General features: G+C 38.5%; 1 protein-coding gene and 1 pseudogene across 1 annotated transcript; one reads left to right on the top strand and one right to left on the bottom strand.

Moving 5' to 3' along the window:
• The first annotated feature begins 24895 nt into the window (after window positions 1–24895).
• LOC140525370 (macrophage-capping protein-like) lies at window positions 24896–25981 on the top strand (annotated as a pseudogene).
• A 9597-nt stretch (window positions 25982–35578) lies between these two features.
• Window positions 35579–37567, bottom strand: LOC140517809 (5-azacytidine-induced protein 2-like). Its single transcript, XM_072629385.1, has one exon. It carries the CDS (start codon window positions 37378–37380, stop codon window positions 36220–36222), a length of 1161 nt encoding a protein of 386 aa, XP_072485486.1. The 5' UTR covers window positions 37381–37567; the 3' UTR covers window positions 35579–36219.
• Window positions 37568–72089: the final 34522 nt, after the last annotated feature.

Below are 72089 nucleotides of genomic sequence, written 5' to 3'. Positions count from 1 at the left end.
GCAGTTGGAGATGAAAGACTAGAAGTCAGCAGAGAGGAGAGGGTTGGATAGATAGATCTAAGAATCATCTGCATTGAGATGATAATTGAATCCATAGGAACTGATGAGAGGGGTAGCCAGGGGGTGAAGTGGATAAAATATTGGGCCTAGAGTCAGGAAGACCTAAGTTCAAATCTAGCCTCAGACATTTACTAGCTGTGTGACCTTGGGCAAGTCAATTAATCCTGTTTGTCTTAGTTTCCTCATCTGTAAAATGAGCTGGAGAAGGAAATGGTAAACCACTCCAGTATGTTTATCAAGAAAGCCCGAAATGGGGTCATGAAGAGTCTAAAATGACTGAAAAATGATTGAACAAGAACTGATGAGATCACCAAGAAAATAGGGAGAATAGAAGAAGGTCCAGGACAGAGTCTTCAGGGCACCCGCAGTTACTGGTTGTGACCTGGATGAAGATCCAGTCAAGGAGACCTAGAAGGCTGGATAGGTAGGAGGAGAACCAGGAAAGAACTGTATTATACAAATTTAGAGAGAAGAGAGTGCTCAGCAGTGATACGCTATAGAGAGGTCAAGAAGGATGAGGATTGAGAAAAGGCCATTAGAATTGGCAATCTAGAAATCATTAGTAATTGTAGGGAGAGAAATCTCAGTTGAATGATGCAGTCAGAAGCCATACTGCAGAGAATTAAACTGAGAAAAAGGGATATGGAAGATGATAGCTAGTGGAGATGGATAGATAAAGTGAGGGTTTTTTGAGGATAGGGAAGGCATTGGTGAGTGTGTAGGCAGTGGAGAAACAGTGAACAAACTGAGAAAGATTAAAAATTAGTGAAAAAGTGGAAATGATGGAGTAGAGCAATCTGTTGGAAAAGATGGGACGGAATGAGATGGCTTGTGTATGTAAAGGGTCATGACTTCACAAGAAGAGGGTCCACCTCATTATATGAGACAAGGGTGATATCTCACCATATGTCACCAGACATAATGGAGAAAGTCTTTTGGGTGATGGGAGATGAAATAAGAGAAGAGGCAGCTCTAGGCAAAAGACCTCAATTTTTTCAATGAAACAGGAGACAAGGTTCTCAGTTGCGAGGGTGGGGGAGGAAAGCTATGGGAGATTTGAGGCAGGATGAATGAGGTGAGTGGGAGAGTGAATCAATTAGGATTGCCTTGCTGCAATGAGGGCCCAATTGAAATTGTTTAACAAATTTCTGGTAGACATTGTCAGCATGCTGTGATTTTCTCCAGTTTTGTTCAGAAGCACATGAATAGGAGGAAAGGAAACAGATGGTAGGAAGAATTCAAGGCTGGGGTTTGTATTTGTTATACAAATTTTTTATGTATACAGTAATGATGTTCAGAAAAGAGCTTTTGAGACATTTTCTTTTCAATGCACAAAAGGGAACAGAAGGAAATACAAACAAGTAGGACAGTTTTGAAAGTAACTTCTTAAATTTATTTAAACTATTTTTTTAAGCAAGTAGGGAATACAGATTGAAGCATACTATTTTTTAGTTTTCTTGAGGTTTTTTGTCTATGTTTTCTTTCACATCATGACTATTATGGATATGTTTTGCATAACCTATATCAAACTGCTTGCCTTCTCCATGGATAGGAGGAGGGAGGAAGGGAGAGAATTTGGAACTCAAAATTTTAAAAATGTATGTTAAAAATTGTTTTTCATGTAACTGGGGAATTTTTAATGAATAAATAAATGTTTAAAAAATAAAAAAACAAATGGCATGGAATAGACTTATGATTTCATATGTCATACTATTTTTACGTTGTACTGTGTACATGGAAATGCTCATTTTGGAGTGTTAGGTTCAGAATAAAATAAAAGGAGATGGAAGAACATCCCTTTTCAATGTGAGCTGAGAATTGGAAACTAAATCAAGGAGTCCATTTGGATTCCTATAAATAGGAGAGCATATAAAACTAAATCATAATTATCTCCTTGACTAAACATGGAGAAGCCTTTGAGGCAAACATATGCTTGTAAATGAGAAGCACTGTGTTGAGTGAAAGCTGTGAATTTGGGGGCATTGGAGTTACTGAGTCGGGGTGTCACTTTCAGCTTTGCCCCAGGTGTTGGGGCTTTTTGGCTGCAATTGGCTATTTCCATTCACCTATTTACAGTATTCTCAGGGCTTAAGCAGGTCTAAAGCTTAGTGTGGACGCTATTTACCCAGGCAACCTTCACACTTGAGGAGTTCGTAACCTTAGTTCCCTTTCTTCTTTTTAAAAAATTAATTATACTTTATCTTAACAGTTCATTTTAAAAAAATGTTGAGTTCCAAATTATCTCCCTTTCTCCAGTGCCCCCCATCAAGAAGGCAAACAATTTATCAATCTATACATGTGAAGTCATGGAAAAAATATTTCCATATTAGCCATGTTGCAAAAAAAATGCTAGAAAAATAAAGTATGTGAAGAAAGAATGCTTCCATCTGCAATCAGATACTTTCCCCCCCAAAATGATATACCTTAAAAAGATAGAAGACACAGTTTCCTCTTCAGCAGAAGGTGGATTGAAGGAGAGAGGTCAAATCCAGTCCACTAGTATGTATTAAGAAATTACTATGTGCTAGGGACTGGAAACCCTGAGAAAGAGAGTACATGAATCTGGGTTATCTCATAGACCTATAGATATAATTAGAGAGATCTAGGAGGAAAATGGAGGCAAGGAAAAGCTCAAGTCAGGGAGGGAATTGGTCCTGAGGCTTCTGGGGCTGGGTTCTTCTGCCAAGGGACAACTAGCTGTGGTGATGACATGCTTTTGGTAGGGAAGCAGAGGCTTCCCAGAGCAATTGAACTGCTTTCTACCATATCATGTCTTGCCTGAGTCACCAGAGCTGCTTCCAGCCCTGACAAGTATTGGGGGGATTTCTAGAACTAGCCTTTATCAATCCCCTAGAGGAATTGGAGTTCCCAATATGTGATGGGTCCCACATATGTGGCCTGTCACACACGAATACCAATCTCAGATTATTCCCAGTTCATCTTGTGTGCATCTTGTTTGAACATAATTTTTAAGTATTTTCTACTATTTTTACCTTTCTGTCCTACAATCCCTGGTACATTGTGGGTGTTTAATAATAATGATAATAGTTCACATTTATGTAGCACTTAGCATGTGCCAAACATTTCATAATTTTTTCATTTTTCATTATTTCATTTGATCCTCCCAACAGTCCTGGGAGGTAGATATTATTATTATTATCCTTTTTTTTTTTTACAGATGAGGAAACTAAGGCAAACTAAGTGATTTGCCCAGGGTCACATAGACAGTGTCTGAGGTCAGATTTGAACTCAATTTTTTCTGACGCTAGGCCTAACACTCAATCGATTTTTGCCATGTAGCTGCCCAATCAATCAATTAATTAATTAGATTGTTAACTTGCCTTGACATATGTGACCCCTTACAAGTGTTTGCATATATTACATGTAATAGCAATTTAGGGTTTAAAAAATTCACAACTCTAAAGAGAGGTAGAATAATATCGTTGTTATTTTTACAATTTCATGGATGAGGAAATTGGGTCTCAGATAAGTTAAGTGATATGTCCATATGCACACAGCGAATTTCTGAGTCTAGAGTCAAAGCCAAATCTCCTGACTCCCTATCTAGTATTCTTTCTGTTGTATCTACATGCACAAATATTAATTTCGTCTGAAGGTGGAGGATCTGGGTACTTCCCCTTACACAAGATGATTTTTCTAAAATGAAAGCTGCTTGGATTTCGAGGCATTTGGGAGTTAGCTAAGACTTTTTGGACTTTTTTTTTTTCAAAAGAAAGACTCCCAGAGAAATGACATTCCATTGTTTCAGAAACTCTGGGTATTGATTTAGAGGAACAGGTGAAATAAAGATTTTTTACATAAGCATCTAAGGACTAACACTTAAAAGAGGAGTTGACAAGGGAAAGAAAAGAGAGCTTCAGAAAAGAGGAAAGACAACAATCATGTGGTATAGGATTTTTAAAATAATAATAATATTGATTATAGCTCACATTTATATAGCACTTACAATGTACCAGGCACGGTTCTAAGCATTTTACAAGTAATATCTCATTTGATTCTCACAACAACCCTGGGAGTTAGGTGCTGCTATTTTCCCCATTTTACAGTGAGTAAACTGAGGCAAACAGAGGTTAAGTCAAGTCATTTGCTCATGGTCACACAGCTATTCAGTGTCTGAAGAAGGATTTGAACTTGTCTTCCTGCCCAAGTCCAGTACGAATTCACTACAGCACCCAACTCATAAAGCTAGGAACCTTATCAAAACGTTTTATACCACAGCATTAAGACACTTAGGCATAATAAGGGAATAAGCTTTAAATACTCCTTACTGCAGCAGATTGGAATGTGTAGATTTACTGTATTAACCGGCAGTAATCTCCCTCTTACAAGCCTGATTGCAGGGTAGCATGAGTTAGTAAATCCTTTTCTGTCAATGGCATGAAATAAGGATTAGTTTTTTCATTTATTGCTACTGAGTGGGTCATTAGGATCCTAAAGACGCTAATGAGCCTGAGCCAGCTCTCACAGATACTAGTTAGCCAAAGAGGAGAGGGTATCCATAAAACGGAGGAAATGATCACAACTTAGAAAATGAAGTTTTCCTTTTTCCTTTTTTTGAATGATTAATGAAGAAGCACTATGACTGAAGACTCTAAATGAGGCATGTTGATGCTTTCCCTTTGAATCTGACTGGCTGCCAGATGACTTGCCTCAGAGGTTGCATGGCTCATTTGGAAACATTTCTGTTGCCTCGCTTTTATGTTTAGCTCTTGATTTCTCCAGACATGACAGAAGTCACATGTGATCAAGTCTGTATTTCTGGTGGACAGGGCCTGTCTTAATATTCTCTGACTCACACCCAGGTTGTTTTCAGCTCAGTGGTTCTACTTTCAGACACATCACTTTGTGTTCAGATGTTAACATCTTGCTGAGAAATTGCCTCTTGGCTCAATGTTTCTTCTATCCTGGACCTTGCTTGATTTGATATAAGGATGATGCTCTTTTGAGCACTCCAAACAACCTTACTTTTTGGAAAGGTAATTTGTAAGAAGTTTCTGTTTATGATTTTTTGAAGGACTTTTTTGTTTATTTTTTCCCCTTCCCCAGAAAGCATTTGTGGCTCAGGTCCATAATAGTCAAATTTGATTTAAGTAAAATATGAATGTCCAATTTGCCATTTAGACTAAAAATCATTCATGATGATTGGCTTAAACTCAAATTTTTGTCAAATGAGTTAAAAAGATGTTTTTAGAAACAATATATCTATTAATGTCTAAGTACAGGGCATATTTTGGGGCAGCTGAGTGGCACAGTGCATAGAATGTTGGGCCTGAAGTCAGTAAGATTCATCTTTGAGAGTTCAAATCCATCCTAAGAGACTTATTAGCTATGCAACCTAGGATTTAACTTAACCCCATTTGCCTCAGTTTCCTCATCTATAAAATGAGTTGGAGAAGGGAATAACAAACCATTCCAGTATCTTTGCCAAGACAACACTGAATGGGATCATAAAGGTTGAACAACAGCAAAATATAGCAAATTTGAATTGAAAAAAGATGTATTTTTTCCTGTTTGGTATCCAATTTTTCTATGTAAAAATAATAAGATAGTATATTTATTCTTATGCATGATGGTTTATTACACAGATATGGAATATCCTTTAAGTCAATACCTTGGAATTACTTTAATAGACTACAAAAGAACCTTGCTATAACATGACTCAGTAGACTAAATTCTGCTATACAATGGTATTCACATGTACATGTTTCTGAAACACAAGAACTACATATTGTTAAAGTCTGATTTGGATAATTATCCAGTCAATAGATGATAGTCCTATCACCCAACAAAAACATTAAAAAAAGTTTCACTGTATTGCAATAGTTCCTTCCACTCTCATTTTGTTCTAGGTCAGGAGTGGGGAACCTGAAGCCTTGAGGCTACATGTGGCCTTCTAGGTCCTCAAGTGTGGTCCTTTGACTGAATCCAAACTTCACAGAACAAGTCCCCCACCCCTAGGTATATGAGGCTAATTCCAAAGATTAAAGAGGTGATAAAGCTTCCTTCCCCCTTCTCCAACATTTAACAGCTAATGCTATTTAAAGAAATAATTATGTGGCAAACATTGCTCAGACCACTAAAAGATGAAAGCAAAGCCCAATGCATAATTGAAAGATATGAGTTATTATAGAGATGAATTACAGCTGTCTAATATTGGATAGGTAGTGATTATTGGTACTTCCAGACAAAGGGGATGCTCCTCTAGATCTGTACTCCAAAGAGATCAAAGAAAGAGGAAAAATAGATGTGGAAAAATATTTACAAGTCTTTTGTGGTAGTAAAGAACTGGCAACCAAGGAGATGCCCATTAATCAGGGAAATTGTCAAAGAGATCATTGCAAGAGCATTGGCAGTTGCCTATTGGATATTTTAAAACTGGATACCCTGGAGACATCTTAAATCAACATGTCTAAAAGTGAGCTCATTATCTTTGCCCCTGAGTCATCTCCTCTTTCAAAGTGACCTATTACATCTGTTGAAGGTACAAGCATCCTTAGAATGTTTTAAGCTCATAAACTTGGCATTGTTTTTGATTCCTTACTCTCACTCCATACATCTAATCATTTGCCAAATTTTGCCATTTCTATGTTCACAACATCTCTTGTGTCTGAATTCTTCTCTCCTCTCACATAGCTAAAACCTTTGTTTAGGTACTTAATCACCTCTCATCTCAATTTTTGTGATAGCTTACTAAGTAGTCTTTCTACCTAAGTGTCTCATCAAGGCACTCCACACATTGCTTCCAAAGTTATCTTCTTGTAGGGCAGATCTTCCCTATTCAAGTGAGTCCAGTGGTTTACTATTATCTCTAGAAGAAAATATGAAATCCTCTAGCTTTTAAAGCCATGTATAATTTGGACCCAACTTACTTTTCCAGTCTCATTAGACATTATTCTCTCTCCTGCATTCTACAATCCAGCCAAACTACCCCCTCTCTATATTTTGCATCTTGACTCTTCACCTCCTGTCTCCATGATTTTGCATTGACTATCCCCCATGCCTGGAATGAACTCCCTCCTTACTTCCATCTCACAGAATATCTTACTTTTTTTGAGATGCAGCTCAGGTACCATACTTTGCATGAAGCTTTTCTTGAACCTCTCAATTGCTTATGCCTGCAATTTCACAAAACTTTATATTTAACTGTTTTATGTATATGAACATGTATAAAAACATATATGTATTATTAGCTTTATATTTATGATTCTAGGGCAGCCAGGTGGCATACTGGATAAAGTGGTGGTTGAGGAGTCAAAAAGACTCATTTTTCTGAGTTCAAATTTGACCTCACACACTTACTAGCTGTGTGACCCTGGGCAAGTCACTTAAGCCTGTTTGCCTTGGTTTCTTCATCTGTAAAATGATCTGGAGAAGGAAATGGAAAACCACTCCAGTATCTTTATCAAGAAAACCCCAAACTTGGTCACAAAGAGCTGGACATGACTGAAAAATGACTAAACAACAAATTTATGCTGCATATAATTTCATATATACTTCTTGTCTCTCATTAAAATATAAGCATATTGTGAATAGGGATTGTTTCATTCCTTGTATTTGTATTCCCAGTGCTTACCAAAGTGCCTAAAATACATAAGGTGTTAATAAATATTTGTTGATTGATGTGAATCTAATAGAATACTATTGTTCTGTAAGAAATTTGTGAAAGGGATGGTTTTAGAAAAATGTGGGAAAATTTGTGTAAAGTGATGCAGTCAGGTGAACAGAACCAGGAGAACAATTTATACAATAACAATATTGTAAAGACAAACAGCTTTGAAAGACTTAAGAACTCTGATCAATGCAATGACTAACTATGATTTCAAAGGACTGATTGTGAAGAATGCTACCCACCTCCTGACAGAAAGGTAATGGACTTAAGATTCAGAGGGATACATACACTTTTGGAAAAGGCTAACATGGGAATTTATTCTGCTTGATTATGTATATTCATTTAAAAAGGGAGGTGTTTTTATTTTTTTATCAGTTGAAGAGAGGAGCCATGGGAGTGAAAGGAAATACTTGTTAATTTAAAAACAATTTTAATCAAAAGAAAATAATTAACTTACAGGAGGTATATAGTCAGTGATACTGGGAGGTAATAGTTATCTCAGCTTATGTATTAATAAATATCTTGAGAATGATCTTGACAGAAACTACTACTGAATGAGGGGTGCAAAAAATTTTGCAGAAGTAAGAAAAAAAGAGAAAAATGGTTGACAAACACATTTATGGGGCTATGAGGATCTATTCTTCAAAGAAAATTAAAAACTCCTTATGCATAAGCAGGAAGCATTACAAGAATCAGTACTTAATACAAAACATTTCTTCTTAGAAGTCTATCAAAATGAGAATCATACTTGCAGCTTCAAAAATAGTAATAACAGTAATAATACCATTTTACCCATCATTTTTTGCCTCACTGTTACACGTAGAAATCCATACATAAGCAACTGCTCAAACAGTGAGGAAACTCATAGTAGTCAAAATAAGCTAATGAGAAAAGGAGCCAGCTAAGTGGTGCAGTGGTTAGAATGCAGAGCCTGGAATCATCTTCCTGAGTTCAAATCTGGCCTCAAACACTTACTAGCTGTGTGACCCTGGGAAACTCACAACCCCATTTGCCTCAGTTTCCTCGTCTGTAAAGTGAGATGAAGAAAGAAATGACAAAGTGGTCCAATTTCTTTGCCAATGGGGTCATGAAGAGGTAGACATGACTAAACAACATTCCTCCAAGAGTTTAAAATCTAATGAAAGAGACAACACATAAACAACTGTGCAAACAAAACAAATACAAGATAAATTGGAGACAATCTCAGATGGAAGAGAGGTGGAAGACACTAGTACAATTTGTATAAAAACAATATTATCCACTTATTTCCAAGCTATAATGATGTTTTTCCAACTAAACAATTTAGAACCAGGTTGTGAAGTAAACAGGCATATTTCAACAGAGTAGGTCATGTTTAATATTTAAGATTGCATGTATATCTATGTAAGAGCTGATCATGCCACTTCCTTGATATGAAATCTTTAGTAGTTCCCTATTGCTTACCAGTTGAAGTTCAAACTTTTTGGTGGCATTGAAGACTGTACCCAAAGTGGCATCCTACTGCTCTCTGCCATGTACTAGATGTTCCAAAAAAACTTGAGTAGATAATGTACCTTGAACATATCCTCTGGTTCTCACCTCTATACCTTTGCTCAAGCTGTTTCTGTGACTGAAATATGCTCTCTTTCCAGTTTTTCCTGCTAAATTAATACAGTCCTTTGAAGCTCCATTCAAATGCCACTTCGTACATTACGTCTTCCCTGATTTCCTTGGTTGGTAACAACTTTTTCCCACTTGAAGTTCACATAGAAATTTGCAATTTTTAATGTGCTTGTTATGTCTAATGGTGCCTTATTACCCTACTAGAATCTTCTCATGAAGATTATATCCCATAAGAGCAAGAATCACATTATATGCCTCTACTGGTATTTTGAGTTTTGTTTCCATAAATATAGGAATTGACCTTCTGTGTCTAAGAAGAAAGGAATTGGCACTTTCTAGTTAAGACAATTAAAATAGTAATGTGCATCCAACTTATGCAAAATAGTAAATTCCTTCTCCTTCTTTCTCATTTCTTCCCTGTGTATTCCTCTTTCCCTCCCTTTTCTTCCCAGGCTTAGAACTAATAAAACCACACCCAAGGCTTCTCATTGCATAATTAAAATAGTTATATGAAAGGTTGTGGAAAAGACCAATGCACCTTCATAAACCCCACCAAAAAGACCAATGATAAAGACAATAAGCAAGAAACATAAATAAATTCTCCAATCCAGAACTTCATTCCAAGAAAGGCAGTTGAGGCTAAATGCAGGTAAATAAAGGAATGAGAGGAAAGATGGAGAGGAACCAAGTCAAAGAAACTAGCATAAGATCCAGTAATCAGTAAGGGCTGAACAAGTTGTGGTACATGATTTTGATGGGATACTATTGTGCTATAAGAAATGATGAGTTTGATGGTCTTAGGAAAACATGGATAGACCTGCATGAAATAATGAAGAATGAATTGAGCAGCACTAAGAGAATGTCATATACAGTAATAGAAATATTGTTTTGAGAACAACTTTGAGTAAATAAGTCAACACTCAACACTCAAATTAACTACAAAGGATAGGATTTATCTGCATCCAGAGAAAGAACTGATAAATAGAAGTATGTATTGAATTATTTTACATGTATATTAGACATATATTTGTGTTTAATGGTAACCATCTCTAAGGCAGGAGGAAAGCAAGAAGAAAAAGAACTTTACATGATAACTATTATATATTTAATAGAAACAGCAAGTTGTACACAATAAATTTGCAGTTTCATGTGCAATCATCTTTTTTTATTATACTGTGTTTTGGAAATGCTTGTTTGATTTAATAAATTTTTAAAAATGATCCAGTAATCAGGGACCCAAAGCCAGATCTCAACTCTGACTTGTCTGAAAGGAGTAGAATATAAGACTGGTCTCCATGGATCATAGACTGCACTCCTTGGAGCACTGGAAAGGGCAAAAGGTGATAGGATCAGCTCAGCACCTTGACATCAATGTTGGAGGCTATTCAAGAAGCCCAAACCAAACTTACTCTACAACATCCGACTGGAATGTGTTAAAAACTTGGGACTGAGACAAATGGTAGGACCTATCCACACTATCTAGATAAACAGAAGCACTTAGATTACAGAGGCCAGGGCCAAACAAGGCCAAACAAACCCATCTAAGAGTTCCAGAGGGGACTGCCATGAACACAAAATCCTAATCTAATAGATAATGCTGAAAATATGGGTAAACAGAAGAAAATGCCAAGCCCCAAAATGCAATATTATGGGTTAAGAGATACCTAATAGGTAATCCTTGAAGAAGAGAGTAATCCCACAATACTTCTAGTAGATAGTCATAGAAAACTTTGTCTTGACCCCAGTGACTGTAAGAAAATCTGGAAGAAATGAAATAAGAGATTTTTAAAAATGTAATCAGAAATAGAATTAGATATTGATAGGAAAAATGAAATGGAGAATAAACAACAGACTAAATGATGAAAAACCTTACCAAAGCAGTAGAACAGCTGGAAAAATAGAATGAAGTCAAAAAGCCTAGTGATTCTATGAAAGAACAATTTTTTAAAAACCTAAAAACAAAGAATTTCAAAAATGTAAAATACTTATTATTTAAAACAATTGACCTGGAACACAAGTCAAGGAAAGACAATTTAGCAATCACTAGATGCTATCAAAGTCATTACCAGACAAAAAGTCTTGGGTAGCTATTTCAATAAGTCATAAAAGAAACATATCTAATTTTATTAGGACTAATGGAAAAGTGAAAATAGAAAAAATTTGATTATCTCCTAAAAGAAACCCTAAACTAAAAAAAAATCTGAAATGATATAGCCAAAGTCCATAACTTCAAAATTAAAAAAAATACAGTCAGAATAAAGAAAGAGTTCATGTATGAAGGAACCAGTCAAGATCACATAACTTAGCAGCAACAACAGTGGAAAGTGCTGGACTTTGAGTCAAGAATATCTGAGTTGAAATCTTGTCTCAAATGGTTACTAGCTGTGTAACTCTGGGCAAAACATTTAACCTTTCTCAACCTTGGTCTCCTCATCTGTAAAATGAGAATAATAAAATATCCTGTCTCATAGGGTTATTGCAGGGATCAAATGAGATAATATATAAAGTACTTTATAAACCTTAGTTTTGAAACCTTAGTTTCAACAAAGTAGCAGGTACAAAATAAATCCATATAATTCATTAACCATTTTATTTATTACCAACAAAATCCAGCAGAAAAAGAGAAAATCCATTAAGATGACTACAGAATGTATATGTGTGTATGTATGTATGTATGTATGTATGTATATATAATATACATATGTGTATATGTATGGTATTTCTGTATATGTGTGTGTCTATGAAATTAGGAGTCACCTACCACGGTGTGCAATGTAGCAACAAAACATGCTTTACAGAAAGACAGGCCTAAATAATTAAAGAGATATTATTTTCTCATGTATATACTGAGCCAATATAATTAACATGACAAAACTCCCTAAATTAATAAATTATTCAGTAATATGCTAACCAAAGTAGCAAAAGGTTATTTTTAAAGTTAAAAAAATAAAATTCATCTGGAAGAGCAAAAGGTCTAGAATCTCAAGGGAAATGCTTTTTTTAAAGTGAGAACCAAAGAAATCCGACACTACCATATCTCAAACAATTAGAACAGATTAGATGTGCAACATACAGAAACGTATAACATAATAGCATAGGGCATGATAAATCCAAAGACCCAATTGCTAAGATATGGACCCACAATTTTACAAAAACCTCTAAGAAAACTGAAAGGTAATCTGGCATAAATTAGATTTAAGCCAACATCTCATAGCATATACTAAGTATGTGTGACAAAATAGTGTTACTTATGCTGGGTGATCCTAATGGCCACAGTGAAGAAGTACATGTTAAGTTGTTGTCTATTATATTTCTATGTGACTCACCCAAGGGAGCAAGTGGTTCAGATAAACCTGATATACAAATGAGAAAACTCTGATATTGCATGGATAAAGCCCTTCACTCTTTACCCTATCAGAATCCTCCTACTCACCCCTTATGTCAAGAGTGGGACAATTTCCCTTGTCCTAAGATCTTGTCCTGTGTGCCCTCTTATTACATGACTGGTCCTTCATGACTGAAATTCTTTTTATCTTTATACCTCTCCTAACCCCATCTCACTTATGTATTTTTTTCTTATACTACACACTGTGTGGTAATAAAAGGAGTCACAGTTGAGTTCTTAGTGCACATTCTTCCTGAATCCTTGAATCCTGAATTCCTGGACTGCTTCTTAAATTTGAGACAAAATACTCTTGCCTTTACCCTGGAAGTCCCCTGACTCATTTTAATGCACTGAGACTAGCTACAAATTGGTATATGACTTAGATATAAAGGTTACATCATAGATAAACTAGAGGAGCAAGGAAGGAAATACACTTTGTAACTATGGATAAGTAAAGAATTAATGACCAAACAAGTAATAGAGATCACAGAAGATAAAATGGACAATTGTGACTACATAACAGGTTAATGGGGGGGAGGGAATCTTTGCATCAAGTTTCTCTAATAAAGTTCTGATATCCAAAATCTCAGTATAAGTAACTGTTCAAATATTTATATTTCCCAATACATTACATTTCCCAATTTAAAAAATCAAAGAATATGAACAGGCAGTCCTCAAAAGATGTAATGCAAGCTATCATTAGTATATATAAATTATCTCATTTACTAGTAATTAGAAGACTGTAAATTAAAACAACTTTGAGGTTGCATTTCACATCTATCAGATTGGCAAAAATCATCAAAAAAAGCAGAATGACAATTGTTGGAAGAGGTACTGGAAAACAAGCCTACTGGCACCCAATTAATGGATTTGTGAATTAATCCAACTATTTCATAAAACAATTTGGAACTAGGCTCATTCCCCAGAAATATCAAAGAGAGAAGAATGGAATTCATGGATATAAGAATATTGATAGCAGTTCTTTTCATTATAGTGAAGAACCAGAAATTAACAGGAGGAGGGATACCATTCAACTGGGGAATGGCTAGACAAATGAAGGTATATGAATTTAATGTAACATTATAGTGCCTTAAGAAATTACTACAGGGATGATTTCAGATAAAGTTGACAATACTTAAGAGCTAATGTATACTGAAGTGAAGAAAACAGAGGGAACACTTTTATAATCAAAACAACATTTTAAAGGGAGGAAAAAACTTTAAAAAACTACAGCATTGCCTCCAATGTAATGAGCAGCCACAATTCTAGAAGACCAATGATGAAGCATGTTCCTTACCTCCTAACAGAAGTGATGGACTCAAGGTGCAGAATGAGACATATATTTTTTTACATGAATGTGGGAACTTGTTTTCCTTGAATAATATTTATTTATATTATTTTTGTTTGTTTTAAATTTTAAATTATTTTATTTGTTTTCAGTTTTCTACAATCACTTCCATATATCTTAGATTTTTACCCGTCTCTCTGCCACCTTCTCCCTTCCCTCCTCACTCCCTCCCTGAGATGGCATGAAATCTTATATAGGTTCTACACATACATTCCTACTAAATACATTTTCACTTAGTCATGTTGTATAGAAGGAATGGGAGAAACCATAAAACAAAACAAAACAAAACATAACGCAAGAGAAAATGGTTGGCTTCATTCTGCAATCTAGTTCCATAGTTCTTTTTCTGGATGTGGAAGGTGTTTTGCCTCAAGTCCATTGGAAATTTTTTTAGGTCCTTTCATTGCTGTGAAGGACTAAGTCTGCCAAAAAATTCCCCACACACTGTGGTTGTTGCTGTGTACAAAGTTTTCTTGGTTCTACTCCTTTCACTCAGCATCAATTTATATAAGTCCTTCCAGGCCTCTCTGAAGTCTTCCTATTCATCATTTCTCATAGCAAAATTGTATTCCATACATTCATATACCACAACTTGTTCAGCCATTCTCCAATTGATGGTCATCCCCTTGATTTCTAGTTTTTGGCCACCACAAAGAGAGCTGCTATAAATATTTTTGTACATGTGGGACCTTTTCCCATTTTTATGATCTTTTGGGGATACAGTCCTAGAAGCACTATTGCTGGGTATGCACATTTTTGTAGTCCTTTGGGCTTAGTTTTGAATTGCTCTCCAGAATATTTGGATCAGCTCACAGTTCCACCAACAATGAATTAGTGTTCCAACCCTCCCACATCTTCTCCAACATTTATCATCTTCCTGTTTTGTCATGTTAGCCGATCTGATAGGTGTGATGTGGTACCCCAGAGTTGTTTTGATTTGCATCTGTCTAATCAAAAGTGATTTAGAGCATTTTTTCATGTAGCTATAGATAACTTTAATTTCTTCCTCTGAAAACTGCCTGTTCATATTCTTTGACCATTTATCAATTGGGGAATGACTTCTATTCTTATACATTTGACTAAGTTCTCTATATATTTTAGAAATGAGGACTTTATCATAGACACTAGTTGTAAAATTCTTCCCCAGGTTTCTGCTTCTCTCCTAACCTTGGTTGCATTAGATTTATTTGTGCAAAAACTTTTCAATTTAATGTAATCAAAATTATCCATTTTGCACTTCATAATGTTCTCTATCTCTTGTTTGGTCAAAAATTTCTCTATTCTCCCTAAATCTGACAAATACACTATTTCTTGCTCCCCTAATTTGTTTATAGTATCAGTGTTTATACCTAGATCATGTATCCATTTGGACTTTATTCTTGTGTACGGTGTCAGGCATTGGTCTATGCCCAGTTTCCACCACACTGCTTGTAAAGGGCGCTGACTGCCACACCATCTGGGACACCACACTGATGGACATCAGGTAAACTGAGTCCGGAGCAGGGAAGGGTGAACAAGATGGCGCTGGAAGGGACTGCCCTACCCCTGGTTTGTTTTTGTCACTATAGTTCCAGCTTGTGTTCATTTCTATAGTTTCGGGTTTGTTTATGTGTGTTACCATGGTTCACTGGGCTAGCTGGCAAAGACTATATAATCAGAGTGCTTGCTTGAATAAATCGGAGTTGTTTCACTGACCCGCTCTCCCATCTCATTCTTTTACTTGCGAGCTCCACAGGAGGACAAGCAGCCTGCTGGCCAGGCATAAGACTTGCTCCTCTCGGTAAGTTACGCCGTCACTATAGCACTGCTAACCAGTTTTCCCAGCAATTTTTGTCAAAAAGTGAGTTCTTATCTGAGAAGCTAGGGTCCTTGGGTTTATCAAACAGTAGATTGCTGTATTCATTGACTACTGTGTCTTGAGTATCTAGCCTATTCTACTGGTCTACCTCTCTATTTCTTAGCCAGTACCAAGTGGTTTTAATCGTTGCAGATTTACAATACAATTTGAGATCTGGAAGGGCTAGGCCACCTTCCCTAGCATTTCTTTTCTTTAGTTCCCTTGATATTCTGGACCTTTTGTTCTTCTGGATGAAACTTGATATTATTTTTTCTAGCTCTACAAAATAATTATCTGGTAGTTTGATTGATATGGCACTAAATAAGTAAATTAATTTAGGTAGAATTGTCATTTTTTATTATATTGTCTCGGCCTATTCATGAACAACTGATGTTTTTCCATGTATTTAGATCTGACTTTATTTGTGTGAATAGTGTTTTGTAATTGTGTTCATATAGTCCCTAGGTTTGTTTTGGCAGACAGATTCCCAGATATTTTATAGAGTCTACTGTAGCTTTAAATGAAATTTCTCTTTCTATCTCTTGCTGTTGGGTTTGGTTAGTAACATACAGAAGTGGAGATGATTTATCTGGGTTTGTTTTGTAACCTGCAACTTTGCCAAAGTTGTTTATTTCAAGTAGTTTTTTACTTGAGTCTCTGAGATTCTCTAAGAATATCATCATATCATCTGGAGAGACTGATAACTTAGTTTCTTCTCTGCCTATTCTAATTCCTTCCATTTCTTTTTCTTCTTCTACTGCTAATGCTAACATTTCTGTATCATATTGAATAAAAGTGCTTATTTCACCCCTGATCTTATTGGAAATGCATCTACCTTATCCCCATTGCATTTAATGCTTGCTCATGGTTTTAAGTAGATACTGCAACTTGATATTTGAATTGTTTCTTTCTGGTTGCCTGCAGTATTTTCTCCTTCACTTGACAGTTCTGGAATTTGGCAACAATATTCCTTGATGTTTTTAGTTTGTGATCCCTTTCAGGAGGTGAACGGTGGATTTTTTCAATGACTATTTTGCCCTCTGGATCTAGGACTTCTGAGAAGTTTTCTTTGATGCTTTCTTGGAAGATATTATCCAGACTCTTTTCTTCATCATGCCTTTCTGGAAGACCAATAATTCTTAGATTTTCTCTCCTGGATCTATTTTCCAGGTCAATTGTTTTTCCAATTAGATATTTTACATTTTCTTCTATCTTTTCATTCTTTAGATTCTGTTTGAGTGATTCTTGAGGTCTCATATAGTCAGTCATTAGCTTCTACTTGCCCAAATCTAATTTTTATCAAATTGTTTTCTTCAGTTAACTTTTGCATCTCCTTTTCCATCTGTCCAATTGTTCCTTTTATGGAGATTTTCTCCAGTTAATTTTTGTATTTCCTCTTCCATTAGTCCAATTTTCTTTTTAAATTCTTCTATGATTTCTTTTTTCCATATTTTTAAAATCATTGCCCAATTTTTCTTCTACTTCCCTAATTTGACTTTAAAAATCCTTTTTGAGCTCTTCCAAGAACACTCTTTGGGCTTGAGAGCAGTTCATATTCCCTTCTAAAGTTTCAGATGGGAATACAGTCTCAGTGCTGCCCTCTTTTCTATTCGTGTTTTGGTTCTTTTCCCCATAGAAAGATTCTATGGCCTCATCTTTTCAGGTTTGCTTCTTGCTCATGATTATCATCCTTTTCCTGGCTTTTAAAGGAGATCTCTGCATCTGGGTCACAGGGGACTCTGTTACATCGTTCTTATGTTTAGAACTTGAGGCTTTGTGTATTGTGGCCTCTGTTTCTTTCAGCTAGAGGCTAGTATGCTGTAGCTTGCCTGGTGTTGAGCTGGCTGATGTGCCAAAGTAGAGGTCAGGTGAAGTCTTTCTGAGTTTCCCCAGAGTTACCCGGGAGCTAGCTGCATTAAGTATTGGGGAGGGTTGGTCTGGCCACAGGAGGTCTATTCTCCTGAGCACAAGCAGGCTGGGGTTTGTACTAGTGTCTTCCCTATTCTCCTGGTTGTGTAGAGGCATGCCTGGGTTCCTGGTTTTGATGATTGCGGGGCTCCACTCCCCTGGGGCTTAGGATCTCCTCTTGGTTCTCTGAGGTGGAGCTGTCTGAGACAGCTCTGGTCTGCACTGGTCCCCTTCAGCACACCAAGAGGGACTCCCCTTTGCAATTTTCTTAGCCTCACAGCCTAAGAGATGTTTTACCCCTTTGGCTGAACCCACTGTTCCCAAATTTTTCCTAGGGAAATATTCTTTGGATTTTTCAAGGTCAAGGGAGGGGTAGAGCATTTACTGATCACTCTGTCATCTTGGATCCTAGAAATTCAAGTCTTGAGTAATATTTATTAGAAATATTTTCTTTCTTTTCAAAAAAATTGTTGAAGAGGAGTTGGTATGGAGAGTTATACTATTGGAGTTTTCAAAAGAAAAAAATTAAGAAAAGAAAAGATCGTTGAAACATTTTTAAATGTACTAAAGAAAATAGAAAAAAGACAAGTAGGAAATAGAAACAAACCTGACAGACTTTGAATATTACATGTTGAATTCAGAGTATACTTAGAGAGAAAAGGAAGCTATACATAATAGAGATACACAGTTTGATGTGCAATGTTCTTTTTCTGTTCTAATTAGTATGTAAAATGTTTATTTTATGGAATACTATTGTTCCATAAGAAATTATGAGCAGACAGAGTTCAGAAAAACCTGGAAAGTCTTGCATGAATTGATGCTGAGTAGAGTGAGCAGAACCTGGAGAACGTTGTATACAGTAACAGCAACATTTGTGATGATCAACTTTGATAGACTTACCTTCTCTCAGGAAACAATGATCTAAGACAATTTCTAAAGACTCATGATGAAATATGCTATCCACATCCAGAGAAAGAATTATGAAGTCTGAATGCAGATCAAAAGCTATTTTCTCTTTTTTTTCTTTCTCATGTTTTTTTCCGTTTTGTTCTGATCCTTCTTTTACACCATGACTAATGTGAAATATATTTAATAAAATTATAGGAGGGGAAAATTTAGAACTCAAAATCTTTTAAAAGTGAATGTTGAAAGCTAACAACAAATAAATAAATTTTAAATGTTTATTTAGCATTTGTTAATCTTAGAATTTTTTTTAATAGAAAGGATTAACATTTAAATGGATCTTAATTAATTCTTTAGAATTGGTTGGTCACAGAAAAAGAAGTCATAGAAGCAATAGACAATTTTACCAAAGAAAATTTCATAAATGAGATAGCATTTTAAAACTTTTTATAAAGTAGTCATAGCAGAATTTAGGGGAAATTATCATATCTATACTTCTATCAACAAAAGAAGAACATACAAATAAATTGGACATGCAACTAAAAATTAGAAAAGCAATAAACAAAAAGCAAACAAAAACTTGGTCTGAACACAAAAACATAGATTCTGAAGAAGAGAGAAACAAAAGTGAAGATATCCTTCCCCCCAATTGAATTGATAAATAAAACTAGGGTTCCATGAATAAATGGACCTTACCTTAATATAGTAAATGGTATCTATCTAAGACCATGAATATGAAATGGAGAAATCCTATTGAATTTTCCAACAAAATCAGTTGTAAAGCAAGAATCATCGACCACCATTTCTAACTACCATAAATATTAATAAGACAAAAATAGAAATTGAAGAAATAAGCATAGACAAAGAGGAACAAAATTATCACTTTTACAGATGACATGATGATTTACTTAGTCATAGAGAGTTCTAGAGGATCAACAAAAAATTAATTTCAAAAATCTTCAATAAGGTTAAAGGATATAAAACAAATGAACAAAAGTCTAAACAACACTGTACTGGAAGAAATAGAAGAAAAAATTTTAATTCAAACTATTATAGAATGTATTCAATATCTGGGGGTTCACGTAACACAGCATACACAGAGGAATTATATGAATATAACTATAAAACATATTTTTAAAGATATAAAGCCAAACTTTATAATTGGAGAGATATTAATTATTCATGGTTGGGTAATACCAAATAATACAAATGCCAATGCTACTTAAATTAATTTACAAATCCAGTTCCATACTAATCAAACTTTCAAGTGATTACTTTATAGAAGTAGAAAAAAAACAAGTCCAGGACACTTAAAATGAAATGTGTTTCCCACTCCATTCAGAGAGGTGATGGAGCAGAGTTGCAAAATGAAATGTATCTTCAAATGTGAACAATGCCATATGTACAGCACTTATTTTTCATGAACATACTTGTTTGTTATAAGGGTGGGCTTTGTTGAGGGAAGTGGAACTGGGAAGCAGTGGAGTAATTATGATAGTTATACAAAAAATGAAAGAAGGAAGCAAAGAAGGAAGCATTTATGGATTAAGAAATAAACAGAAGAGACCAGAAAAATATTCAGAAGAGGACAAAGACAGGCAGGACAGCACTGAAACTACCATGTCAAATTGAAAATGTGCAAAAATGTTTTTGAAATATTTTTCTCAGCAATGTCTTGCAAATCCATATTAATGTTATTTTAAATAATTATGTATATTTTGCTTCACATGAAATCCTCTTCCCCTCTTCTTTTAGTATGGGGAAATGTTCATGTTTCATGTTGATGTTTGTTAAGTTCATAAAAAAATAAGGAAAACTTCAAAAATTTAAATTGTAGTATTACTTTGATACTAGGGCTTGGATGTGAATTTTTATATGCTTTGGATTTTACATTTGCTTAATGATATTGGTACTTACACAGGAAATAGACTATCTCTAAAAGAGAGACAGAAATGAATACAGAATTATGAGACCAATCATGAAACTATAGAGTAACCTGAATTTGTTAATGAACATAACGTTGTGTGAGTTTTAGTTTCTAAAAGAGAGCTAATAATGAACAAAATTCAAATGCTGTCAGAGAGATGGTATGAGGCATACCAGTTATTCTTAGAAGGAAGTCACCAAGATTGAACATGTTTCATTTGCCGGAAGGAGAGGAATATCGGAACACCATTTGATACATGGGTTACTTGTATATTTTTCTTAATGCTCTCAAGCCATGTTAAAAGTGGCAGTGCCTTAACCAAAATTGTTAAAGACTAGGCATTGTGATTGGATCATTTACAAATATTGGCACAATGGAAAGAAATGATTTGTATTTCTGCTTTGTGTCTTTTGTTACTTGTATTGTCAATTATACTGATCATTTTGACAAGGCAATGCTGATGGCTTAGCAATTTTTTTTCAGGGCTTCAAATATAGTTACTTTTTTTGGCCATCAACATATGAGAAGTGACAGCTGATGATCATTGTTTTTACCACATCATTTTAAGTTAAAAAATGAAATTGGATGCTAAATATTTATTTATTTTATATAATGTACTTATTAAAATGCAATAAAATGAGAGCTAGCAATAGTGTTGCCTTCCCTCAAAAAAGAAAGACAGAAAAAAAAGGAAGGAAGGAAGAAAAGGTCTTTAAAACATTTTGAAAAATGCATAGAAGAAAACAGAAGGAATATCAGAAGGAAATATAAATAGCAAAATAGCTTTAAAACATTTTTCAACATATTACATACTTTAAAAAGCAAGCTGTACATAATAGAATCACAGTTTTATATGTAATCCTCTTTTCTGTTCTGCTTTGTAGAATCCAAAAGTTCTTTTTCCATATCTGCTGAGTTCGGAGAAGTTAATGCTAAATAAAGGGTGAATATTGACAAAAAGGAGTGAAAGTCAGATAAGGAAACCAAAAAAGACCACTCTCCTAGATTAGAGACATAGGGATAGCATCACATGAAGGTGAGGAAGTTTAACAATATCCTTCTCCAGATGTTATCCAGGGATGGGGAACCTACAGCCTCGAGGTCACATGTGGCCTCAGGTTTAACCCTTTCATTGAATTCAAATTTCACAGAATAAATTCCATTAATAAAAGGATTTGTTTTGTAAAATGTGGACTCAATCAAAACACCACACCCAACGACCTAGAAGAACACATATGGCCTCAAGGCTGCAGGTTCCCCTATAGCAAAGAAAGGCATCAAAGTAAGAGGACACCTCCTGTCTAATATTACACTGGGGTAATAGAAACTTCAGGTAAGAAATGAGTGTGTGTGTGAGTGGACACAGAGAGAGATGATGTGACAGATTTAAGTATCATTTATCTTGCTACTTTGTATAAAAGGAAAGAAAAGTTTCTGAGCACTCTACTAAGTACCCTGAAAATGCTTTACTTTTTCATGGCATCATTAGAATGTGCCAGCTTTATTCATTGCTAGTAGTCATGGACTATATGTGTACAAATATATAATTGAATATGTGTACATGATAGAATGACAAACCCTTTAAAAAACTGATGGGCCATAGATTTAGAACTAAACCTTAGAGACCAACTAGTCCAACTCAAAGAGAACTGAGGAACAAAAAGGTTAAGGGACTTACCTAAAGTTACACAGGGAGTAAGTGCTGGGGGTAGGATTTGAACCCAGATCCTCTGACTTCATGTTCATTTTTCTTTCCATGCTTACCATACTTCTCCTCAACATCTTTTATCATTAGAATTCTGTAAGAATAACTTTATTCTAAATACCTAAACTGTCCTTTTCTTCAACCTACATAATTAGACCATTGATATTTTTACAGAATTATAAGAAATATTTTTCTTACTTTACATCTCAAAAGATGTGGGGGAAATTTAGGATTGAAGATGTGAGGATTAGAAAGTATATAAAATACAGATTATCTCTATTTAAAATGGTGTCTGATGCCATGTCCCACTCAGATCTATCAGGGCTTAAAGAAAAACACAGATTCTGCACAAGTTCAATTAGAATTCCTGGAAGAGATGCATAAAGAATTTTTTTTAAAAAATTGAACATAATTTCAACAACCAAATGAAAGCTACAGGAAAAAAATGTGAGAGCTATGAAAGAAAGAACAGGAAAAAGAATTAATGGTTTGGCATAAAAACTGTAAAACCTTATCTAGGCAACACAATTAGAATGGACCAAATAGAAGCTAATGATTCCACCAGACAACAAGAAATATTAAAAATGAAGCAAAAAGACTGAAAAATAATAGAAAATGAAGGATACCTAATATTAAAAATAAATGACCTGGAAAACAGATTAAGAAGAGATCATTTAAGAATCATTGGATTACATGAAAGCCTTGATGAAAAGACCCTCAAAACCATGTTTCAAGAAATCTAAGCTATCACTAACCATATAAAAATGCTCTAAATGACTAATAAGTAGAGGAATGCAAACTAAAAGAATACTGAGATACCATTTCATGTTCATCAAATTGGTAAAGTTGACAACAAATGAAAATAATAAATACTGGGGGGCTGTGAGAGAACAGGTACATTAATGCATTTTTGGTAGAACTGTGAACTGGTCTAGCCATTCTAGAAAGCAATTTGGAGTTATATCTGAAAAAGCTCTTGCACATTCTTTGACCTAGTAGTGCTATTACTAGGTCTGCACCACAAAGAAATCAAAGAAAGAGGAAGAGGACCCGTGTTTACCAAAAAAAAATATATATATATTATAATAGCTCTTTTTGTGGTGGTGAGCAATTGGAAACTGAAGGAATTTTTATCAGTTGGGGAGTGGCTGGAAAAATTATGATTCATGAATGTGATGGAATACTATTGTGCTATAAGGAATTATGAATGAGGTAATTTCAGGGAAACCTGGGAAGACTTGCATAAAGAGATGCAGAATACAGTGAAAAAAGCAAGATTACAGTTTATATAATAGTATCACCATCATTCATGATGGAACATGCTACCTACCCACAAACAGAGAGGTGACAGAATCAAAGCATACACTGAGATTTTTTTCTTTTGACGTGGACAATGTGGAAACACCTAGAACATCTATAGGGGAAATGTCAAACACAAGGAGACTTCATGAAGAATAGGTCAGATCCAACAAGATTACAAAATTAACAAATAAAGAGAATGTTATGGCTTATCTATATTTAAGCAACATTTAAAAAAATCAATCAATCCATTAATTAATTAGTTTTTCGTTTTCAACATTCACTTCCACAAGTTTTTGAGTTCCAAATTTTCTTCCCATCTCTCTCTTTCACCCATTCTGATTATCCCTTCTCCAATGTGTCCTCCCTTCTGTCACACCCTTCCCTTCTTCTATTGCCATCCCTTCTATTTTCTTGTAGGGCAAGAAAAATTTCTACACCCCATTGCCAGTATATCTTATTTCCCAGTTTCATGCAAAAACAATTAAAATTCATTTTTAAAACTTTGAGTTCCATTTCTCTTCATTCCTCCCTCCCCACTCATCCTCACTGAGAAGGCAAGCAATTCATGTGTAGTCATGCAAATCACTTCCATAACAGTCATGTTGTGAAAGACTAACTATATTTCCCTCCATCCTTTCCTACCCCCTATTTATTGTATTCTCTCTTTTCACCCTGTCCCTCTTGAAAAGTGTTGATTTCTAATTATCCCTCCTCCTATTTGCCCTCCCATCATTCCTCCCAGTCTCCTGTTTGTTCCTTTCACCCTTCTTTCCTGTAGTGTAAGATAGATTTTCATATCAAAGTGAGTGTGCATGTTATTCTTTCATAAGCCAAATCCAATGAGAGTAAGGTTCACTCTTTCCTTCTCACCTCCCCACTTTTCCTCTCCATTGAAAAGCTTTTTCTTGCCTCTTTGATGTGATAGATAAGTTGCCCCATTCTATTTCCCCTTTTTTCCTTCTCCCAATATATTCCTCTTTTACCCCATAATTTTATGTTTTTAGATATCATCCCTTCACATTCAACTCACTCAATGCCCTCTGTCTATATGTATATAATTCCTCCAACTACCCAAATACTGAGAAAAGTCTCAAGAGTTACAAATATTATCTTTTCGTGTAGGAATGTAAATAGTTCAACTTTGGTAAGTCCCTTATGATTTCTCTTTCCAATTTACCTTTCCATACTTCTCTTGATTCTTGCATTTGAAAGTCAAATTTTCCATTCAGTTCTGATCTTTTCATCAAGAATGCTTGAAAGTGGACCAGTTAGTTAGTGGAAGACCGAGTTAGCCACGAGCAGCAGGAGGCTCTCAGATACTCAAGCAGTCATGTATGGGTCAATCTTGAAGAGCGCCTCCCCATTCAAGTCAACAGTGCAGTAGCCAGGCTTTCATGTGTGGAGGTGGAAAAGTTGAAGCCTATGCCTGTGCCCCCGAGACCTGCGAGATCTTCTCCGGAGACTCCTACCTTGTCCAGCACAATGGCCCAGAAGAGCAGTACCACCTTAACCTCTGGATTGGTCAGCAGTCCTCCTGAGATAAGCAAGGAGCCTGCACAGTATTATCTGTGCACCTCAACTCCTTGCTGGGGGAGAGGGCAGTGCAGCACTGGGAGGTCCAGGGCAACGAGTCTGACCACTTCATGAGTTCCTTCCCTCGAGGCCTCCAGTACCAGGAAGGAAGTATGGAGTCAGCATTTCACTGGGCCTCATCTGAAGCTCCCTCAGGTCCCATCCAGAGACTGTACCAGGTCAAAGGGAATAAGAACATTTGAGCCACGGAATGGGTCCTGAGCTGGGAGAGCTTTAACATTGGAGACTGCTTCATTCTGGATTTGGGCCATACCATCTTTGTCTAGTGTGGGAGCAAATTCAACATTCTGGAATGAAACAAAGCCCAGGACCTGGCTCTGGCCATCAGGGACAGTGAATGGCAGGGAAAAGACCAAATGGAGATTGTCACCAATGGGGAAGAGCCATCAGAGAAGATCCAGGTCTTGGGGTCAAAGCCAACCCTGAACCCAGAAGAAGACCTCAGGGCTGATCAAACTAATGCCCATGTTGCTGCCTTATATAAGGTTTCTGATGTCACTGGCCAGATGCACTTGTCAAAGATGGTGGACTCTAGCCCATTTGCTGTTGAGCTGTTGACCAACAACAACTGCTTTGTGTTGGACAATGGCCTCTGCAGCAAGATCTATGTCTGGAAGGGGAGAAAAGCTAATAAGAAAGAATGACAAACTGCCCTAAAAGTGGCAGAAGACTTCATTTCCCAGATGTGGTATGCCCCCAATACCCAGGTAGAGATTCTGCTCCAGGGTCGGGAGAGCGCCATCTTGAAGCAGTTTTTCAAGAATTGGAAATAAGCATTCGTTGCCCTCCCCCCTACTCCCTTGTTTCCCCAGCCCTTCAACCACAGATTATACTATGGTTTATTCTTTGCCTTGCCATGGGGGGCCAATGGTTATCCTGTGCCCCTTAGCTACCTATGCCTTCTTGCTTCCATCTTCAGCCCCTTGTGCTTGGTCATCTTGGAGTTAATTAAATGAAATGAACTGGAAAAAAAAGAGTGCTTGAAAGTACTCTATTTCACTGAATGGTCATTTTTCCCCTGAAATATTAAGCTCAGTTTTACTAGGTAGATGATTCTTTGTTTTTATCTTAGTTCCTTTGACCTCCAGAATTTCATATTTCAAGCCCTCCAATCCCTTAATGTAGAAGCTGCTAGATCTTGTTATCCTTATTGTGTTTCCACAATACTCTTCTTGACTTGGGAGCTCTGGAATTTGGCTACAATATTTCTAGGAGCTTTCCTTTTGGGATCTCTTTCAGGAGGTGATGGGTGGATTCTTTCAATTTCTATTTTACCCTCTGGTTCTAGAATATCAGGGCAGTTTTCCTTGATAATTTCTTGAAAGATGATATCTAGGCTCGTTTTTGATCATGGCTTTCAGGTGTCCAATAATTTTTAAATTGTCCTTTCTGGGTCTATTTTCCAGCTCAGTTGTTTTTCCAATGAGATATTTCACATTCTCTGCTGTTTTTTTCATTCTTTTTGTTTTATTTGTTAATTTATTGATTTTTCATAAGGTCATCAGCTTCCATTTTCTCCATTCTAATCTTTAAGGAATTACTTTGTTTGGTGAGCTTTTGGGTCTCCTTTTCCATCTGGCCAGTTTTGCCTTTCAAGGTATTCTTCTCCTCGTTCGTTTTTTGGATCTCTTTTGCCATTTAAGTTAGTCTGTTTTTAAAGTGTTATTTTCTTTTTTCTTTTTTTTTTAATTTTTAACATTTATTTTCACAAAATTTTGGGTTACAAATTTTCTCCCCTTTTCTCCCCTCCCCCCCAAACCCAAGCATTCTAATTGCCCCTGTGACCAATCTGCTCTCTCCTTTATCCTCCCTCCCTGCCCTTGTCTCCATCTTCTCTTTTGTCCTGTAGGGCCAGATAGCTTTCTTGACCCCTTAACCTGTATTTCTTATTTCCCAGTGGTAAGAACATTACATTTGATCCTAACACTTTGAGTTCCACCTTCTTTAGCTCCCTCCCTCTCCACCCCTTCCCCTTGGAAGACAAGCAATTCAATATAGGCCAAATCTGTGTAGTTTTGCAAATGATTTCCATACTAGTTGTGTTGTATAGGACTAACTATATTTCCCTCCATCCTATCCTGTCCCCCATTACTTCTATTCTCTTATGATCCTTTCCCTCCCCATGAGTGTCGACCTCATATTGCATTCTCCTCCCCATGCCCTCCCCTGTATCCTCCCCCCCACCCTGCTTGTGCCCCTGACCCCCACTCTCCTGTATTATGAGATAGGTTTTCCTATCAAAATGAGTGTGTATTTTATTCTTTCCTTTAGTGGAATGTGATGAGATAGACCTCATGTTTTTCTCTCGCCTCCCCTCTTTATCCCTCCACTAATAAGTCTTTTGCTTGCCTCTTTTATGAGAGATAATTTGCCCCATTCAACTTCTCCCTTTCTCCTCCCAATATTTCTCTCTCACTGCCTGATTTCATTTTTTTTTTAAAGATATGATCCCATCCTCTTCAATTCACTCTGTGCACTCTGTCTCTATGTATGTGTGCGTGAGTGCATGTGTGTGTGTGTGTACTCCCACCCAGTACCCAGATACCGAAATGTTTCAAGAGTTACAAATATTGTCTTTCCATGTAGGAATGTAAACAGTTCAACTTTAGTAAGTCCCTTATGACTTCTCTTTGCTGTTTACCTTTTCATGCTTCTCTTCATTCTTGTGTTAGAAAGTCAAATTTTCTTTCCAGCTCTGGTCTTTTCATCAAGAAAATTTGAAAATCCTCTATTTCATTGAAAGACCATTTTTTCTCCTGAAGTATTATACTCAGTTTTGCTGGGTAGGTGATTCTTGGTTTTAGTCCTAGTTCCTTTGACTTCTGGAATATCCTATTCCATTCCCTTTGATCCCTTAATGTAGAGGGTGCTAGATCTTGTGTTATCCTGATTGTATTTCCACAATACTTGAATTGTTTCTTTCTAGCTGCTTGCAATATTTTCTCTTTCACCTGGGAATTCTGGAATTTGGCCACAATGTTCCTAGGAGTTTCTCTTTTTGGATCTCTTTCATGCGGTGTTCTGTGGATTCCTTGAATATTTATTTTGCCCTCTGGTTCTAGAATCTCAGGGCAGTTTTCCTTGATAATTTCATGGAAGATGATGTCTAGGCTCTTCTTTTGATCATGGTTTTCAGGTAGTCCCAGAATTTTTACATTGTCTCTCCTGAATCTATTTTCCAGGTCAGTTGTTTTTCCAACAAGATATTTCACATTATCTTCCATTTTTCCAATCTTCTCGCTATATTCTGTGATATCTGTCTGTCTCATAAAGTCCTTAGCGTCCATCTGTGCCATTCCAGTTTTGAAAGATCTATTTTCTTCAGTGAGCTTTTGAATCTCCTTTTCCATTTGGCTAATTCTGTTTTTGAAAGCATTCTTCTCCTCATTGGCCTTTTGAACCTCTTTTGCCAATTGAGTTAGGCTAGTTTTCAAGGTGTTAATTTCTTCAACATTTTTTTGGTTCTCCTTTAGCAGGGAGCTGATCTGCTTTTCATGCTTCTCTTTCATCCCTCTCATTTCTCTTCCCAGTTTTTCCTCCACCTCTCTAACTTGATTTTCAAAATTCTTTTTGAGCTCTTCCATGGCCTGAGCCCATTGGGTGGGCTGGGACACAGAATCCTTGATTTCTGTGTCTTTGCCTGATGGTAAGCATTGTTCTTCCTCATTAGAAAGGAAGGGAAGAAGTGTCTTTTCTCCAAGAAAGTAGCCATCAATAGTTTTATTTCTTTTCCTTTTTCTGGGCATTCTCCCCAGCCAGTGGCTTGACCTCTGAATATTCTCCTCACACCCACCTCGCCTCCTGGTCCTCCCAGCCAGCGTTTGGGGACTGAGATTCAAATGCTGCTTCCCGCCTTAGGGCTTTTGGTGGGGGCAGGGCTGTTATTCAGTGTGAGAATTAAGTTCAGATGGTCAGGTTGAGGCAGGGCTGCCTCTCAGGCACAGTTCCCTCAGGGGGTTTATGTACAGACCTTCCACAATGGATCCAGGCTCCCGCCCGTTTGGGGAGCCCCTGTATGCAACCGCCTCTCAGCTTCTATCTCCCGGGGGGGGGGGGGCGAGCCATGGGGGCACCCCACTCCCCTCTCGACCCGCCAAAGAGACTCTCTCACCAACCCCCGTCACCTGTGGGTGGAGGGGCTTGTGCCGCTGCTGGATATCCCGTCCCTGAAGCCTGCTCGGATCTGTACCTCTCGGAGCCCCGGCTGCCGCAGGTCTGGACTGGGCTCCGCGTCTGCAGCGCGACGGACCTTTTGCGAGAGGTTTGCAGGTCCCTCTGAGGGTGGAGGGACCCGCGTGGCCGCTGGAGATCCCGTCCCCGTAGCCCGCTCGGATCTTTTCCTCACGGTGTCGTGGCCGCTGCAGGGCTGCACTCAGCTCCCAGTCCCGGCGCCCAGTCCGCAGCGCCAAGGACCCCCCGCAAGAGGTTTGCAGGTCTCTCCGGAACAGAAATCTCCCTCGCCCCAATGTTCTGTGGCCTCTGGGTGCAGAATTCGCCGTGAGTTACTTCCCTCTAGCCGTTCTGTGGGTTGTGGGTTCAGAGCTATGTGTATGTGCGTCTTTCTACTCTGCCATCTTGGCTCCACCCCCTAAAGTGTTATTTTCTTCAGCATTTTTTGAGTCCCCTTTAGCAAACAGTTGACTTGTTTTTCATAATTTTCTTGCATCACTCTATTTATCTTCCCAATTTTTGCTCTACTTCTCTAACTTGGTTTTTCAAAATCCTTTTTGAGCTCTTCCATGGCCTGAGACCAATTAATTTTTTTCTTGGAGTCTTTGGATGTAGGAGATTTGACTTTGTTGTCTTCTTCTGTTTGTATATTTTGGTCTTCTTTGTCAGCAAAGTAAGATTATATAGTCTGATTCTTTTTCCAGTTCTTGCTCATTTCCCCAGCCATTTACGTGACCTTTGAGCTCTTTGTCAAGGTAGTTCTCTGCTTCCAATGGGGGGGGCATACTGTTAGCCGCTCAATCCCCCCACAATCTGGAGGCCTAGTGCTCCATAAACATCTGCTGTGGCTGTCATTGACTTCTCTGCCCCCTCTGCCATCCTGGAACGGGGGCCAGACCACTCTACTCTCTCACATAGATCTGACAGGTGTTTTCCACTGACCTTCCAATTTGTTCTCAGTGTTTTGGGGTCACAAAGTCTGCAAACTGCCACAGGTGCCCAAGATTGAGTCTCCCCAAGGCCTGCTCAGGTCCTGTCTGTGCCAGCGTAGCCCACACTGGACTGTGCTGTGTTCCAAGTGTGGCACAATAGATGCTTCCTGTCCACCTTCCAAGCTATCTTGGGCTGGTGATCTGCTTCACTCTGCCATTCTGTGGGTTCTGCAGCTCCAGAATTTGTTTAGAGTTATTTTTTACAAGTATTTGACTGGTTTGGGGGCAAGAGCTCTAGCAAGTCCCTGCTTTTACTCCTCCATCTTGGCTCCACCACTTTAGCAAAGCTTTTGGTAACGTATCTTTTTCTAATTTTGTGGAGAAGATGGTAGTACAATAGCTGATAATACAATCAGATGGATTTAATTGATTTAAATTGATTGAACTGTTGAACTCAAACAGTAGTTGTTAATGGTTCAATGTCAACATGGCAGGAAGTTTTCAGTGGTGTACACCGGGGATCTTTGCCTTGTGCTTTTTAATATTTTTATCAATATCTTGGATAAAGTCATAGATTACATGCTTATCAAATCTGCCAATGACAAAGCTGAAAAGAATAGATAACACACTGGATTATTTTATCAGGCAAAAGGGATCTCAATATCCTAGTGCCTTGGGAAGAATCTAAAGAAATTTAATTCGGTGGGGATACATGTAAAGTTTTATACTTGGATAAAAACAATTAGCCTCACAGCTACATGAAGAGGGAGAAATGGTGAGATAGCATTTGTTCTGAATAAGACTTGTTTTTTTCTGAACTGTGGCACAATTAGGACAGCCATAAAGTTAATATCATTTATTGTCTGTATTTAAAAAGTGTCTAGTTTCAAGAAATAGTGAGGTGATAGTCCCACTTTACTCTGTCTTCATCAGACTTTATCCAGAATGGTGTATTCAGTTTTCTGTGCCACAATTTAAGAAGGACATCGATAAGCAGGAAGAGTGTTTATTAAGACAGCATTTATTAATCCATGAAGAAAGGCAAAAAACATTCCCTACCTTTAAGGAACTCAAAATCTGCCGGAGGGGAGGGAGACAACATGTAAACAACTATGTAGAATCAAGCTGCTATAATCAAGCTACAGGATAAATAGGAAATAATCAACAGAGGGAGGGCACTAGAAGTAAGAGGGGTTGGGAAAGGATTCCTGGAGAAGTTTAGATTTTAATTGGGACTTTAAGAATTCCAGAGAAGCCTGGAGGTGAAGATAAGGAGGGAGATCATTCCAGACATGAGGAAAAGCCAGTGAAGATGCTCAGAGTGGAATGTCTTGCTTGGGGAATAGCAGGGAAGTCAGGGTCCCTGGATCAAAAGTATGTGGCAGGCATAAGGTCTAAGAAAGCTAGAAAGGTGGTGATGGGGCTAGGTTATGAAGGAACCCTTTGCCAGAGGAGGTTGGTCAGCGTAATGAAGGGCCTTGAATACATGATATTTAAGAAACGGTTGAAAGAAATTGGGGGCAGTTAGGTGGTGCAGTAAATAGGGCACTGGAGTCAGGATGGACCTGAGTTCAAATTCGGCCTGAGACTCTTGATACTTACTAGCTGTGTGGCCTTGGGCAAGTTACTTAACTCCAATTGCCTGTTCCCCCCACCCCCCCCAAAAAAAGGAAAGAAAAAGAAATGAATATGAACATACCCATGGACTTAGGAAGGATATTTCTGTCTTCAGCTATTTGAATGGCATGTCATATGTCTTATTCCCATTTGGCCCCAGAGAACAGAAGAAAGAGCAATGAGGAAAAGTTACATGGGTAATTTAGACTTGATGTTTGGAAAAGCTTCTTAGCAATTAGAGATGTCCAAAAGTAGAATGACCTTCCTTGAGAAATATCAGGCTCTCTTCCTTAGTGGTCTTAAGCATTTGTCAGTGGGGATTGTGTAGGAGTTGGACTAGATGCCCATGAAGGTCCCTTCTAACTCTCAAATTCTGTAACATTTAGAATTATTTTTCTTGCTTCATCCCTCAAGGAATCATTCATGTCTTAAACATATGCATGGGAGGCATCTTGGAAGAAAACTTTTAAGGTGACATTTTGCTTTACCAAATCAATTTTTTTTATTACTGACAACAAACAGTGATATGTTGTAGTCTCTTATGTGATTTGTAAAAAGTAGTAAGATTAACTGTCAACCTGAAATCATTGTTGACTTTCTGAGAGTACAATGTCAGAAGATGTGTGTTTGTCTTTTGTTGCCAAAGAAGACCATGCCAAAGGAAAAATGATGACATGACTTTGCACTTGACTTTGTTTTGAGTGAGGGAGGGCTGTGCAGGTCGCCAGCCTCACTTGTCCTCCAGAGCCATCTGAATGCAGTGATCAGATATTCATCAGGATGACTGGAGGTGACCCAGGATGAAGCAATTGGGGTTAAGTGACTTGCCCAAGGTCACACAGCTAGTGAGTGCCAAGTGTCTGAGGTGAGATTTGAACTCAGCTTCTCCTGAATCCTGCTCTGGTACTCTATCCACTGCACCACCCAGCTGCCCAATGTCAGAGGGTAGTAGAAGAAAGAAGTCAGAATGTAAGGGATTAAGGAAAAATTGGCGATATAACATGTCTGAAAAATTTGACACTGAAGAGAAGAAAAAATAATATGTAATTCTATTTTTAGTTCTGTTATTAGCGCTTGGAAGGTCATTAAACAGTGCTTCAGCTACTGTATCATAAAATGGATAAAAATTGGATTTTTGGTCTTACAAATGTAGTATGTTTGGCAAATTACAGCACTGGAAGCATGTCAACTTTATATAGCAAAAAGAAATAGTGTGGCCTTATTTATGAAATAATGATGCTACTTATTTCTTCAACTACATTTGTTGGATTATCAACCAATTTGCTGAAGTTGTGAAATGCCATGAACATGAGGCTTCTCTTTTTATAATTAGAGACCATTTATCTTTGCAAGAGGAAATAGAATTCTTCTAAGCACTTAATATATTTAATGGCTATAAATACAACCTGTGACATAATGTCAATAAGCTTATCCTGATCTGGAGGAGATGGAAGATAGGGGTAGGATTCTTGTTGCAGTTTAAGTTAACCAAGCAATTATTCGATTACTAAATATGATTAATGTCTAATGATTTGCCTTGATTAATAGCACAATTCACATCTGCTTCCAATGATAGGATTTAGTTACCCTAAGTAATTGTTTTAAATGAAAGATAGATTCATTTCTCCCACTTAAAGACTTAGACTTTCCTTCTAATAGAATGTTAGTACTACCTTTTGCACAGAATTACCAGATTTAAACTTTCTTTTGTCTGTGAAACTGTGAATCTCCAATATATGGAGATTTTCTTTTAAGTGCATCTTAAATTTAACCTAGCAGTACCAACACTGTCCTGAGTGTCCATATTCCCTTCTGAACTTCCTTCTATTTATTTTTCATGGTTACCTATTTCTTTTCTTTTCTTTTCCATCTTTATTACTACCCCATCCCCTCTAAACCCCTCCCTAATCCTCCCAAATAACGGAAATACTCCCTTGTAACAACTAAGTGTAGTCAAGTGTAAAAGAGGTACATGGAATGAATGAAAGTGCTCAGCTGATGCAAATTCCCCACACAGGAGTGATTGGAGAGCCTGCTCAGGGACAGTTGTGATGAAATGTGATGGACTGACTTTGACAGATCTTGGAGAATGTGTTGATTGGTTGGTTGTTGTCCTTCATCTTCAAAGAGGACCAAAATGACATCACCATCGTAAAGTGAAATTTCAGTGTGTCCAGCTGTGGCTGATCAAACTAATATGATCTTGGAATGCTCTTCCACAGGTTGGGCACAGATGGTCTACTTGAATATTTGGGGTGGATATCCCAAATTTGCTTATCCTGCATTTACTTTGTGCTGTCTCAATTCTGCTTTGCTCAAAGAGCACAGCACCTTTTTTTATGTGGGCATGCCATGCTGAGCGGTCCTGTGCCAGTGACTCTCATGTTGCACAGTCAAATCCAAAGTTCTTGAGAGAGACCTTGAGAGTGTCCTTGTACCATTTCTTCTGGCCACCATGTGATCACCTGCCCCATGCAAGTTTTCCATAAAATAGTCTTATTGGCAAGTGTACATTTTGCATTCGAACAACGTGGCCAGCCCGTTGAAGTTGTGCTCTCTGAAGCATAGTTTGAATGGTTGGCATTTCAGCTCCAACAAGGACTTCAGTGTCTGATACCTTATCATGCTAGGTGATCCTCAGAATCTTCCTAAGACAGTTCAAGTGGAAGCAATTCAGTTTCCTGGCATGACGCTGGTAGACTGTCAATGTTTCACAAGCATATAACTATGAGGTCAGCACAATGGCTCTGTAGACCTTCAGTTTGGTAGTCAGTCTAATATCTCTTCTCTCCCAAATCTTTCTTCGGAGCCTCCCAAACACTGAGCTAGCTTTGGCAATGTGTGCATCAACCTCATTGTGTACATCCCTGGAAAGTACACTACCAAGGTAAGTGAACTTATTTATCCACAGCATTCAAAACGTCTCCATTTGTTGTACGGATGGTTACACATATGGATTGTGTGGTGGTGGCTGATAGAGCCCCTGTATTTTTTTGGTGTTAATTATTAGGCCAAAATTAGCACGGGCAGCAGAGAATTGATCCATACTTTGTTGCATCTCAGCTTCAGAGGCTGCATTGAGTGCCCAATCATCTGCAAACAGAAAATCATGCACCAACACTCCCTCCACTTTGGTCTTGGCTCGTAGCCTTTTCAAATTGAAGAACTTACTATCAGTACTGTAGTTGACCTTGATGCCGTGTTCATTCTCATTGGAAGCATTTGTCAACATGGCTGAAAACATCATGCTAAAAAAGTATGGGAGCAAGCACACAGCCCTGTTTCACTCCATTGGAGACTGGGAAGGCACAAGAGCTTTGTCCATTATCCAGAACCTGGGCAAATATACTATCATGAAACTGATGTACAATATTGATGAACTTGTCTGGGCAACCAAATTTTGACATAATTTTCCATAAACCCTCATGACTAACAGTGTCAAAGGCCTTGGTCTGATCCACAAATGTTGTGTACAGATTTCCGTTCTGCTCCTGGCATTTCTCCTGGAGTTGTCAGGCAGCAAACACCATGTCAATTGTTCCTTGGCCCTTTCTAAAACCACACTGGCTCTCAGTGTGAAATATACTCTCTCCCATCTTCCAGGTGAAGAATCAGACTATTAAGGAGGACTCTAGCAAGAATTTTTTTTTTTTTTTGGGCCAAAAAAGCAATTTTATTCTGAAAATCTGAACTAAAATGGCATACAAAAACGGACTATCCATAGAACAATTATTCCATCCCAACATTTCCACAATCTGTGTATTCATCAATGGGAAGTGAAATAGGTTTTACCAGCTGCTTGCTCCCCTAGGTAAGATTGATTTTTTGTAATTTCCATGATTTGAACCCAAACTCCATCCACCTTTCTATTATTCTGAAGAGTGAATATATTTATGATTTAGACACCTCACAAAATCTTTGTCTGCATTTCTGAACTCAAGCTCAAAAGTTAATTCCTATTGTTTTTCTTTACCTGAGATGCCTAAATCTACAGCAACTGTTATCAAAGGTAGAGTTGTCTTTTAAAAACACTACAAGAATCTCCTGTCATTTCTGAAGTAGTGCATCTGTCTGTCCTTAGCTAAAATACAGCTGGTTAGCACAGCTGTTTTAATCTATACTGAAAGAAATAAACCCAACTACAGGACTGCAGGACAGTGTGTACAAATCCAAGTGTGCTTGAAGTCAAGGACAGCCACAGAACACCAAACCACAACGGGGTCAGTCTTTCCATGTACTTCTTGCACATCCTTGTGATGCTGGCCAGCTGTTCCCAAGGTGACCACAAGGCTCTTCTGAATTACAGGCAGTGTGGATTATGCTGACCCAAGGGATGCAGGTTGGGAGAAGGTGCTTTACTTTTACTTTCCCCAAATGCTGCCTCACTATACTTGGGAGGGCTCGGGAATACCCATGAATTGTCTTCTAAAGAATTTCTGCCATAGGAATTCTGTTCTTGAAAGTTTGTGCCACCACTTGGGATGACTCTCTCGTTATCTGCCCATGACTGGAGACTTGCTCTCTCCAATAAAATCTTTGTATCTCCGGACAGAGGGGAACCCAGGGCACTACAGAGGGCTTTGCCATTTGGTGAAAGAGGAGCGTGTCTTTTGTAGCTTGCAGTGAAAGATGTCAAATGTAATTTGGTGCAGTCCCTCACCAGGTCTTCGACACACTGGACTGGTGCACAGGCTTTCTTGTTTGAAGATGGAGCTTTAAATTTTCTTAGTAGTTCGGCTTGCACTTGAGTCACAAGATGTAAATTAGACATTTCTCTCTTGAGTTCCCAGTAGGCATGTTGCATGTTATCACTTGGAACGCTTGGCCTTTGGAAGTCTGTGTTATTGAGATTGTCTTCCCGAGACTGATCCTTGTGTTTAGATTTTTGCAGTTCTGTTCTTAGATTAGTACATTCCTTTCTCATCAGTTCCAGCTCCTGTTCCAAACCATGGAGTTTTAGGTCATTGCTCAACTTTTCTACCTCCCAGTTAGATGCAGGTCGATTTAGATTCCTCATCACTTGCTGAGTCTCAACCTCAGTCCGGAGCTGGAGGAGCTCGACTTCTTTAGTCTGTAGCTGTTCATTTAATACTTTCAAAGATTCAGAGTTGTCTTTATTCATTTTATCCAATTTGCTTTTCAAATGATCTCTGTCCAGGCAGACCTCCCGATAAGCATGATAGGCCTTGTTTACTTGTTCTCGTCCTACTGAGCTTGTTTCTTCATCTAATCGGGTTTCAAGAAGCTTTTCTTCCAGAAATCGTATTCTTTTCTTTAAGAGGGAATTCTCCTTCTCTGAATCCTTAAGTCTCTTTTTGATGTCCTCATATGCTGTGACAAGGGCAAAGTGGGAGGCCATGGACTCATCTCCTGCATAGATTGAGATAGGAGTGATGGTATCTCTCCTCTGAGTCTTTTCATGGTTCAGAATACAGATGTCATCTTCTACTAGTGCATCCATGACAGCGCCTCGTCGGCACTTTCGGTTTCCCCGACGTGCGGAACGAACCGAGAACACCCCGGGTCAGCGGGGTCACGGCGGGCTTCCGGCCTCCGCGGGCCCGCGCCGGCTCGGGCCAGGCCTCGGGTTCCCCGCGTCCATGCCGCCTGGGCGCCCCCCGTGGTCTCCCGCGGCTGGGCCCCTGCCCGCGGGGTGTGAGAGGACCGACGCGGTGGGTCGCCTCTAGCAAGAATTTTGCCAGCAATAACTAAGAAGAAGATCCCCTGTGATTGTCGCAGAACAATCTATTCCATTTACCCTTATAGAGATGGACAGTGGAGGCATCCTTGAACTCCTGGGGGATAGCCTCCTCTTGCCATATAACCTGGAAAATTTCAGTCAGCTTTTGTATGAGCAATGGTCTCTCTATCTTTCAAATCTCAGCTGGAATAGAATCAGCACCAGGTGCTTTGCCACATGAAAGGAGCCTAATGGCCCTCAAAACCTCTTCTTCAGTTGGAAGTTCAGCTAAGGAGGGATTGATTTCAACCTGGGGTAAATGGTCAATGGCATCAGCATTGATTGATGATGGTCTGTTGACAACACTATGCAAGTGTTCAGCCCATCTCTCTAGGATCATGTCCATATCACTAATCAATGTGACTACATCAGCACTGAGTAGTTGTGATGTACCATAAGTTTTTGGTCCATAAATAGCTTTCTGGGAATCATAAAAGCACTTTGGATTGTTAGTATCAGCATAAAACTGAATTTCATCTGCCTTCTTACTGAGCCAGGAATCCTGCATCTCTCTAAGCTTTCCTTGTAGTTTGCTTTTGATGGAATTAAATGCTGCCTTCTTAGCGGTGGATGAACTATCTTTCTGGTAAATCCTGTGGAGTTCACATTTTTCATTTAGCAGCTTCTGAATTTCCCCATCATTTTCATCAAACTAGTCTTGGTGTTTGTGAGTGTTCTGACCCAGATGAGCAAATGCGATGCTGTACACCAAATCTCTGAGAGCTGCCCACCCCTTTTCTGCTCCACTGTTGCCAACTGTATGTTGGCTCAACTTTCCTTCCAAGTCAGCAGCAAAGTGTTCACGCTCAGAGAAGAGCTCTAATTAGTTGACATTAATTCTTCTGGTCATCATTTTGCCTTGGGGGCAGCACTTTTGATGAATGCTAATATTTAGCTTGGAAAGGATGAGTCTATGATCAGTCCTGCACTCTGCACCACACCACACATTGCCTTTGTCACTCTCACATCTTGTCTGCCTCTTTTCTTCACAATCACATAATATATTAGATGCCAGGGCTTACTGTGCTGGTACATCCAGGAAGTTTTATTGTGTTTAGGTGTTGGTGAATGAGACAGTGTTGGTGATGAGAAGGTCAAGTGATGCACAAGTCTTCAGCAGTAAATGACCATTGCTATCACTGTTCCCAACTCCATTCCTCCCTAGGATACCCTGCCAAGTCTGGTAGTCTGAGCCCACACTGGCATTAAAGTCACCCAGTATTATAAGCTTGTCCTCTTTTGGCACATTGATGATAAGAGTCTCTAGGTCTTCACAAAATTTTTCTTTGACTTCATCAGTGTTTGTCATGGTGGGAGCATAGGCACTGATGATGGTGGCATGGCATTTTCTTGTGAGTAGCAATCATATTGTCATGAGCCCGTCATTCACTCCTTTTGGCAGGCATACCAGCTTGCTGATTAGATTAGTTATTATTGCAAAATCCATGCCAGCTTCACAGCACTCCCTTTCACTGCACCTACTCCAGAAAAAGGTGTATCCCGCTCCAACTTCAGTAAGTTGGCCTTCATTTGCCTACCTTGTTTCACTCAGATCTGCTATTTGGAGTTCTCTTGCAATAAGAGCAGTTCTTCTTTCAGGTTTACTGGATTTTTGTGTTGTCTATTAGTGTGCGCACGTTCCAGTGTGCCGAATCCCACTGCTGCTTCCTGTGAGAAACGATCCTATGACCTGGGCCGCCTGCGTGCAGAGTCATGACTATAGCTTCCAGTGTATCCATACCTACTGCTTCATCATTTGCCTGTTGCCACAGGACTTTGAGGCATAATAGTGAAATACTATGGGTGATGTCTTTTGATTTGTACATAAATTGGATTTAAGTGAGGCAGAGTTGCACGAAGTCATCAGCCTCACTCTCTCCTCCTGAGTCATCATAGTCCAGTGGCAGGACAGAGTCAAGATGGCTGGCAATGACTCAGGATGCAGTAGATGATTTTGGCACCTTCGGTGTCTAACCAAGCTCTAAGTGCTCCACATTGCCTGCTTCATCTGCCTTCATGGCCGTTGGAACAAATTGTCCTCATCCGCCCATTTCACCAGATGAAGTCTTCACATGCTTGGGGTAGATACCCCCCTAACACCAATGAGTTTGAGAGTCCTTGGTTACCCTCAACCTGGTTTGGCCCATCTGCCGAAATGGTTTATCAGGGTGTGGCTGCTGTGCATGCTGCAGCTTCTTGAAGCTACATGTAAGAGTTAGGCAGAATAGGTGAACACCAGAGGTGGAAAGAGCCCTGAAAAGCCTTGGCAGCCATCACACCAAAGGTATTGGTCCTCTCTGAACACACCCTACACCCTGGAGCATGTGTAGACATTATATGACTGATTTTGATTTGCTAATCACTTGATCTAATAAGTGAGAAGACTTTTCAACTGGCTTCATAGTCGGAACTGGAGGTGTCTTCAAAAAGACACTAACAACCAAAGCCTCAGCAATTTTCATTTTCTTCAGTTGCTTTGCCCTTCAGTTGACTCCTTTGCCTATGGTATCCAGTGAGGCTGATATGTGACCCTGTGAAATGGCATTGGTCTTTGACCTCTGTATTTCTTCCTTTCCATTTTAGGTAGATGGATGGAGGCTCCAACCTTGTGAGTTTCAAAAGGTCAGGGAGAGAGAACTTCTGAGCATTCCACTATCCCAGCATTCAAGATTTAGTACCTAGCTCCACATTGATGCCCTGAAGAACAGAATGACTTTCAGGCATAACCTGTAGGATCCAGGCTATCAGTAACTCAGCTGGGGACTTATTCTGAATATAGACCTTGTTTGGACATGAACTTTGTGGGACCAATGTCATATGGAACATTGAACAAGATGTGGAGCATTGTTCATTGGCGAGTAGAATAGTGAATTTCACTGTCCCTAGGAACCAAGGTAATACGGAGGAGGGTTTGAACTGAAGTGCTACATGGAAATGTTTGTGCATTTGTTATTGCTATATCTTTGAAGTGAATAAAATAGCTTTGTAAAAGCTAATTGATATTAAACATTTAAATATAATTGAGACTCTAGTCCCTGGCAGCTAATAGTGGTGGGGACCATAGTTGGTGGGAACTTAAGTCAATGTTAGTATGAAGAGATGAGACCCCCAAAAGCCCACAGGGTGCCTCTAAAATCACAAGGAGATGTAGCTTCCAGGTTCTAGGATAGTGAGCCATAGAGTATACATTACATAAGCAAAACAATAAATTCTTTCTTTATAGCATTTTTTTCCCCAAATTGATTCTCCACCACTCTCTTTTCTTCTGGGTTTGAGTGTGAGTGACTTGCTTTACAATTTCAACCTCTTCGCTCATGTGCGTATTGACAAGAGGAGAAACAAGGAACTCAGAAAATTTGTGTTTGGGGAATTTTAAGTAGCATTTATGACTTCTGTACTTCAAGAAGTATATACACATAGACTCTAACAACAGAACAGAAATGAAGTGGGAGATATTAATTTCAGTTATATTCCTTGTGTAATAATTACCAGTTAATTTCTCCCTTTCCCTTAAAGACAAAGAACATTACCAGATTTTTCTTCATCCTTTTGTTTAGTTTCTATTTTACTTTGAAGAATTCTAAAAAAAAACAGATTAATTCTCCCAGGCTAATGATTTACCTCTGTCACCCAATTTTCTATATACTCTTAAGTCTCAAATGGAAGAGAGTTGGATTTAAGTACTAATCCATCCAGATAAAAGACTTCTCCATATGGTTAGCCAGTACTTATTTCTTAATCCAATCAATAATTACTTTGGTGAAGAGAAATAAGATTTTTTCTCTCTAAACATTAGTAGCTGACAAGATTACAATCAAATGCCATGTGATTCTTGTGTCTATTTGCTATTATTTTCCAACAATGTAGCATCTGATGTTGCTATAGGAAACAGTTTAATGTGCTAAGTTACCTAATAGGAAGATATCCATGGTGATCATACCTGACATAAAGCTGCTGATAATCCTTTGAAAGGGAAGAGGTATTTTAGAATCTAGAGGAAATTCAATGGAATGCTCTCAATTCAAGTATTGCAGCATTCCCTTATAAAGGATTGAATTAATGACATTCTCGAAGGTTGGCATTTGTTCTTTGCTCACTAGATAGCTCATTGTTGTGATTAATGAAATTAAAAAAACCAGATGCAGATAGAAGTCCTGATTATTACCAGCAAGCTTTTCCACACCTTAGTTTTTCCATGGACTTGTGGTCTTATCAGCATAGGTTCACCTTCCAGCAACGAAGATCACAGATCATAAACATTTGATGAGCTGCCAAGGGCACAGAAGTCATAACTAAGTGCCCAACTCAACTAGGCTGGACCTCAGAATACTGACTCAGTCTGTTGACTGGAATGACTTTGGAGACTTTACAACAGAAACAAAATCTGCCAAAGCTTATGCTCAGCGTTCAAGAGACCCAGTCATATCCACATTTCAACAAGCGATATCGGAAAAAAAAAACAAAGCAGAACAAAAATCCCTCTTTTTCAATTTGTGACAACGTTGGCTGTTTTCATCACTGCTTTTGAGTCTTGTGGCCTGACTAAGAAGTTTGCTCAAATTAAATCAAATCTAAGTCAACAAACACTTATTAAGTGCCTACTGTATGCAAAATATAAACCAAAGTTATTATGCTAGGTGCTGGGTGAAGTATAAAGTTCAGATGAAAATAATCTTTGCTTAATGGAGGTTGTAGTTTAATCATGTGACATGGCATGCATAAAATAAAAATAATTGTTGATGCAAGTTTATTTTTCTAGTAGTGTAGCACCAATGTGATATTCACAGCACCTACAGTAGCTATGAATATGCCAGTGTAATTCTGAATCACAAAATATAACAGACTCTTCACATGGGAGACAGAACAAAACCATTTATTTAAACACCAGAAAGCTGAATCCCAACACCAAAAAGTCAAATCCATCACAGCAACAAAGAAATCTATACACAATAACAATGAATGGGGCACCACCATCCCCAAACCTTCCCCCTGCTAGGACCTTCACACAAATGAACACTCACAGTTCACTGTCTGCTTCTTCTCTCTCCCTCAGCTTTAACTGCTGTGTCCAACTTCTTCTCAGCTCTGCTCTACTCTTCCTGCTCCACCCATTTGGCAAGCTCCTCCCACCACAGACTCATGTGACTCAGGCTTCCATGTGACTCAAGCAGGTAACATGGGCCTATTAATGGACAGGAAAAGTCTTCCCATTATGCAAAAATACATTAACAATACATTCAGGCCCAAGATCTTTCATATCCATTACATAGGTTAATGGGAATTTAGAAGTAACTGGTATCAACAGAACTTTACAACAATATTTCAGGGAGAACATGAAATAAGCACATGAAATAATGTCTTAGTGTGAGACTTAATCACAAACACTCCATCATTCTGCCTTCAAATAAATGGGGCTCAAAATCTTGGGGAAAGGGGTGGAGGGCTCTTCTTTCATAGCTACTTGCTGCTAAGATTGAACAAAAAGCTGTCCCTGCCTCAAGAGGTCCCATTCATTTCTTTAGTTGGCATCAGGAGCTTGGTCAATGCCAGGTCCAGGGGTGACACAGTTCAGTTGTGGACAGGGGGTGACATTTAGCTTAAACAATCAGGCATCTGTAGGTGGAGGATACTAACGTGCAGGAAACAAATACAGCAAACAAGTTTAATGGACAAAAAAAACCAAGGAGAAAATAACTAGAAACAGGGTTGATATAGGGTCAGTCATGCTTCTGGAGCAATGAACCCATAGTCTTATTCATTGTTGTTTGCTGTTTTCTAGCTTGCAGATTTGGAGTCATCATTGTGGCTAGAAGTGTACTTTCTTTAATCTGAGCTGGGGCCTGACCAATTTCCTATTCTTCCTGCAGATGTGACAAACTTGGATATAATGCTTCAGGAGAACCTGTAGGAGCAGTTCTTACTTCCTTATTCCATCTTATATTAAGCCCCTTTTCTTGGTACATTTTGTATAGTTCTTTAGTTGGAATGCCATCTATTCTTCCAAAATTTACCCCTGCTCTCAATAGAGCAATAAACAATTCTTTTCTTATTAATTTATTCTGACTTTGAATCCACTGGCTATTTACTCTTTTCTCTTAAGGAAATTTATCTTTTCTCCATTCCTCTAAGTCACTTAACTGTGAAATCTAATCCAGCACCTCTGAAAGAGGGTGCCCTATTTCCCCAATTAGTAGAGCCAGAGTTAGGTGCTTGTAAGCAGGAGGAGCTGTCTTCACTCTGATATTTCTATGAGAAACTTTTAAGGTGATACTGTGATAAGCCTCAGCATCTCCCATCATTATTGCTATCTTCATTACCTCCTCCTTTAACTTTCTCATACAGTCTCTGAGTGAATACCAGGGTCTATCTCCTAGGTAGGCCACATAGAGTTAGTAGGATATTGCTTACTGCATCCTTTTGCAGCCAAAGCTAACAGACTAATCACATTGTTACCTCTTTGCATAAAGTAATCCTTAAAAGTTTGTTGTATAAAAGGATTCTGACCAATAACGATAAATTTCAAGTAATCTACCTTATCTATTGATATACCTCTGGTCCCTTCATCACTGATTTTCACCATCCAAGACTCTAGCAATTCTCCCATCCTTTGGGTGAACTGACTCAAAATATTTGTGACCTCCCTAAACATTGTGTGCCCCCCGCCCCCGGTTCTCCTGCTTTTTTCTTAGTATTGGATGAACATCTGCATTCATAAAAACTCCTCACCTAACTTTGTTTCATTTTCCTCCCACATATTCTCCTGGCAGTCATTAGGCAACTGAGCCCGCCATGTGCAAGGACTGCATGCACATTCCTATTGTTAGTTTTTTCCTTCTTTTTGAGAGTCAAATTAACACCAGCATGTTCTCTACCACCTGAGACCCCCAGAGTGCTCTTCTAAAGGAAAGCCTGAATGCTGTGGCACAGAAAGATTCCCATGCAAACTAACCAACTAGCTTTCCATCTGAGCTTTCTCTTCCAACAGCTTGTCTCTGCTTTTACACATAAGGCAATAACTTGTTAGCAAGGTCCAGCCTCTCCTACAAATCTCTGCCATCTCTTTCCCTGGTTCTATTGGTATTTCTTACAAACATCTTTCCAAATTTCTAGGTTCTCCCTTCTGTTGCCTCGATTCCCAGTTTTCACAGAGCCCTGAACTTTTAGCCCATTCTCTTTCAAGGGAGGAAAAAGGTAAATCTTCCTATTCTGGGATATTCATTTCTCTCCCTTGAAGCCTTTCCGCCTCCAAATAGAAGTCTGATATTTTGCAATTCCATCCTCGTCGCCAAATGTAGCACCAATGTGATATTCACAGCACTTATGGCAACTATGAATATGCTGGTGTAATTCTGAATCACAAAATGTAACAGACTCTCCACATGGAAGACAGAATCAAAACATTTATTTAAACACCAGAAAGCCAAATCCATCATAGCAACAAAGAAATCTATATACAATAACAATGCAGGGGGCACCACCATCCCCAGGCTTTCACCCTGCCAGGTCCTTCCCACAAATGATCACTTACACTTCTCTGCCTGCTTCTTCTCTCTCCCTCAGCTTTAACTGTTGTATCCAACTTCCTCTCAGCTCTGCTCCACCCTTCCTGCTCCACTCATTTGGCAAGTTCCCCCCACCACAGACATGTGACTCAGACTTCTATGTGACTCAAGCAGGTCACATGGACCTATTAATGGATGGAAAAGAATCTTCCCTTTATTCAAAAATACATTAACAGTATAAGTAGCTAAAATTGAAACTAAGGGGGGATCCTTTTATTAGGGGAATGTCCAAACAAATAGTGGTAAGTTAACGTAATGGATTATGATTGTATCATAAGAAATGATGAAATGGGTAGAGAAGAAAATGGGAAGATCTGTAGGAAATATTGCAGAGCAAGATGAGCAGAACTAAGAGAACAATTTATATAGTGATAATGTTATAGGCACATTAGAGCTCTCATCAATGCAATGACAAACCATGAGCCCCATCAAGAGACTGAAGATGAAACATGCCACTCACCTCTTCCCAGAGAGGTGATGAACTTAAAATGCAGAAAGATCCTCAGACATCTACTATCTGTATGACCTTGGGCAAGTCACTTAGCCTCTGTTTGCCTCCATTTCCTCAACAGCAAAGTGAGGATAATAATTGGCTCTACCTCCCAGGGTTGTTGTGAGGACGAAATGAGATAATATTTGTGAAGTACTTGGCAAGGTGCCTGGCATATAGTTGGCACCATATAAATGCTAGTTATTGTTATTACATTTTGTGTGATGACCAAAGTGGAGATTTGTTTTGTTGGACTATGCATATTTATTACGACTTTACTATTTATTAATCATTCAGTTGGGGGATGAGGAATAGCAGATTATAAATGCATGTAAAAATAAATGAACAAATAATTTGAAAACACCAACCAAATAACATGACATGATATGTCACGTCCATCAGAAAGGGAGAAAGTGTGATACTTCTTCCAAAGGGAAGAAAGGCCATTTTTACCATTGCAAGATAGAGAAGGTAGAATGGAGTTGGCATTTGAGTTGGTCCTTAAAGTATGAACAAGAATTCAACAGGTAGGGATAGGATGCATTCTGGGCATAGGAAACAGCATGAACAAAGAAATACAGGCAGAAAAATACAAGATATATATAAGGGCCAGTGAAGAGCCTGGTCACCTGGAGCGTAGAGTACAAAGTACAGAATGATACTAATACTAAAAAGGTATGGTAGTGTCTGATTATGAAGGACCTTGAAAGACAGACAAAGGAATTCAAACTTTACTCAGTAGGCAACTGAAGGCCACTGAAGGATTTCGACTATGAAAAATGGATTGGCAATGAGAGTGAGAATAGTTAGGAAGACCTGTTCTGAGGTTATAGTCCAGGAAATAAGGAAGATTTTTTAAAACAATGACATAACAACAACAACTGTAATATTCTGATATTAGTAGGAAGAGATGGAAGAGGGGATGGATATGAGAACTGTAGAGGAAGAACATGCAAGACTTGGCAACTGATTGGATATAACAGGCAAGAGAGATTTAAAAATCAAAGAATGATAACACCAAGATTTTAACATGAGAGTGAGTAGATGGTGCCAGTTAGTGACAAGGTAAAGTCACCTACTGATCATTTTATACCAGATTATCCTTTAATTCACTAGTATTTTCTAGCAGTCCAATGACAAAGTCCTTGTTTTCTGGAATTGTATTCCATTCATCCAGATCTTCTGCCCACTTTAATTAGAATTGCCTTATTGGTGCTGCTTGTATATCCTTCTAAAATAGGAAAAGCAGAAGAAACAGCAAGAAGAGCAAGGAGATGTCATGAGTTACATCAATTCATGTTTCTTCTTTTGTTTTGAAGGTACCCATGATGGAAGATAGTTCTTAATATCTTCTGGTAATTCTCCAATAATTTATATACTAAGGTTCCTATGCAACCTTTCCACCTCCTTGTATGAAGAACTTAGCATTCAATTCAATTCAAAAAACATTTATTAAGCACTTACTATATACATGGCACCATGCTAGGTGCTGAGAATGCAAAGATGAAAAAAAATACCTGCTGGCAGTATTTATGGGTAATTTGTCATGAAAGATAAAGAACATTAGCAACTGGTAGGTTCTGAGAAAGTGTGGACTAGGTCTGACTCAGGCTTATCCCCTAACAGTTTATGCCTCATATTGAAATGAAATGAGACACTTAACCATCATTCAACATTTAACAAAAGTTTTACTTAACTATAGTAGGAGAAGACTATTTAGCAAGTACATATGTGAGGATACTACATGTTGGTTCGGTTGAACCCATCTCCCTGTCTTTGAGTTGTCCATTTTGATCTGCCTGCCAGTCATCTGAGATTGGCTGTACCTCTTTGAGTTTGGGGTTTTTTTAAGCTTAGGTGGCCAGAAAGTGATAACAACATCCTGAGCCTGTGCTGACATAACTATGGATTGAAAATGAACAGAACTGACCTGGTGCAGATGGTATGGCACTCCACTAGAATAAGTATCATAGAAGAGGTAACACCTTGAGTTTCATCCCTGACAAGTGAAGGGCAGAGATGAGGAAGGAGTGCATTGCAGACATGAGTAAAAGTCTATGCAAATGTGAAGGAGTGAGGGACAGCATATGCAATGGGAGGAAAGCTAGTTGTACACCTTGGTTACAAAACAGAATATGTAAAAGGGAGTAATGTGTGCTAAACCTGGAAAAATAGGTTGGAGCCTAGATACCAGGCCCAAAAGTTTGTATTTTTTCCTAAAAGTTTTAGAGAGCTACTAAAGGTTTTGAACAGGAGATTGTCTTGGTCAGGTTGTGCCTAAGGAAGATTATTTTGAAAGCATGATGGGTGAAATCTGAAACAACTGAGGAAACAAAGGTTTGAGCTTCTGAACATATCAACTTGTCAGATCAATTAATTATGCATGCTGATTGCATAACAAATTGGGACCATGCCTCTTTAGGTTGTCTTGGACCCCAAACACAGGGGGAGACAGACTTTTATGTATTAAAAGTAAACAATTAACAAGATAAAAACTAGGATACATGATTAGATAATCTAATTTCTAGGTAGATGAAAGATTAGAGACTTTCTTAGTTAGGAGGGGGATGAGTGAGTTTTGAGAGTTGGGAATGGGGAGAGTGAGCAGGTAGATTTTTCCAGATATGAATCAGGATGTCATTCAGTTCTCACAATTAGCAAGCAGGTGAAATTTACAGAAAAATGAAACTTAGATCTCAAAATGGAGTTGGTTTTATAAGATGTAGTTGGTTTGTTTCACACAATTCCCACAATTCTCTGAGTAGGTATGTGGAGTGCAGATTAGAAAGAAGTAAACTGGAAGCAGGGAGATCACTTTGGAGACTATTACAGTGGTCCTCTCACATTGATGTCAGGGTAGCAGCTGCATGAGTAGAGAAAAGAAGACAGATATAAGAGATGTTATGGAGCTAGACTCATTCAGAACCTGGAAACTGATTGAATATATAAGATGGGAGAGAGTGAAGAACCGAGGATTTTGAGATTATGACCTTAGGGGATGAGGATTATAGTAGTACCCTCTAATGAAACAGAGAAGTTGAATATGGGACAAGTTTAGGAAGAAAGGAAAACACTTATTGGTTCTGGATATGTCAAGTTTGAGATGCTGATGGTTTGGGACATGTTGAATTTGAGATGCTGATGAATCTGTACTTTCCTGTCTTCTTGTTTCACTCCTGCTCTTGATATCTATAAACAAAGAGATATTAACTTTCTAATTTTTATTTTTTAAGAGTTTTACTTTATTGTTTATTTACTATTAAGATTTTTTAAATATGATAACCATTGCATTGTTGACCTACGCATTTCATTATTCATATGCTTCTGAAAGAGAGGTCTTAAGGGGCGGAGCCAAGATGGAGGAGTAGAAAGACGCACATACACATAGCTCCGAACCCACAACCCACAGAACGGCTAGAGGGGATCAACTCATGGTGAATTCTGCACCCAGAGGCCACGGAATATTGGAGCGAGGGAGATTTCTGTTCCAGAGAGACCTGCAAACCTCTTGCGGGGGGTCCTTCGCGCTGCGGACTGGGCGCCGGGACTGGGAGCTGAGTGCAGCCCTGCAGCGGCTGCGACACCGTGAGGAAAAGATCCGAGCGGGCTACGGGGACGGGATCTCCAGCAGCCACACGGGTCTCTCCACCCTCAGAGGGACCTGCAAACCTCTCGCAAAAGGTCCGTCGCGCTGCAGACGCGGAGCCCAGCCCAGACCTGTGGTGGCCGCTGCTCCGAGAGGTACAGATCCGAGCAGGCTTCAGGGACGGGATCTCCAGCAGCGGCACAAGCCCCTCCACCCACAGGTGACGGGGGTTGGTGAGAGAGTATCTTTGGCGGGTCGAGAGGGGAGTGGGGTGCCCCCATGGCTCGCCCCCCCCCCCCCCCCCCGGGAGATAGAAGCTGAGAGGCGGTTGCATACAAGGGCTCCCCAAGCGGGCGGGAGCCTGGATCCATTGTGGAAGGTCTGTACATAAACCCCCTGAGGGAACTGTGCCTGAGAGGCAGCCCTGCCCCAACCTGGCCATCTGAACTTAATTCTCACACTGAATAGCAGCCCTGCCCCCACCAAAAGCCCTAAGGTGGGAAGCAGCATTTGAATCCCAGTCCCCAAACGCTGGCTGGGAGGACCAGGAGGCGAGGTGGGTGTGAAGAGAATATTCAGAGGTCAAGTCACTGGCTGGGGAGAATGCCCAGAAAAGGGAAAAGAAATAAAACTATTGAAGGGTACTTTCTTGGAGAACAGACATTTCCTCCCTTCCTTTCTGATGAGGAAGAACAATGCTTACCATCAGGCAAAGACAAAGAAATCAAGGAGTCTGTGTCCCAGCCCACCCAATGGGCTCAGGCCATGGAAGAGCTCAAAAAGAATTTTGAAAATCAAGTTAGAGAGGTGGAGGAAAAACTGGGAAGAGAAATGAGAGGGATGAAAGAGAAGCATGAAAAGCAGATCAGCTCCCTGCTAAAGGAGAACCAAAAAAATGGTGAAGAAATTAACACCTTGAAAACTAGCCTAACTCAATTGGCAAAAGAGGTTCAAAAAGCCAATGAGGAGAAGAATGCTTTCAAAAGCAGAATTAGCCAAATGGAAAAAGAGATTCAAAAGCTCACTGAAGAAAATAGTTCTTTCAAAACTGGAATGGCACAGATGGACGCTAAGGACTTTATGAGACAGACAGATATCACAGAACATAGCGAGAAGATTGGAAAAATGGAAGATAATGTGAAATATCTTGTTGGAAAAACTGACCTGGAAAATAGATTCAGGAGAGACAATGTAAAAATTCTGGGACTACCTGAAAACCATGATCAAAAGAAGAGCCTAGACATCATCTTCCATGAAATTATCAAGGAAAACTGCCCTGAGATTCTAGAACCAGAGGGCAAAATAAATATTCAAGGAATCCACAGAACACCGCATGAAAGAGATCCAAAAAGAGAAACTCCTAGGAACATTGTGGCCAAATTCCAGAATTCCCAGGTGAAAGAGAAAATATTGCAAGCAGCTAGAAAGAAACAATTCAAGTATTGTGGAAATACAATCAGGATAACACAAGATCTAGCACCCTCTACATTAAGGGATCAAAGGGAATGGAATAGGATATTCCAGAAGTCAAAGGAACTAGGACTAAAACCAAGAATCACCTACCCAGCAAAACTGAGTATAATACTTCAGGAGAAAAAATGGTCTTTCAATGAAATGGAGAATTTTCAGATTTTCTTGATGAAAAGACCAGAGCTGAAAAGAAAATTTGACTTTCAAACACAAGAATGAAGAGAACCATGAAAAGGTGAATAGCAAAGAGAAGTCATAAGGGACTTACTAAAGTTGAACTGTTTACATTCCTACATGGAAAGACAATATTTGTAACTCTTGAAACATCTCAGTATCTGGGTACTGGGTGGGAGTACACACACACACATGCACACACACACACATACATAGAGACAGAGTGCACAGAGTGAATTGAAGAGGATGGGATCATATCTCAAAAAAAAAAAATGAAATCAAGCAGTGAGAGAGAAATATTGGGAGGAGAAAGGGAGAAATTGAATGGGGCAAATTATCTCTCATAAAAGAGGCAAGCAAAGACTTATTAGTGGAGGGATAAAGAGGGGAGGCGAGAGAAAATCATGAGGTCTACTCTCATCACATTCCACTAAAGGAAAGAACAAAATGCACACTCATTTTGATAGGAAAATCTATCTCACAATACAGGAGAGTGGGGGAAAAGGGCACAAGCAGGGTGGGGGGGAGGATAGAGGGGAGGGCATGGGGAGGAGAATGCAATATGAGGTCGACACTCATGGGGAGGGAAAGGATCATAAGAGAATAGAAGTAATGGGGGACAGGATAGGATGGAGGGAAATATAGTTAGTCCTATACAACACAACTAGTATGAAAATCATTTGCAAAACTACACAGATTTGGCCTATATTGAATTGCTTGTCCTCCAAAGGGAAGGGGTGGAGAGGGAGGGAGCTAAAGAAGTTGGAACTCAAAGTGTTAGGATCAACTGTAATGTTCTTACCACTAGGAAATAAGAAATACAGGTTAAGGGGTAAAGAAAGCTATCTGGCCCTACAGGACAAAAGAGAAGACGGAGACAAGGGCAGAGAGGGAGGATAGAAGAGAGAGCAGATTGGTCACAGGGGCAATAAGAATGCTTGGGTTTGTGGGGGGGAGGGGATAAAAGGGGAGAAAATTTGTAACCCAAAACTTTGTGAAAATAAATGTTAAAAGTTAAATAAAAAAAAAAAAGAGAGGTCTTAAGTATTAAAGGACATTGGAGAGAGAAGTAAAAGATTTTAAACTGACATATACATGTACGTCTATGTATATGCACATATAAACACATTTGTGTATATACCTATATATGCATACATACACATATTCACTACAGAGAGATGAGAAAGATTCGTTCTCTAGTTGCTGGAAACTGAACAAAATAGAATAACTTATTTATGTTTATAGCCTCTCAAAAGCAGGGAAGGAGGAAATTAATCTGAACCCACATGTACTCACAGAATGAGTGAGCAGTAAGTCAGAATTAGATTTTCTGAGATAGTTGCACTTCCTCACTCCATTGGTCTTCTTATAGCTGGTTTGAAAGGAAAACCATTCTCCTAGTGTTGGAGACCAGGGAGTTGATTAGAGAGACCATTACCCCTAAAGGGAGGAACTGGGAAAGAGTGGCTTACCCACATGAGTGTGGGGAATAGAAAAGAGCAGCTAGCCCCTGTTCATTGGCAAAACACCTCCTATCCCACACAATTGTTGCATATACTTTGGTGACTTTGATGCAAAAGTGACCACAGAGGAAGGTGACAAATAAAATGTAGGAAAACATTATTTGGGAGTAAGAAACAAGAAAGGTCAGAAGCTGATTGGATTTGGAAATATTTTATGCCAACGTGTCATGAATACTTCATTCAAGAGTAGCTAATACCACAGTAACAGCCACAATGTGCAAGGACTGTCTTTGATAGACTTAGTCCTTCACAGCAATGCAACAACCTAAAACATTTCCAAAGGACTCATGATGCAAAATGCCATCCACATCCAGAGAAAAAACTATGGAGTCAGAACACAGAATGAAGCAGACTATTTTCTCTTTTGTTAGGTTTGGTTTTGTTTAATTTTACTCATGCTTTCTCCCATTTGTTTTAATTTTTCTATACAACATGACTAATATGCAAATGTGTTTAATAAGAATGTATATATAGAGCCCATATAAGATTACATGCCATCTTGTGGAGGGAGTGGGAACGGAGGGGGAGAAAATTTAAAACTTATGTAAATGATTGTTGAAATTTAAAACAAATAGATAAATTAGGAGGAAAAAAAGAATAGTTGGTACAATAAATAACACTAAAAAATCTTATACATGAGTGAGTAATTCTTTTGGGCCATGAGAAGTTAGGAAGGAAACTAAGATCCTGTGAAAACAAGCATATGAGCAAAGTTAATTTTAAGTAATGGTTGGATTAAATTATTTTAAATTTACATTAGAGAAGAACTTGAAGAGGCACTGAAGGGAAAAGGTGAGTCCCATCTACCCAGACACAGAGGGACTGATCAGGGACTCAAAATTTGGAATGGCTAAGTCCTGCTGGATCCCGTGAAAGCTGAGTGAATTGGAGCAATGGAAGTTTGGGGAGGATTCTTCAGAAATCGCATTCCAAGGAGATATTCAGCAGACCTTTCTTAGTACAAGTGAGGAGGGCGTATAGATAGTCACAACTCAGAGAAAATTGTGAATTTGATTCTATATCACCACCAAAAATCTCAATAATGTAAGTCACAAACTTTTTGGTTTCTCAGTGCATATAAAAGTTATGTTTATACTACACTATGGTATATTAAGCGTGCAATGGTGTTGTCTAAAAACCAATGTCCATAACTTAATTAAAAAATACTTTATTGCTAAAACACCAGTGCTAATAATCCTCTGAGCCTTCAATGAGCCATAATCTTTTTGCCTTCCCTCAGTTTTGATGGCTTCTGACTGATCAGGGTGATGGTTGCTGAAGGTTGGATGACTTGTGGTAATTTCTTAAAATAAGACAACAATGAAGTTTGCCTCATCAATTGACTCTTCCTCTCTCTTGAATACTTAGCAGCCATTGTAGGATTATTAATTGACCTAAATTCAGTGCTGTTGTGTCTCAGGAATAGGGAGGCCCAAGGACAGGGAGAGAGAGACAGGGGAAGAGTCAGTTGGTGAAGCCGTCAGAACATGTAAACAGTTATCTATTGAGTTTGCCATCTTTATATGAGCATGGTTTATGGGTGTGCCCAATCACAATAATCATATCAAAGTTCATTGATCCTCTATCACCATTAGCATATGAAAAAATAATGAAAAAGCCTGAAATATTGTGAGAATTACCAAAATGTGACACAGAGACACAATGTGAGGTCATGCTATTGGAAAAATTGTGCCAATAGACTTGCTTGACTCAGTGTTGCCACAAACCTTTATTTTGATTGATGTTCTCATCAGTGAATTCTTTTTTTATGGTTTTAAAATCATTGGCCAGTTTTTCTTTTATATCCTTCTTCAGACGTTCCAGGTAATCTAGTTGTGCTTGCGAGAAATTCATAGTCCCATCTGAGGTTTCAGATGGAAGTACAGTCTCAGCTCTGACCTCTTTGGTGTTTGTGTTTTGGTCCTTATCCCCATAGAAAGATTCTATGGTTTTTTCACTTTTCGTCTGCTTTTTCCGATTCGTGATGTTGGCTGAGTGTTGTAGCTTTTGGTTCTTTCAGTCAGAAGATACAGATCTTTTAAGTTGAGTTGATGTTTGTCTAGGCTAAAAGCAGGCTTTTTTTTTTTTGTTGTTGTTGTTGTTTCCCAGATCAACCCTGGGTTTAGCTTGATAGGTGTGTGGGAGGTGTGGTCTGGTCTCAGGCTATCTCCTCAGCTGGCCTGAGGCAAAGGCAAGGTCCGGGGATGCTGATCCCAGCTTCCCTATTGTCTTCCCTTTCCCCTGGAGGGCTGGGGCACGCCTAGAGGCTAATGCGTGTTCCCGCCCCTCCTGGGGCTCGTCTCCAGGGCTGAGGCTTGCTTGGGTCTCAGTGCGAATTTTTCTCTGCCCTGGGTCGTCTGTCCCTCCAGATAGCCTCCACCACGGTAGGAAGAATCCCCCTTTGCCACCTCTCCAGCCTCTGGTGTTATGAGACCACCCGCCCCCTTCTGCTGCTCCCACTGATCCAGGATCAATCTGGGGAAGAATTTTATGGTTCCCTCACGGTCATCGGGGGGGAGGGGAGAGCACTTACTGATCACTCCGGCATCCCAGCTTCTGGATGTTCAAGTAGTGACCCACTGAAGTCCCGTCTTTAGGCTGAAGATTTCAAAGGCTGTTGCGCTGATATCGTTGGCTCGGCCTGGCTTATCTCCTGCTCCGCTGGTCTCGCCCGCCACTCTCGGGCCCCTCGGGTCGCCTCCGCCCTGCCGCGCCGACCGCGCTGCGCTGTGCGCCGGGCTCTTACCCCCGCAGAACAGATCCCTCCCGGGGACCTTCCAGTCCAGCCTGGGCTCCGAATCTGTCAAAGTCCGTCTCCCACTGGATTCTACACCTCCAAAGTCTGGTCAGACTCTCCCCCCAGAAATATCCAAAGGAGTTTTTCCAGGAGCTTAGGTGAGTCGTTGCTTTCACTCCGCCATCTTGGCTCCGCCTCCCACAAACCTTTATTTTGTAAAAAAAAAAAAAAAATACAGTATTTTTGAAGCTCAATAAAGTGAAATGCAATGAAACAAGGTATACTTGTACTCCTCTGTAATATCAAAACACCATCTAGAGGCTCTTCTGCACTAAGAAGTCCCCCAAGGTTATATTGGAGACCAGCTGTGTTCTTCAAACAATGTAACTACAAAGAAAACTGTATTTCACAACACTCTGACTATGAATATCAAGTAAGACATTAAAATAGATATCTATGCTTACCAGAAGATATTTACCACTGTCATGCAGGATGTCTGGAGCAAAACTCAAATAGAAGAGAGGTCTGCTACTCATTGGATAGCTGTTTATGGGAAATTTTGTAACTGGTTTGAAAGGAAAACCATTCTCCTAGTGTTGGAGACAAGGGAGTTGATTAGAGAGACCATTACCTCTAATGGGAGGAACTGGAAAAGAGTGGCTTACCCACATGAGTGTGGGGAACAGAAAAGAGCAACTAGCCTCCTGTTCATTGACCAAGCACCTCCTATCCCACACAACTGTTGTATACACTGTAACACCAGTCATGACAACGTAAAGGAGGACTGTGGCTGTGAATAATTTCAAGGGTCTAATCGCATAGTATAACGAACTCACTATTTATTCAGCAATAAACTAAACATGGTTCAATAAAGTAAAGCATAACATTCATAGCAACATCCTCAAGTAAAACATATCATTCAACATATATGTGTGTGTGTGTGTGTTGTGAAATTGTGCTTTCAGTGATCCCATTTTTCTACCTGATAAAAAGACTCATTTTTTAGATGTTGATATTTTTCCAGTGATGAAAGCACAATTTCACAAAGGGTTCTCTTTCCCCTTCTAATTCAGTTCTGGGTCCAATTCATTATCCATCCATAGTATGTATGAGTTGTTTATCCATATCATAATGTGAACATACGATGTTGCTGTGATCTCATCTCTAGCACTTCTTGTCAGTCTCCATTCTATCTTCTCATTTTTAATTGCCTGATTTTCTAGTGAATCTCACACTCAACTTCTCCTTTCAACCACATGTTCCTCTCCTCTATCAAAAGGAAGCAACAATGTACATATAATAGAATATTACTGTGCAATAAGAAATGATGAGCAGGCAGATTTCAGAAAAACCTGGAAAGACATGCAAATTGATGCAAAGTGAAATTAGCAGAACCAAGAAAAAAGTGTATACAGTAACAGCAGTATTGTATGATGAACAACTATGAATGACTTACCTCTTTTCAGCAACACATTGGTGCAAGGCAGTTACAAAGGACTCATGATGGAAAATGCAATCCATATCCAAATAAAGAACTGATAGACTCTGAACACACATTGAAGCATACTATTTTCATTTACTTTATTTTTTTTTCTAGTTTTTCACTTTTGATCTCTTTCTTCTTTCACAACTGTGACCAATATGGAAAGGTATTTTACATGACTGTACATGTATAACTTATATCAAATTGCTTACCATTTTAGGAAGAGGGGAGGAAGGGAGAAAAATTTGGAACTCAGAATCTTGTAAAAATTAATGCTAAAAAAGTTGTCTTCACATGTAATTAGGGAAAAAATAAAATACTATTTAAACAAAGAACAAAAAGAAGCAACATTGTGTGTTTGAGACTACATCTCCCACAAACCCATATGGCTAGACACTAAAGACTTTTCTCTGTCCTCAGAGACCTTTAAATATTCCCTACACATTGATATTTGGATTAAAGGCACACTGTACATAATGTATTTAATTAATCAGATGTTCAGAACATTCATTATTTGTGCATTCATTAAAAGAATGAATTTACTGGAAAATCAACAGTAGGGAAGCTCACTTTAGCTTTATCATACAAGACATTTAGGAACCAGCATCTACGAAAAGACAAAAACCAGCTAAAAGTCACAAAAATTGTGGTAGCAAATCCAACAGGACAGTGCAGCATAAGACAAAATGGCTTTCATGGAATCTCACAGCTTGCTTTATTCTTGTTCTGTTCCTGCCTGGAAAAGACCATCAGCTTTTCCTATGTTAAAAGTATTCTAAGCTACTCTGATTTATCAGTTAGTCATAACATATTCAAGTTTGAATAATGTATGAATGAGAGGTTTCTTTCACTGTAGACTCATGAAAAATACAGATTTGATCACTGAGCAACCTAGTTAAAAGGCAGATTTTAAGATTTGGCAGACCATGCATCACAGAAAGATAATCATAGTCTCAGGCTAAATGATACGAAGGCAGGATAGTCATTTTCTTTATTAAAAAAAACTGAACAAGAAAATATAGTTTTAATATATACTAGAAGCAAGGGATGGGGTGTCTAACTAGTTAAGAGAAGGGAGAGAGATAGAAATAAAAGGTGGCATAAAAACAAACAGTAGTAATAAAAATATTTTTAAAAAGCACATAAAAACTCCCAAAACATATAGCAGAGAGAAACATGAATTAGATCTGAATAGTTCTCATTGCATGCATCTTGTATTTTAAGAATATTATTTAATCACCCATCAGCCTCCTCTATGGTAAATAATTCAGATTTCTTTATGATAGGCCAATATTGCACATGCTTAATTTAAACTGAAAATGAAATAGTGTTTTTACCTAAAGCATTCAGATATATCTTTCTATTGCTTTGGCAGGCTGACCTGTCGTTCATAGGATTATTGAACTTAAGATTCTAAACAGAGTTCAGAAACTTCTTTCAGAAAATTCTTTCTGCATCATGAATTTGCAACAAGTAAATATCCATTTGATCTTCATTAAATACCTCTAGCAATGGAGAGCTCACTACTGTGGTGCTAATCCATCCCAGTCTGGTGAGTGCTAATAGTTAGGAAGTTTCCCCTTTATAATTAGCTGTCTTCCCCCTTCCTTTCTTCCTTCTCTTTCTTTAAGGATAAAGATGAGATGTCTCAGGAATCTCTATCTAATAGTAAAATACTCTGATCATATTTCCTCCTTTAAAAAAATCAACAAGCATTTATTAAGTGTCTGCTATGAGTTAGGCATTTTTAATTGCATTGGGGGTACAAAGACAAAAATGAAATGGTCCCTGCCCTAAAGGGATCTTACATTCTATCATGCCATACTTTCAATTTTGTTGCTTCTGGGATAGTGAACTACAGAATGGATTTTCTTGAAAGATGGATTGAGTCCCTTCCCTGCATGGATTCATATTCCCTTCCTTCTTCCCCCATAAAGGCATTGGATGGGAAAGCAACTTTGGCTACATGGCTAAAGCAGATTATTCCTAGCTCTCCCGGTGATCCTGTGATTTGCTTCTCTGCCAAGTACTTCTATCTTCTTATAGTGCACCGTATGAAACAGCAGATGCCTTCTATTTATGGTATTAGAGGCTGTAGAAGAGGAGAGCATAGAAACAGAAGGGAGAAACCAGCCCCATCCAGTGGAAGAATGTGCCAAAAACAATTAAGATGTCATTTAACAGCAGGAGGCATTCAGGGGTGAAACATATGTTTACGTAATGTGGAGTTCCTGTTGACTTCAGAGAATACAAACAATTCAGGGGCCTTGGATAGCATGGGAGGCTATCAAAAGACCAAACCAAACGCTATAATCTTGCAACTCAAACTCTGAAAGTTTACCATGTATATGGTAATTGGTTTTTGTTTCAGCTCAATTTGCAAAACCCAGAGATTAAATAATATTTTTAAAAGTTTGGGAAATTTGGAGGTAAGGCAGGTTTCTGAACTCCACTGTACAGTTTGTAGCCTCAGCTTTCTGGCACCAATGAAGTCTGCATGTCAACCAGAAGGGTTGCTATTTTTTTCTTCAAAATCACCTCTAAGTCTAAATGAAAGTAAAAGAATTGGATCTGTGAGTACAAACTTCATAAGATAATGGTCAAAGCTATTCATTCAAATATAGGTTTTAAAACTTGGCAGACTATGCATCACAGAAAAATAGTCATAGTTTGCAAAGTGAGGTGAGCAGAAACAGAACATTGTACACAGCAACAGCAATATAGTTTGATGAAGACTTGCGAATGACATAGATGTTCTCAGCAATACAACGAGCCAAGACAATCGCAAAGGTCTCATGATGAAGCATACTTCCCCTTCCAGAGAAAGAGCTGATATTGTCTGAATACAGACTGAAGCACGCTATTTTCTCTTTCTTTCTTTGTTTCTTGCTCTTTCATTCCTTTTTTGTTCAAGTCTTCTTGCACAAAATTACTCATATGGAAATATTTTACATGATTGCACATGTATAACCTACATTAGATTGCTTACTGTCGCAGAGAGTGAGGAGAGGAGAAAGAAATAGGACTTGGAACTCAAAACTTAAAAAAAAACCAAATGTTTAAAAAAATATTTTAACATGTAATTGGGGAAAATATTATTTAAAAAAAGAAAGATAATTATAGTCCTGGGGTGAATGGTGTTAAGACGATCTAAGCCATTCTTTTTATTTAAAACAAAACCGAACAGAAAAAGACAAGCAATTGGTGTCTCTCTTCAGTATTTTCCAGAAGTAAAATAGGATGTTGTTGATGGTACTACCATCCTCCAACTTGTGACCGTAATCATCCTTGCCTCTTCCTTCTGATACTACCTGTACAATATCTCTCACATCACTCTTCTCCTTTTCCTCTCACTTCAATAACCTGAATCTAGGCTGTCATCTCTTTTCACCTAGGTTATTTATTGTAATAGTTCCCTACAGCCAATTCATCCTGCATAACACCATGTGAGTAATCTTCTCAATGGATCACCTTGATCACATCACTCCTGTCCTCAAAAACCTTTGCTGGCTTGGGCTCATCTTCCTGTTAGTGATTGCCTTCTCCTCCCAAAAGATCTGCAAACGATGTAAAGAGGGCTCCTCTTGTAACGAAGCCATCGCTGACAGACTAGTCAGAATCCCCCAACTTCTCACACACACAAGATTACTACTTGGGCTGTACACAACCAACTTAGGATCATTGTTCAATCATCTGTGATTAAGCAAAGAAACACGAAATTGGAGGCCCAGGCTTAAGCTCTCCTAGCTGACCCCATGCTCAAGCTCTCACCTGGGAGCAGGTGCCATGTTGCCAGGGTCAAGAAGGTAATGGTTGCCTCATCCCTTATAGGTAAGCGTCAGAATTATCTGAAATGACTTGAAGAGTTGAAGCAAGAAAGTTCGAACCTGCCTCTCTTTTTGAGTTGCTTCAGCACCTCACCTTCCTCCCACTTTCGTGGGACAAAAGGGGATCATTCAGGGTTTGTTTCCTCACCCCAGAAGACCAAGACCTTTCAGCACTGACCTTCATGTTTCTTGAAAAGTTGCCTAGAGAACTCAGGCACATACTCTATGGGATGACCCCTGGAGTTCCATCCTTGTGTATACTTCATAACGGTTTAGCACCTGTTATATATACATGATTTTTCCACTGATAAAATGTGCAGTCCTTGAAGGCAGGAACAGTTTGATTTTGGCTTTTTATCCCAAATAGAGGTATTTAATAAATGCCTCCTGATTGATTGAATTATCTCTCGTAAGATTGCTTCTGGTTTTCATATCTTTCCCCTTCCCCTCATTTAATTGTAAGTTCCTTGAAGATAAGGGAATAAGTATTTATATAGAATCTAGTATTTGTCAAGAACTATGCAAAGTTCTTTAGAAATATCTCATTTGAAACTCACAACAACTCACAATAACTCTCTGTTATTATCCTCATCTTACAGTTAAAGAAACTGAGACAACAATTTGCCCTGTGTCACATAGCTAATAAGTATCTAAGACTGGATTTGAACTCAAGTCTTTCAGACTCTAGGAATGGCATTCTATCCACTATACTGTCTGTATGGAGTCAGTCTTTGTATTCTTAGTACCTTGTCTACTAGTTAGGCAAGTTACCTAGTGTTTGAGGATGTCTACCACAAGCATGTGAAGACTTTCCCTGGTGAAAGGGTGGATGAGAACAATTTGTTCTAAGGACCAAGAAGGCAGCTGAGGCGGGGTCTGAGGAGAGCTTAGAGCTTAGACAGACATCAAAGACACCAAGGTCATCCACTGGACCGTGGCCAGTTTTGAATTTTGTCCTGCCACTGAACTTCAATGACTCTGGAAGAAAGCATGAGGCTATTGATTGTGCAACTCTGTCTCACTTGAATCCAATTCACTTGTAAGTCAAAACACCATCCATGATGTCGTTGGTCCTCTTTGAAAATGAAGGATGAACAACCAAAACAATAAGAACTTAGTACCTAAGCACATTGATGCCAAGTAGCTGTTGAATTAATTTGGACTGTAATGAACTGCATATCAATATTACCAATGACTTTATGTTGATGTAATGATTGTAGTTTACTCTTTCTTCTTTCCTGGAAAATTTAAAGAATTGATGGGAAACCATTTAGAGAACTTTATACGCAGTTTGTCCAGTTAAAGTACACATTTATTTAATAGAATTGATTTATCTCAAAACTTGTGAATACTATGTTGCTCCATACAGAGATATCATGTTATCAGGTTCAGAGCAGACTGGAATATTAAGATGCTGAATGACTCAGGAGAGCATCTATGGATTGAGCTGCCAAGAGTGTGATTGCAAGTAGCTTATTCCACTTCTCTTTAATAATTTAATGTGCCTATAGTCTCTTTGATATGGGTACTACCCTCTTTTTGATATAGATCACAGTCTGCCTACACTTCCTCAGATTTTTGTCAAGTCCCACAAATACAATTTCAAAAATAGAATAATCAGTTTAAACCTTTCAGAAACCTCAGGGGTCATCTATATTCGGCTTTTATTGAGGAGAAAACTGAAGTCCATGGAGATGACTTGCCCAAGGTCACAGAAATCAGAAGTGCTAAAACTGGGATTGTAACTCAGACCTTGTAACTCAAAAAGTCCAACATACTTTCCATTGAACCACATTGGCTCTTGTGATAGTGATCTACCAAATGATATTGGAGTCCTTTCTCTCGGACTTTTAACACTCTTTGAGTTTCAGTGTTGCTCCCAGTCTATTCATCTGCCATCCCTCACTGTCATTGCATGACCAGCCCCCCTTTCTTTCATAAGTCCTTGGATGATATATTTTGCATTTCTTGTTGTATTTAAGTTGGCATTGGTAACATGTTGCCACCTATTTATGCCTCTGTCATGAGAATTTTCATTGTCTTTTGAATCATGTGCAATTGGAATTCCTTGGAAATTATGGTGTCAGATGATAGAAAGTCACTTGATGGAGAAGGTATAGGTAGAACTTCTCAGAGTAGGACTTCAAATAGCTTCTTCTTCCTTTCTTCATTCTTCAATGTCTCCATGGTTTTTAATAGAGAGGACCATGGAGCCTACTACCTGCCCACAGCTCATCTTGTAGAATTTTATCCATGCAATCCCACAAATACCCCACAGATCATAGAATCTCTGCATCATAGAGCTGGAACTGGAAGTTACCTCAGAGATCATACAACATCACTGGAAAAAAAGAAAATTCATGTTTCAAAAGACATTTTTTGTGTTGATGGGTAGCTTGAGGTTGTTGAAAGGGTAGTATGATTTGCCACATGCAATCCACCTCACACTTAAACCAATTGAATACTGAACCCAACTCATTGTCCATCTTTAATGTCTGTCTAAATGTATGTGTTGATATAGTAACTCAATGGAGTTGTCTATTCAGCTACATTACACCAAATCCGAATAGGGAATCTTCATCCATTTGGTTTTCCCTGTGTGAATTAACAGTCAAACTCCTTTTGATATCATACACACTTAGAATCTAAAGAAGAAAGTGACTTTCATGACAATGACAGTTTTGTCAAGCATATTCTGCTCCATAAAATTGGAATCTTCCTTAGAAAAATCTGCAAAAACAAACCAAAATAAGGCACAAACAAAAAATGAGGGCACCCAATTGCTTACATTATTTAAAGAATTAACTCTAAGAATATAAATGCATGGTATTCAGTGTAGCAATATGAACAGGGTTGATTTTTACATTAGTTCATTTTGATTAGAAGTGATGCGTTCACCATAGTCCCTGATTATCATATAGTGTGATTAGCATTGGATTAGAAGAAATAAAAATTTAGATAGTTAGTTGTCAGTGGTGATGGCATGTACATTATATTTTAAAGATGTTATAATCACTAGCAAAGCAATCATAATGAATGAGAACTTTTATTAAAAGCTTTTCCCCTACTCCCACTCTAGGATGCTACTGTTGCTCAAAACATTTTGGATGTGTCTCTCAAATTGCTTTCACAGGGAGTTTACAGGACAGATTAATAGAAGATGGCTTGTTGCTTTTTAACCTTTCCTTCCTAAAATTTTATTGCCCAGCTCGATCTCTAAATGATGTTTGTCTCTGAATGATTTCCAAAAATCAAATTCAACCTGAAGTAGAGTAAAAGAATATACCACCAATTCTGAAAGTAACTCCAAAAGTGGAATTTCAAAAATGTTTGAGCAGACAGCATGGCTAGTTACTTTTAAAATTGGTGGTATGTTTTGGGAGTAGGGGGAAAGCTTTTAATAAGGATAAGGACCTATTATGTTCCAGGTAGTCTGCTAAACATTTTATAAACAGCATCTTATCTGATCCTCACAACAGCCCTGTGAGATAAATGGTATTACTATTGCCATTTTATAGTTGAAGAAAGTGAGGCAAACAAAGGTTAAATGATTTACTAAGGGTCATACAGCTAGGAAGTATCTGAGACTAGATTTGAACTTATGTCTTCCCGACTCCAGGTCTCTCGGAATAAGTAGTCTGTGCCAGTGGCTATTTTAAACAGCAATACTTATTTGAATATATAAATTCTAGATATCCTAGAGTAGTTTAATAGTCTCATTATTTGATCATTGTGTCTTGAATGTCAAGTGAACTTCATTTAAAAATGACCAGTGCTTAACTAGAGATCAAATAGGTTCCTTAAGTTCATATGACTAGGAGAGAATTGTTGGAATAAGTAGTCCTTTCCATTTTTGTGGTTTTTAACCACCACAGGTTTTCATTGGCGCCTGAAGGGATCTGAGACTTATGTGGAGTTTTCCATGAGATGTCTCAGATTGACATTTTATTATTGTACAAACCCTATACTTAGAGTGTCATCAAGTTCCGCATGGCCAATCATCACTCTATTTGTGGCTTCGTGAGTAGGAAGGCACTAGGACTGTTTGGGAAATTTAAGTTGTTATGGATATCCAAACCCTTCTTTTTGTATTCTTTAATTGAAGTGTAATGCACACCATAAGCCCCGGCATTTTCAGTTCTCTGAGATCAGAGTTTGTATACTGGTATCTAGCAGTAGGGGCGTGTGTGTGTGTGTGTGTGTGTGTGTGTGTGTGTGTGTGTGTGTGTGTGTGTGTGTGTGTGTCTGGGGGGAGTAGGTGGAAAAAGAGGAGTTGTGCTGGTGAGGAGGGATGCTTACTCCTTTCTGACCCCAAACCCCACCTCTGCCTCTCTGTCTCTCTCTCCTCGCCCCGCCCTCCCCCTCCCCCCCCAGTTTATGTAGGCAGTGCCACTCTTTTCCAGATCCTCTTCTTAGGTGTGACTTTCCCTCAGCTCCTTGGCCTCATCCCAACCAAAACTTCTGACTCATTTGTCTAGGAAGTTATGGATCTCAGTTTTATATTTTATAGTAAAAAAAAATATGAATAGTTCTCTTTTGTTCAGTTCTGAACCCTTATTCCAGAAAATGAGGTCCCAGCAAAAGAAAAATATCTGTGTGTCTTTCTGCGTTTGTGCCTTTGTATATATGTGTCTCTCTTTGCTTTATGGGTCTATCTCTCTGTCACCCTGTGTATGTCTATGTGTGTGAGACTCTCTGGGAATCTGTGTGTTTCTGTCTCTCTGTATCTTTCTCTCTGTGTCTCTGTGTGTGTCTCTCTCTTTCTGTGTCTTTCTCTATGCCTTACTCTGTTTGTTTGTCTGTGTCTTCGTATCTTTGTATTTCTCTGGGTCGCTTTTTGTCTCCATGATTTTCTATGTCTCTGGATTTTTCTGTCTTTGGACTCTGTCTCTTTACGCTGTTGTTTTTTTTTTCCCCCTTCAGACTCTTTTCCTTTTTGTCTCTCTGTCCCTTCATATCTCTGACTCTCCCTGTCTGTCTCTCTGCCTGATTATGCCTATTTGTCTCCCCATCTACCTCTATTCCACCTTTCTTTTACTTCTTACTCTGAGATATTTTATACTACTGAAATCAGTAATACAACCATTAACCACATTTACCCTAGAAAAATTGGTTTTAAAATAAAACCAAAGCAGAAATCAAACAAATGCTTTCAAAAACAACTTTTCCAGGAAGAAAGGCTAGAGAAAGAAAAAGAATAGGGAAGTGAGGAATCACTAGCTTTGATTTCAGCAACCTCACTGGAGCCAATGACTCAGTACCGGAATGATGTGATTCCTCCATAGCCCAGTCACACAATCCTTGTGTTGGTATCTCAGCAATCACTCTTCATGGCTCCCTATCTACAGCAACAGTCATGCTTTGCTTCTCTGTTTCCTGACTTCTCTTTCCTGACTTCATCTCAATGGTCCATAGCAGTTCTGTTTGCCTCCTTCCTCTCTTGCCATACCCTCTCTCAGGCGTGGTATGATGATGAACATGCTTCCTGCCTGAATGGGAACCTGTGCTAGCTTTCATCATCTGTTGTGCTCACAGCCTGTGCATGATATCTGATGCATGCACATGCCAGACTATAGCATCTTCCCTCTCCTTGCATCATGAAAGGAAAGTTAATTTCTCAGTGAAGTCTGTCAGTGACAGTTGAGTGATAGGGCTAAGTTACTGAGGTATCAGGGAGGGGAATGCTGGGGGTTTTCATTCTGGTCAGCCTCGTACACATCTCTGGTAACCCTATCTCCTTGGAAATAGTAGGGGTGAAACATTCCTTCCAGGGGTCAAAAATTTTTAAGTTCCTTGTAAAATAAGTTCCTTGTAAAATTATCTATAATACATTATATATCACAGCATTAAAATAAACATAGGCACGTAATAGAACAAAGATGATTGATCTAGCATCCCACATCGCTATCTGAGGTAGCCATTCACAGCAAAGTAGACATCCACAGCAAAGTGCATGTCAACTGTACAAGAAATATATAAAGCACAGTGCAAAGTATCATTTGATAGCCTGCTTCAGTGACTATTGGTCTAAATTATATGTCAGACTTATTATATATACATGTCACATGCATAGAACTTCCTGATCACAAAGTATATTATAAGGCAGTAATCATCAAAGATATTTGACAATGGTTTAAAATTTTTAAAAGCAGACTATCTTAGAATAGACTAGATAAGTAGGGGCAGTTAGGTGGCAAAATGGTTAGAACACTGGGCTCAGAAACACCTGACCTCAGACATTTTCTAGCTGTGTGACCCTGAGGAAGTCACTTAACCCTGTTTCCTCATCTATAGAATGAACTGGAGAAGGAATTGGCAAACCACTCCAGTGTTTTCACCAAGAAAACTCCAAATGGGGTCACAAAGAGTCAGACACAACTAAAATGACTGCACATTAACCACAAAGATAAGCCCAACCCAGAAACAATGAAACTCAATAGTTAAGTATTGGGTAAACCCAAGAACACAAACTGCTTGGAGCAGCATCTTTCCATTTGGGACATATAGAAAGAAGTTTGCTAAAAGAAAACATCCAAATGAGAACCGTATTCCATATGTCACAATGTTTTCTAAATGAAGCAGAGGGAAAGAAAAGGTTCAGTGGTGGGAAGTAGTCCTACTGAAAAATGCTCACAAAGGGCAGAGAGATTCTGTAGCGGAGATGAAGACCTTAGATAGGTATAATCCTCAGGGACTTAATGCTTAGAGACTACTTCTAAGAGACTGCTGTGCCTCCATGGATAGCAACCTGTCTTGAAAGAAAGGGAATTAGAGTTCCTGGGGACAACAAACATTCAGAAGGGTGGGAAAGCATGGATCTAGAGAGGAAATTTCATGAAAAGGGGAAGAAACAATCATGGGAAGGTCAGGGGTAGTAATTAACCTCATAATAAGGGACCCAGGAAATTTTCTACCATGGGAGAATACCCCTATCTTCTCTTTTTCCTGTAGGAATTGATACATCTAAGAGTGAGTTACAATGGAAAGAAAGAGGAAAGGGAAAAGATCTACCAGGAAATAACATGGAAATTGTGCTTTAGAAGGTTTAATTCAATGAAGAATACAGAAACTAAAAGAAGAAAGACCATGAATGAAAGAATAAAAGTTTAGAAACAGACAGAAATGAAAAGGACTAATGAAGAGAATGAGGAAAAGAAACTCCTTTTAGAAAAAGGCACAAAAAATAAAGGGAAAAAGCTAACAAACAAAAGAGGGTGAAGAGGAGGAGAGATGGGGTTTTATTTAACTACCTAGGAGGGGAAAAGAGGGAACAATTAAATAACTAGATAAAAGGAAGAAAGAAAAATGAATTAATAAGTAAATCTCCAAAACCAAAGAAATGTCAAATGGGATGGAAAAGTTTGAGAGTCAGGGGACAGAGAAAGAGAGGGGAAGATAGAGTAAAGTTAAAGTGAGTTAAAAGTAACTGAAAAGACAAAGTAATTAATTCAATATTATTCAGTTATCAATTAATTCAATAACAGTAAAGTAACTATTAATTCAGAAAAAAAGAAGAGCAAATAGAAGAAAACTTATTCTCATAACTTTAAGTATGAGTAGATGAAACAATCCAATAAAAAGAAAAGGTGATGGAAAACAAAACTCTACAATCTACTGCTTACAAAAAACAAATTTAGAAAGCAAAGACACACATAGAATAAAAATGAGAGGTGTTAAGAAAATTGACCATGCATCCATGAATCCAAAAAAACATTAATGCTATTAGAGAAAGTTAAAAAATAAGTAATCACAACATAAAAAAGGAACAAACAAGGAAACTACATTATGGCGAAAGTTACCATAGACAACAATATTATTACTAACCTTACATACTCTAAATGCCTTAATATCTAAACTCATAAAGGAAAAACTAACTGAATTACAAGAGTACAGAGACTAATACAATAATAACAGGAGATCTTAATTCTCTCTTGGTTTTGGACAAATCTAACAGAAAGATAAAATGGAAATTTTAGAATTTATTGAGTTGCTAAGGAAACTAGAGTTGAAAGATTTATTTGTTGTTCAGTTTTTTTTCAGTCGTTCTATTCTTTGTGGCCCCATTTGGAGTTTTCTTGGCAAAGATACTGGAATGGCTTTCTATTTCCTTCTCCATCTTATTGTACAGAGGAGGAAACTGAAGTAAACAGGGTTAAATGACTTGCCCAGGGTCACACAGTTGTCTGAGGCTGGATTTGAACTCAGGAAGATGAGTCTTCAGAGAATACAAACGAAAGATCCAAAGCACAATGTCTGATAAATAGTAGGTGCTTAAGAAGTGCTTATTGACTGATTGGCCCAAATGGAGACAATGATAAAATCCTAAATAATGAGTGGGTCAAAGAGCAAATCATAAAAATAATGAACAATTCTGAGATTAGGATCCAAAGACTCCACTGTATCCCAAAATATTTATAGCAATATTTTTTTGGTGATAGCAATAAATTCAAACAGAAATAAAGTAGATGCCAATCTACTTATCGTTAAATAGCTAAACAAATTTTTGGATGCTAATGTAATAGAATATAACTGTGCTGTAAGAGACAATGTATATGATAAACACAAAGAAGTATGGAAAGATTTTCATGAATGGTTACAGAATGAAATAATCAGAACCTAGAAAACAAAACACACAGTGACTACAACCACAAAATAATCTTAAATGAATTGTACAAAATTACAAAGAACAAACATGGCTCCAAAGAAGAGATATGAGAAAACACCCCAAACTCCTCCTTTACAGAGATGAGAGGTCTATACATGTAGTACTCAGTGTACACTTTCAGATACTTGGATCCCCATAATAGGAGAGCTGTGCCAAAGAGGATGGGCAACTGATCCAGGAAGAGCTGTCCATTCTCTGGGTCATAAAAATCAAGACAGATAATTTCTGGTTTCTTTCAAGGCACCTTCTTTGTTAGAACACAGACAATTTTAGTTTCCTTGGAATTTTTAATGGGGAGAAGAGATGATTGTTTTTTTCCTCCCTCTCCCTTCCCAGAAGGAATTATGTCTTCTTGCTGCAAGAATATGTGATTATCTAGATCGGTTTTGAGCTCACGCACAGAGAGAGGTCGAGTTCCTGGGTGCTGTCTGGAAGCAGGAGGTTTTTTGTGCAACCAATGTACTTTTCAGAGCTGAGGATGTGCATCAAGTGATCATCCTGAAACTTGAAAGCCCAAACCATGACCTGAATGACCAGAAGATCTGGTTTTTGCAGCACAGACATTGCAGACTAAGATAAAAGCAAAATCTATGCTCAAAGTTGATAGAGATAATTATGAATAACCAGTGATTTGGGGAGATCCAGAATTCCCCCTTTTTCTAAGATCTTCATTTCAAAGCTCAACCTCCAAAGGATAGGATTGGTGATAGCAGACAGGATTAATATTCTCCTCAATCTTGGAGGAATTTAATCTAAGGTGAAACTCCTGGCCCATTGTCTTCAGTTCACATTTGGGTGGGACATATAGACACTTCGTCTAAATTTCCCAGAGGCTGCTGATGATTTGGAAGTAAAAGATGTTATCATCCATCCCCCCTCCATTACAATAAGTCCATCTATTTTTGTAATATTAATTCTCTCTCATTAACCGTTAACCAATGTGAGTTGATTGCCACCCTCAGGAACACCCACTCTTCCAAGGGCATATAAACAGTGAGCTCACAGTCATGATTTGTCTTTGGCATTTGAGTGTCCCTAATCCCTTTTATTTATAAAATGATTAATTACCCAGAAACCCAAAAGTTTGTCTCTCAAACTTTTTAAACGTCACAAAGTAAAATCTATTCAGTGATCTCACAAGTATCCCAAGAGTCTCTTCTATCTCTGTGGAAAGTATTCTAGGAGTAATAGGTTATAGTTTATGTTTTAAGTCTATGATAATATATACTTAAGAGTCTTTGTGTTTAAAATATTTCTTTCATTTTGGAGGGAATATAGTGCTCTCCCACTTCCAAGAGCTACTATTTTATAGATTGAGTAATTTTTTTACTTTTCTTGATGGAATCCTGCTAGTACTTTCTAAACTCTGTTGTAGAAATTTCCCCCAGACAAGCTGGAGTTGGGGTCAAATAAACAAGAGAACATGAGAAAAATCTTTCTCCCTCCGGCCTCCTGCCTCATCTCCTCATAATCCCATGGAGTAAACATATGTCTACTTTGTAGGGGGAATAAATTTGTTAATTTAGGATGATCAATTCCATTTTGTTTTAAGTCTGTTTGGGGCCTGAGCAGTTATTAGGTAGGTTGTTTGTTTGGTTTTTTTTTTTTTACTAGCTTTTACTAACTTTTTTTTTTTACTAGTTTTACTAGCTGTGTGATCCTGGATAAGTCACTTAACCCTGTGACTATAAAATGAGTTGGAGAAAGAAATGCCAAACTACTCTATGCCAAGAAAAGGTCACGAAAGGTTGATCAGGACTGAAACAACTGAACAATAACACTGTATACTGTAAATACCAATTAGATCAGTTAAATACTTATAAATATCCATTTTTTTCTGTAATGAGGATTTGAGTAGTATAATAGGGCAAGTATGGTAATCAACTACTAAAAGTGTATGTGTATTCTCCCAAACTTGGTAAACAACTGCTAATGATGAGTTTATATCCTAAATCTGGTAAATTACTGATAAACACTTGCTGATTATTGATCGTTTCCTTTCATTATAAGCTTGGGTAATTGGGTAATTGCTCTCCATGTTGGATGGACAGCAGTGCTTATCTGACCAAGACTTGGAAGAAGCCCACCTCTGAGGAAGGCACACAGCCTGTGGCTGATCAGAGAGGGTCATGAGGAATTTTCACAGATACCACAACAGGTTCACTCTTGATTTGGTCAGACAGGCAGACACCTTCAGAGGGGTTAATAATCAGTGTTATTCTAGTCTAGTCTTCTCAGAAGAGTGGCTGATAATGGGAATATTAACTCCTACAGCATTCCCTAATCACCCTGCTTATAAGGGCCAGTGAGCGCAGGGGTGGCAACTACCCTTATGTCTCGATGAGGTCAATCAGGACAGGTGCAGCTTGTGCACTCCTCTAAATCCCCTCAAGTCTTGATGGGGGCCACTCAAGCACACACAGATTCCCCTATGGGCTCCTATAGTTTCCTCTATGGGCTCCCCATGGTTAGCCCCCTCACCAACCAGTGCCCACTTGCTTTTTAGGGCAACAGACAAAGAAGGGATATTGCCAAGAATGGCCTCACAATATCATCATTCTGTGCAAGCATAGTAAATATTATTTTATGTCACCCCTTATCTCATGGTGTAGCCACAGTAGGACTACCTATGATTATGATTCTAGGAGTTGCTATTTAAGATCCTTGAGACTATTCTAGGAGTTATCTAATACCTAGAAAGTAGACATTGCCATGGTCTTGCATCCTGAGAAACTAAACTCTAAAAAAGATAACAAAATCTTCCTTACTTACAGAAACCTTATAAAAAACCTTTAAGGAATTAAATTTGTAGTTTAATCTTAGAAAGAGTCATGCTTGCAGGTTAATTAATGAATTAATTAACTGATTGATTAAGTTTGAATTCACGCATTGAGAAGTATGAGTCTAACTGGT

This window comes from Notamacropus eugenii, chromosome 1 (assembly GCF_028372415.1).
Source record: "Notamacropus eugenii isolate mMacEug1 chromosome 1, mMacEug1.pri_v2, whole genome shotgun sequence".
Lineage (NCBI taxonomy): Eukaryota > Metazoa > Chordata > Mammalia > Diprotodontia > Macropodidae > Notamacropus > Notamacropus eugenii.
The sequence above is the reverse complement of the archived record's forward strand: the minus strand, read 5'-3'. Positions and strand labels throughout refer to the sequence as shown.

Coding starts and splice junctions, on each gene's coding strand:
- LOC140517809 (XM_072629385.1), bottom strand. CDS start 37,380: ATGGATGCACTAGTAGAAGATGACATCTGTATTCTGAACCATGAAAAG.